The sequence below is a fragment of the Protomyctophum parallelum genome, assembly GCF_964188405.1.
Source record: "Protomyctophum parallelum genome assembly, chromosome: 20".
In the NCBI taxonomy this organism is placed as follows: Eukaryota; Metazoa; Chordata; class Actinopteri; order Myctophiformes; family Myctophidae; genus Protomyctophum; species Protomyctophum parallelum.
Window position 1 is genome coordinate 41,943,218 of NC_139718.1, and position 72,089 is coordinate 42,015,306.

The following is a 72,089-nucleotide window of genomic DNA, read 5'->3' on the forward strand; positions in this document are numbered from 1 at the left end:
CAAAAGCATATTATGTAAATAAAAAAATATGCAATATATAATGACATGAGAGAAAGAAGTCATTAAAAAAAACAAGGTACATTCGGTACCAAGTGAAGCCGAGCCACGCCTCCTTCCTTCCTGTGGACAGGCAGCCAGCCAATAGACGACGGGTTCCATCAGAAGCGCCGCGTTCGTATCGACCAATCGTCGCGCGAGAAAATGTGCGGGTGGGCCCGTTGTAATCGAGGAGCCGCTCGGACCAATCGCATTTCTCGTCCGGGCAGCCAATGGGCGCAGAGGAAAGGCGCCTCGGTTCAACAAGCTTGTTTATTCTGCCTCTCTCTCCGTCGGGCTACGATGCCAAGGATGCTACGGTGACGTCAGCCTTGTGAACGAACGGTGCAACAAGCCGCCCCGGTTGGTTGAAAATAGCCGATCGGATCTACAAGGGGTGACCTTGTAGATCAGTGGTTCCCAAAATGTCATGTCAAGGACCCACACATTGACACTAATTAGCCCGCGGACCCCCCATTTGAAAGCATACGCAATGGACCCCCCATAAGAGAAGTTGATTTACAGTTTGTCTATGGACCCCTCCATTTAATGGCATTTCTATCTCTGGGACCCCCAATTTATATTGTAAAATCAATGTTCATTTTACTCTGAGAGTGTTGAGTGTAGGCTACAAATGGAACCAAATGAGATAGACTGAGTCAGAAACCCTAATTGCGTTAAGGTGCCTTACATGGATTCCTGGATTCCTCGGCCATCTGATATAAATGTGAATGTGTGTGTGTGTGTCAGTGTGAATGTAATGCACAATCTATGTAAAGCGCCTTGGATAAAGGCCCTATAAATGCACCAATTCAATTACCATTTAGGAGCCAACGTGTCATTCAGGACTTCTGAAGTTTGAAGTTCATCCAAGCTCTGTCTAGAGGTTTCCTGCTTTCACCTACTGTTTGAAAAAGTCACCTGATAGATTAGAGATGCAGAGTTAGTTGATATAAAAAACTGTGTGTGTGTGTGTGTGTGTGTGTGTGTGTGTGTGTGTGTGTGTGTGTGTGTGTGTGTGTGTGTGTGTGTGTGTGCGTGCGTGCGTGCGTGCGTGCGTGCGTGCGTGTGTGAGCTGATCACTCTGTTTCACATTCGAGGATGTTATAAAATTCACCATCAAAGCAAAGACTGCAAGCTATCTGTCAATCTGGTATATACCGACGACGTACACTAGCCTCGGAAACCCAGACGTTTTTATTTCCAGGAAGAAAAACTGTATAAAAACCATAATGATTTGGTTGTTGAACAGTTGGGGGGCCCTTATTGGCCTCACACATAAGCCCTTATTGGCCACATTTGCCCTTACTGGCCCCCTGCACCCCGGGGCCACAATCCAGGATTTTGTCGTCTTGTTTATTTATTTATTTTTGTGTGAGGGAAAGGGTACTTTAGAGGCAAAAGTAGTCACAAAGCCCCCCCCCCCCCCCCCACCCTGGCATGTGCCTGACACTGACAGGCTGACACACACACACACACACACACACAAACACGCGCGCGCGCGCGCACACACACACGCGGTTCAAGGGCGGGACCACCACGCGCCCAAGCAAGCAAGCGCTACAATGACGCGTATTAGTGACGTCCCCGTCGTGTCCTAGTGTGTTCCATCCATCCATCCAGTGAGACGTGAGACAGACAGTGGGCAGCAGCAGCAGCAGAGCCGTGGTGTGTGTGTGTGTCGTTCGTTTGTCTGTAAGTAGAAAAATAATAAAGCAACAACATTTCATCCATCCACCGCTAACTATAAAACGCAACGTTTATGCAACTCCTTTACGCTATGGAACGAAACAAACGCAGACGTCAAAACGGCTCCTTTTGGGCCGTTATTTTAAGCACTAACTTCACGCCGTTTTGTTAATATTGAAATAAATAAAAAGCAGCTGAATGGAATGGAATGGCAGCTCTAAAAAAGCTCAGGGAAATCTACTTCCTTTTTGTGTGTGTGGTTGGGGGGAAAAAAAACCCAACAGCTTTTTATCACATAAATAATCGTTGACGTGAGGATGTTTTTTAGTGAAGTGATTGTTGTGATCGCATCATGTAATTGGGATGTTACTTGTTAGCACAGTTAAACCTCCAACTAGCAGCCAGCTAGCAGCAGGCTAGCTAGTTTCAACTAGCCCCCCCCCCCCCCTACCTCACCTCCCCCCCCAACAATCTGGACTTTAGGGAATATGTTGTTCTTTCTCGTTTCTCTCGTGTCCTCAATCTCGTTATTTCTCATTTCTCCTCAATGTGTTCCTATATGGAACCTTCGTCACGGGTTTTCGTCAGTGAAACGTTTCCCCCCACAAACATCATGGAGTTGTTGTTTCCTTCGCTTTGCTTCTCATCAGCTAGCTTAGTTTTCCCTGCTGCTAGTGCTAGCTAGCGTTAGCTTTAGCCTGCCCCCCTCCTCCACCCCCCTCTCTCTGTGTCGTTATTTACTAATATACATCTTTTGTTAATGTCTGGTGTTTGGAAAACACCCACGACACCACTTCTACCAACACTTTGAACGCGGTTTTTATACTTGATCGGAGGCCTTAGCATTATTAGCCTTCTGACACTGTGTGTGTGTGTGTGTGTGTGTGTGTGTGTGTGTGTGTGTGTATATGACATGGAGGAGAACTATGATGGCGACGTGAGACACACACACACACACACACACACACACATATACACACAAACACACACACTCGGAGAGAGAGAGAGGGCAAAGCGGGAACAGAACCACACACTGTTCCTTGTCTTATATCTGCAGGGTTGAAAGTTACTGTTGTGATGGTTTCATAGTTAACCAACCATAGGGGGAGACCACCAGATGGTTTACCATTGGACAGTTTGTCCTCTGTCTGTCTTAACTCTGAGAGTGTACAGATGGGACCCTTACAGGTCTGTTTGGTTCTGGTCCTCTGGATCAGTACACACCCGGGGCCTTAATTAACCATGTTCCTGTCTTGTACACTGACTCACGTCCTCTCCTTGCTGTCTTTCAGATCGTGCAACTCTTTTCGAGCTGGACTCCCTCAAATAGACTCAAACATGAAGGTAAGTGACGTGACTGACGCAGTCTCACTGATCTCTCTCTCTCTCTCTGGGTTCTTGTTATAAAGCTGCATTCCCGGAACTTATTTAAACGAGGAAAAAGAAAGAGGTTATTTTAACCCAATCTGTACGGTAGGACGGCAGAGTATATATTAATTGGTTCTAACACACGCACATCTGCAGTGGATGGAGAAGGTGGTCTTCCTAGACTTCCTGGGATACATTTTAGTAGTGCCGGGGTGGGTAGTGGGTACGACCCGACAGCAGTAGCCCGATAAGGCCAACATCTATTCTCCCCTTGGCCAAGCAGGGATTCCCTCTCGGGAGTGCATTCAATATTTAATCTCTAACGTAGGACACCTGGGTTTGAATCCAGAGGGTAAAACGATTCACCTCTGTCTGGAGAGGACACGATTGGTTACCGGGGTTTACCTTTGTGTCCTCTCCGCTTTATTCATTGTTTATGTCCACCCACGGTATTAGTTTGTTGTCGTTTATTGTTTGTTCATAGACGGTCAGTGCTAACTCCTTTAATTTCCATGTCCCTAGTGTTAGTTAGTTTGTTTTATTGTTGTTTATGTTGTTTGTTTACGGAAATGATGGATCCGTTTACATTGTTTGTGGCCAATGCAGGCAATGTACAATTCCACGGCATAAACGATACACGTCATTGTTAATTATTTGGTCGTCTGTCACTGTAATGGTTTCCATGTGAAGTTGGAAATAGTTTTCAGTTTTTTCAATAATAATCATACGCATTTGATGCTTTGCGTTTAGCGCAATCTATCCTATAACCTATATGTCAATATCGATTTTATGTGATTCTAAGAACTAAGTCACTGACGTGTATATTTGTGTGTGTGTCTCTGTGTTTGTGTTCAGGCAGTGGATGAGCCTGCCTATCTGAGTGTGGGGACAGATGTCAGTGCCAAGTACAGAGGGGCGTTCTGTGAGGCTAAAATCAAGACGGTTAAACGCTTGGTGAAGGTCAAGGTAAGATGCTCTCAAACACTCACCATAGATGCTCCAATACGACAGTACATTGCTAGGAGAGAGGGGCGTGGGGCGCATACGTTGCTCCGACGCACTAACACAGTTAGGTGTCGCTGTTCACCGTCAAGACGAAATATATGCAACCGATGATCCCAGTGACAACAGTTTTAAAATGCTTTTGTCCGTCACTGTGCTATGGAAGTACGGTCGGTGTATGCCTCCCTCTTCCATTTCACCAATGCTGTCACGCAAATGACTCCTACTGGAAACCAAATTAAGTCAAAGAAAGCCTAGCCAATCCGGGGGGCAAAAACATATTTCCTTTTGAAGTTGCCTCTGGGCCCCGTAGAGACCGGACGTCGGCCTGTTGCGTTCACTCTGCTTCAGCCCTCCTCTTTCCGATGGCGTGTCTTTGTTTCCATGCCTACTTAACGAACAACAAACGCTACACGTCGTAGCGGGAGTTGCCGACAGATTGAGCTGCGGAGTGCGGAGCTCTGAGTCTGGAGAAATGAAAGCTTTAGCTAGCTGCTTAGGTAGGAGACATGGACGTTCAAACATTTTGCCAACACTGTGTTGTTGTGATTGGTCAAATACTCTCCTGCCTGAAGAGCAGATGACGGCTTCCTCAACATTTTATCATTTACGGTGTAGAATCACACACACTTGCACACACACACACACACACGCATTCTGCAGCGTTTGTGGGAGAGGTGGTCTGGTTTGAGAAACTGCAATGATGCCATCGAGTCGACCGATACTGAGAGTCAGACTTTGTTAAGTTTGCTTGTTATTTTAATGGAGCACTTTGCTGATTTTCAACCTGAATCTTTATGCAATAGTGAAGTGATAACGTGATTAGTAGGGCTGTTAACTCAAAACATACTTATTAGACTAATGAGTAGTAGGACTTTGTCAACACATTGATTAGTTGATTTAATCAACAAACATATAAGATTAGATTGTTTTTCCACCTTCAATTCACACTGAGACCAGCCTTTGCAGGTTGGGAACTTATATTACTATACAGTATAAAAGTTTGTGTTCTAATCTCGATGCTTACTGAGGCTAAAGACCAGTGCTAACGAGGCCAACATTAAAGTCCATATACAACAGAAAATGCTTGCACGCTGACAAACGTCTTATCCGGAAATAGCCCGTCTGCAAAGTTTTGTTTATATTAGATTTATTATATTTTATTATATTAACAAGACAACACAATGGTACATATACACTGTTGTAAAGGGGGAAACTGTTGCTTGCACCCTTTGTCCTCTTCTGGGTCTCAAAATCAAAGGTGGTCTCAAAGACGACGGAGAAATGGCAGTGAAAGACTCACCCGCAGAGTAAATAGACTCCTTAGACTTAGACTTAAGAAAATGTAATTATTTATTTTAATTTTAGAACGCTCGTATAATAAAGTGCTCGGCTCTGTGCTCAAAGTGAGGTTAAAACTAGCAAACGTTTCTTCGTCAGTGCTATGAGTGGGGAAACTCATTTTCTCTGTCTATAGCAGACCGTGGTTCTCAAACATTTGCATCCTGAGGCCCCCAGAATTCATACGTATTATTTGAAAATATTTGATTGGTGCCAGAACAGAATCCGTGCAGAATACTACAACTGACACTGTAGGTGATCTGAATAGGGCTGCCACGCCCACGATTATGACATTTTACTTGACAATTTATTGTCTCTCAAATAATTGCGATTACCGATTCAATTGATTCTGTTGTTTAGGAATACAAATTTCAGTTTTTTTTTTTTGTTTTGTTTTGTAAGCAAAAGGTGCACACAGGGCAGCCGCAGATATGATAAATAACACATTTTTAAATGCTTTATACTTAGGACTGCAACTACAAAAACACCCAAGTCTGCCCTTTTGAGAGCCACCCGCTCATTAACCCATTCTGAACGGGCACCCATTTTGGTGTCGGCATCATGTTATGCTTTAGCTATTGAAAAATAGCAGATCTACAAGCTCATATCGCGCCACCGAGTGGCGCGATACGAGCTTGTAGGTCTGCTATTTTTGAAAAATCGAAGAGCGACTGACATTTTTAGAATCTGATCTCAGGTCAGAATGGGTTCATCAGACCAGTGTGTTTCCGGCGGAAACCTCGTATGAATCTGATCTCAGGTCAGAATGGGTTAAATACCGTTCGCCTTGTTTGCGCCGCTCGCTGCAACATTGCGCCCCATGTCGCGTCTTTGCATTGACTTTGTATGTATGTATGTATGGGGGTGAATACGTTGGTTCTAGGTTTGCGTGCTCCTCCACCCTAGCCAAACTGGATCCCCTGTACCATGCTGCACTGACATTCATAACTAACTCACCTTTCAGAACGCATTCTTGGGGATTTGCCCCCTTACATTACAAATGCCTGGCTATGGTGTGTACTAGTGCCAGCCTTCAAAGCTGAGGGGGGGGTAAAAAGTGTTCCCCTTGTCGTGAAACGACCTGCAAACCAGACTAAAATTGTCCTCAAAAGTTCCTTTGAGACGTTTCAAAAGAGTCATCTTAAATGTACAGTCCAGCACCTGCACATGTTCGGACGTGTAGGCTAATAGCCTTTGCATAGGCCCTTATATATTTAGTTTTTTCCTGTTTCAAAATTTACATTGTGTATATATAGTTCTGTTCACAATTTCTTGCGCCCGGTCATGGTTAGTGTTCCATTGTTGGAGATTTGTTGTATACTTTGTATAGGTTATGTAGCATTATGTAGCAAGTGTAATGTTGTTTCTGCTTCTTGGCCAGTTCACACTTGTAAAAGAGACTCCGTCTCAATGTGTTTGCGACTCCTCCATGTCTCTCGCTGTCACTCAAGTGACTACTGACCAATCGCAGCATGTCTTTTCCGGGACTTATGTTACGTACGCCGCAAGGAATCTCGGGGAAAACTGTGCCTTCGATTTTGACACGCGCCTCAGAGCCAGAATTGGCATCTACGTTTTATATGTCTAACCGAACACACTTTTCTCTAGCCTCGCGATGGCCAGACGTGAATGTGCCGGTGAAAAGAAATATCAATCCCTCTGTGATATTAGTATGGCCACGCCAGGCTAACCTTTCTCTGTGTCTCTGTCCTCAGGTGAACCTGAAAGGAGAGTCAACATCGCAGGTTGTGCAGGATGACCAGGTTAAAGGACCATTGAGGGTGAGATGAAATATCTATTGCATATTTATATGCATTTTAGGGCGGCTGTGGCTCAGGAGGTAGAGCAGGTCGTCCAATGATCCATGGGTCGGCAGTTTGAATCCCGGCTCCTCCTCCTGTCCACATGTCGAAGTGTCCTTGGGCAAGAAGACACTGAACCCTACGTTGCCTCCAATGAGGCGGTCGGTGTGAGCTCGCCACATTTGGTGTGTGAATGTGGGAAGTGAGGACGCTGGCGTCGGCTGTTCGCCGCTTCGCCTCCCAATGTATGAATGAATGAACCATTGCTGTAAAAATGCAATTCATTATTATAATGCATCATAATCTAATTGCTTTATCCTCTAATCTGTTATAGAGTAATGTTCTTAGTAATGGGATTAAATACTTTGCCACCTACATACACCTTCGGGGGGGATGGTGAATTGGTGCTACAGCTTGTGAGTCTAACTGAAGTTCTTACATGATGGCAGTTTTTCCACACTACTCCCAGTTTTAGGACAGGGAAACGGATTATTTTAAATGCTAGATATTTAACTGTAGTTATGATATAATTTAGCATTTTCATAAACAAATGTTGAGATAAAGTGTTGCTAAATCTGCTCCACCCCCAACATTTAGTTTGTGATGTCAGGAGTGGAGGTAAACTCATCTAAACTCCACATAAACAAAAAGGATACTTACATCATCAATATACTTACAATATATTTTTTAATTATGTAACATTTTACTGTAGAGCGCCTTCCAGACCTTGTTTTGAATGATTCACATACAATGTTCATTTGTATTGTATTATACCCGGTAGTACTGGCAAGTGTAAAATGTAACCATATTTACCATTTGGTTTCATTTTACACTCAAGAGTGAAATTATTGTTACACATCTGCATTGCTTAATTTACAAGAAGTCTATTCACAATTCAACGTTTGCCTGTTATCTCTCCCTACCAACATCAATGCAGAATGGAATTGTGGACACAATCTTGTCCAACGACAACAACATATTCGTTAGTTTTGGATCTTAGAGGCCAAATATCATCAAGGTCACGTGGCTCAAATACCCATTAAATAATGGGCCTAGATAGATGGATGGATAACTTTATTGTCATTCAGCAGATACATAAAATGCATAAGAGAACGAAATGTCGTTTCACTGGCTTTTAGTATGCCAGTTAAAAGAGAAGGTTAGGGGATATTAGGTGATATTGCACAGAGTGGCTGGTAGAACAGCTGGATGGGAACGTGAGGTTCCCAGTTGAATCCCGGGATCCCCCAGTGTGTCGAAGTGTCCTTGAGCAAGACGCTGAACCCCTTATTGCTCCCGATCTGCAGGTGGTGCCTTGCATGGTTACCTCCGCCATCGGTGTATGAATGTGGGTGCAGGCTTTAGTTTAGACATACTATTCGTGTGTGTGTGTGTGTGTGTGTGTGTGTGTGTGTGTGTGTGTGTGTGTGTGTGTCGGACGACATATGGACAATCTGTATTGGCAGTTGTCATATTACGGTAATTGTAAGGATCAGTGGAATTCATCATTGGTCGCATCATGAGAGAATGTTTTGTGTTGGGTGCATTTTGTTTCTGATGTCTGAACATTGTGTGTGTGTGTGTGTGTGTGTGTGTGTGTCCAGGTGGGGTCCACGGTGGAGGTCAAAACAAACGAAGGTCTGTCCAGTGAGGCGGTGATCAGCAAACTGACCGACGCCAGCCTCTACACAGTTGGTAAGGACGTCTACGTGCACAGTACCTCGCCATGTGCTCTCATGCTCATTGTCGTCATTATAAATGGCATCGTCCTAGTCGGATAAATAACCCCGGTGTTCCCAAAATCCCAAATGTGGTGTCTCTCCAGGTCCCAAACATAATTATGAATTAATACAAGTCCCATCTTTCTTGAGAGATTAGCGAAAATAGCCGATCTACAAGCTGACAACGCTCTTGTTGAGATTGTTTCTCATGTCTGTCTTTTTATTTATTTATGTGAATTTGTTTTGAGTAGGAAAGGGGGAAAATATGTCATTTACGCCACGATCCAAAATGTCAACCAATTTTGGGCAGCCATGTCTGAGTGATGGTTGCCCAATGACATGTTCACTTCCTCATTTATCCACAAATACCGTATTCTTTCTACACACAGAATGCTACTGTGTGAGAAGTGTCTGAACTTAACCCATTTTGACCTGAGATCGGATTCTAAAAATGTCTTCTAAATCCTGACGTTCTTCTGAAAAAGCTGTTTCTATGTCGGTCGTTCTTCGATTTTTCAAAAATAGCAGACCTACAAGCTCGTAGCGCGCCACTCGGTGGCGTGCTATGAGCTTGTAGATCTGCTATTTTTCAATAGCTAAAGCATATCATAATGCTAACACCAAAACGGGTTCCCGCCCCAAAATGGGTTTTAATCTGGAAAATTCCATAGATTCAGACCACATGCAGGATGGCAGAAGTGGGATCTGAACTCTTAAGATTGGCATTGACCTACCTAACCAATGAACTACTGAGCATGACAGATCACCATGCTGTGTTCACGCATGAAAAACAGGCCGTCTTTTGACAGTATTGGTTATGAATTGAATTAAGTCGCGTTTACTTGACTGAAGTTTACTTTACACACACTGGATAATATGTGAGAATGGTCACGCAAGATTGTAAATTGTGAAAGCACTACAGGATATCATTTATGCCTGGCACATGCACCTCTTAAGAGTTCACAACAGATGAGTGGCTTTCAATCGGCGGGTGACCTGACAGTACAGCTGTACATTGATGTTTAAAAATAGAGCGAAGGAGTTGTGAGATTGTAGATCATCAGCTATTGTTCGCCTATTCCTGCTGTATGTTAGAGCATTATCACATGCCCTGCCAAAAATAGGGAAGCTAGAGTTCATGTGGTTAACAAACACACTTGAGGTGTGGAAATGAATCGATTCTGAGATGCATCGCGATGTGGACAATACTCTATTCACTTAGCTCTGTTTCCAAACTGCTGTACCCCCTCCAACTCTATATACTTTCCCCATTTTCGACTGTTTTTATATTTTTGACACGTGCTTTGGCAATGTAAACGTATGTTTTCTCATGCTAACGAAGCTCCTTTTGTATTGAATTGATGCAACGACGTCACATGACATAATCAATTATAGCCTGCTAATGTTTGTTGCAGAGTAGATTGCACAGTTACTTTCTAAAGTGTTTCCCAAACCTTTTCCTTTTCAAGGACCCCCAAAATTGACACTAATTAGCCAGCAGAACACCCCCCACGCCATGTAAAAAGACATGCAATTCATTGACCCCCATAAGGGAAGAGTTTTATGGCTCTAGCAGTGATTCTCAACCCGTTTAATTTGAAGGACCCCTAGTTTGACATGCATTAGTCTACAAACCATTTAATGGCATTTCTATCTCTCTGGGACCCCGATTTATATTGTAAAATCAATGTTAATTTAACTCCTGGTGTACAAAATGTTTGTACAAAAATGTTTGTACACTAGTCTCAAGAGTTACAGACCCACAAGGGTCCATTTGGTTCCAAACTATCATTTAGCCTGGGGACCCCCTGGAACTCCCTCAAGGACCCCTGGGGGGGGGGGGGGTCCCCGGACCCATTGTGACACTACTACGTTGAGCTACATGCTAATTCCACTGACGCGCTCTCTGAGGGAGATCAGCAAGTCATAAATTGTCAGACAGTATTTTCATAGCAGAAAATTAGGTTTTTGTATTATTCAGTGAAATGATTTGTGACTTTAACCCATTCTGACCGGGCACCCATTTTGGTGTCGGCATCATGTTATGCTTTAGCCATTGAAAAATAGCAGATCTACAAGCTCATATCGCGCCACCGAGTGGCGCGATACGAGCTTGTAGGTCTGCTATTTTTGAAAAGCATGAAGAACGACTGACATTTTTAGAATCTGATCTCAGGTCAGAATGGGTTAATCAGACCAGTGTGTGTCCAGTGGAAACCTCGTATGAATCTGATCTCAGGTCAGTCAGTTAATGTGATGTACAACAGCGGTGTACAGTACAGGATCCTAACACGGCACAACGTGATGAGTTTTGAGCTGAGCTTGTAGGTCTGCTTTTGGCACTGGTTCCCAAACCTTTTCATGTCAAGGACCCCCAAATTGACACTAATTATCCAGGGACTAATTATGCCAGGGACCCCCATAAGAAGACTTTTATGGCTCTAGCGGCGATTCTCAACCAGTTTAATTTCAAGGACCCCCAGTTTTACATGCATTTAGGCTGCGGACCTCCCATTTAATGGCATTTCTATCTCTGGGACCCCTATATTGTAAAGTCAATGTTAATTTAACTCTGAGAGTGTTCAAATGGACCCGTCGGGGTCCCTTTTTGGACCATTTGGTTAGATTTTGTACAGAGTGAGTTGAAGTAATGCTGAGATTTTTTACTGTGTTCTGCACTGTTTGTGAAGTACCCTCGTCTTACTAGTCTCACAGTCGGCAAACTAGCGTTTTATTCAATGTTTAAGCTACATGATTTCATGCCATGTATTTGACTGTTTGAGTTAACTGCAAAAAAAAAAGAAAAAAAAAGCATTTAGATGCATCATGGAATCGAGTTGTTGGTGAATCGTAAATCAAATTGAATCGTGAGGCCAATGAAGATTCACACTTCTAGTAAACATTAGCTGAAGGGAAGTTCCTTCACATACTGTGTGTGTGTGTGTGTGTGTGTGTGTGTGTGTTAGTGTTTGACGATGGCGACGAGAAGACGCTCCGCAGGACATCCTTGTGCCTGAAAGGAGAGCGACACTTTGCAGAGAGTGAGGTGAGCTGTCCTTGTACTTGACCGGTTGAATATCCCATGGTTGATTTGGCATCTCTTCACTGGTTTATAGATTCAGATTTGTAATCGAACCGCTTCCGCTGCTATAACTGTCCCCGTCACGGTCACACCTTCTCTTCACTGTGAGCAGACTTTGGACCAGCTGCCACTGACCAACCCTGAGCATTTTGGAACGCCAGTCATCAATAAGAAGTCAAACCGCGGCGGCCGCCGCTCCTCCCAGGCCGTGTGAGTATATCCACCTTTTTTTCCCCTTCTCCTCCTTTCCTATATTCAGCTATTCGTGCGGATTGTCGTCTTTTTATGTCCATAAAAAAACCAACCAAACCATCCACCAAGTTCCTAGGAATCCTGGTGGATGAAAAATTGGCTTGGAAAGAACACATACATACAGTAACCAACAAAGTTTCAAGATCATGTGGTATCATCAGAAGAATTAGGGGCCTGGTTCATCAGGCTTGCCTCTTAACCCTCTATTACAGTTTGATTTATCCATATCTCATTTATTGCAATGCCGTTTGGGCAAGTACATATCCATCCAATTTACACAAAGTATTAATTATTCAAAAGAAATTTGTAAGAATAGCGACCTCTTCTCACTATTTGGCTCCATCTGCTCCTTTGTTTAAGGATCTAAATGTACTGTATCTATGACATTAACATAGTACAATCCTGTTCTTTCATATATAAATGCACTTACCTTCCAAATATGCTTCCTACAACTTTCAAAGAATATTTTCAGACCAACTCTCAAGTTCATGATTATAACACTAGACAATCTGACAATATTCATCCTCCCTTCAGCCGTACCACTCTTAGCCAGTTCTCCATAAAAGTCAGAGGTTCTTTACTCTGGAATTCACACATACTTATTGCCAACTCCGCATCTTCACTCTGTAACTTTAAACATAGATTGAGGGCCAGCCTCTTGAAGTTACCCTCTCCAATTGATTCTAACGTAATGTAGCCTTATTGTGCATACTCAGACATACTCGGACTCAGACACACACACACACACACACACACACACACACACACACACACACACACACACACACACACACACACACACACACACACACTTTTCACAAGTGTAAATAATGTATGTATTGTTTTTTTTTTCTTTTTTTCCATAACTATGTTTGATTACTTTGTCTTACTATTTGTATATTAACTTTGGTGAGAACCACATATGAGCCCTCCCTGGGTTTCTTTTCTCACCTGCACACACACTTCTCTTTTATTGATGTTACCTTTTTGTACTGTTTTTATTGTGCGAATAAACTACCGTAAACTAAACTATGTAAGATTGACAATGAATGGAGAGTTTAAAATAGCTTTCCAGAATGGCGTGACGTGACGCGGTGTAGGCTATTTCGTAAACACTGTTGCCCTTCGTTAAGGCAGGCAGGCCTACCACCTGCTGTTGGTGCTTTGACACTGCACGCCAGTTTTTCTGTCCTCCTCCCAGAACTGCCTTGCTGCACATAGTCAAATAAACACGTTACTGTGAAAAGTAAAATAAACCGTCTCCTAACTGTCCTGTGTGTGTGTGTGTTAGTGCGGATGAGGAGCATGAGTCTTCGTCCAGTGAGGAGGAAGAGGAGGATACGAGGCGGGTCAATGATGAACTGCTGGGAAAAGTCTGCTCTGTCCAGACGGGACCAGATGGCAACCAGTGGTACCTGGGCCTGGTACGTTGCACTAAACCCCCCCCCCCCCCCCCCCACACACACACACACACACACACACACACATATTCAAGTTCTCAGTCGCCACGACTGATTTGATGGGGTTGCACACGCTTATCCAACACACCATAGGACTGACATGCGGAAACAACATGCGTTAACCCATTCTGACCTGAGATCAGATTCATACGAGGTTTCCACTGGACACACACTGGTCTGACGAACCCGTTCTGACCTGAGATCAGATTCTAAAAATGTCAGTCGTTCTTTGATTTTTCAAAAATAGCAGACCTACAAGCTCGTATCGCGACACTCGGTGGCGCGATATGAGCTTGTAGATCTGCTATTTTTAAATAGCTAAAGCATAACATGATGCCGACACCAAAATGGGTGCCCGGTCAGAATGGGTTAAGGTTGGCGAACATGCGCTAAGGTTGGCGAACATGCGTTAAGGTTGGCGAACATGCGTTAAGGTTGGCGAACATGCGTTAAGGTTGGCGAACATGCGTTAAGGTTGGCGAACATGCGTTAAGGTTGGCGAACATGCGCTGCTCCGTGCTTGCGGTCATGGTTGGGTTAGGGTTTGAGGTATAGGTTGTCGTTCTAATGACAGTCGGACTAATAGTATGTCGAAACTAAAGCCTGTGCCCATTTGATGGAAGCCAGCAAGCATGTATTCTATGGAAGCATGTTGAGCAGCGAAAATGGCCGATCTACAAGCTCTCAATGCGTCCGTGACGCATTGAGAGCTTGTAGATAGTCATTATTTTAAGATTAGAGCATCGGAAGTGGTCAAGCTAGTTAGTAGCAATTATGTTCAGAATCATCTTCCATAAAATCTTACATACCGTAATATTCTAAATTGTCCGCCTGCATACCGTATTTCACATAAGCTATATAGAGACATGTATTTCCTATATCCACATATATGAACTTGAATATGCTATATATTCTGCATATACTTGCCATATATTGGCATATGTTCATATATTTAAATATAAAACCATAGCACCACCATTATCCTTCATGGTTTTGGGAACCGTTTGGGAACCCAAACGGGTGCAAGCACACACACACAGCAGCTGTACTGTACATGTATGTGAATAACTAAGAACTGTACCAACAACTGTAATTGTATTTCTGTGTTGTTGTTTTCCTGTTAGGTTGTGTCTCCCAGCTGTAATGATGAGCTAACTGTGAAGAGAGAGCAGTGTTTGGTTCGGTCCTTCGCCGACTCCAAGTTGTAAGTACTGCTGTATGAAACGGTCAACTCCAACATACACGTATCGGACACATAAGCAGAGAACCTGCCTGGGAGCTTTGTACAACAATGATACATTACATTCTGACAAAACATAAAAAAAGATATACCGGTAATATGGGGCCTGTTCCTGGCCGACAGAGGTGATACAAAATGATACCATCAAGTGAAAGGTAGCCTGAAGTCTGAATGAGGACTCTTTGCCTGCCAGGGTTAAAACGTCGTCTGCTCTGCCCTTGCCAGAGACCCTGAGGGTCTTATAAAGGGTCTTCACTGAAAAACACCGGCGGTGGCAGGATAATTAACTAATACCTGGCAGGTGTTGACACTACTAAGGTCTCAGAGGCACTTGCCCTGTCGGGCAACTACAGGCCATGTTCAACTTGGCCAAAGGTCATGCCCACTTTCCCCCCGAAAAGTAAATTGTACATTTTTAGTTACATAGTCAGTCGATTTTTCAGATCTGCTATTTTTCAATAGCTAAAGCACGACATGATGCTAACACCAAAATGGGTTCCCGCCCAAAATGGGTTAAATTCAACACTGGGGGCTGTGCGATAAATGCCATACCTCAATGTTCACGCCAGATACCTACATAGCTATGAATATGACTATGGCTTGACAATTTGACACTTGTTGTTTTATATTGTGTATACAGTGAAAACGGCACATTATAGCTAAAACAGTGCTCTTAAGTTTATATTCCACAGACCAGAAGACCGAGCGCTCTGGCCATGTTCAGGCATTTAGACAGATGTTGTGTGCTTACAGGTGCTTTCGTGCCCTCTCAAACAAGCACTTGCCCGGTTGAGCAACCTGAAAGCAAACTTCCCCTTGCCCGAAAGATTTATATACCTGCCAAGGGCAGGTGGACAACCCTTAGTGTCAACGCCTGCCTGCCTGTTGATGTGTTAAAGGAGTCTTAAGCCGCCGTCCTCCACACTGGGAGGAAATCTGCAGCCGAGAGTTTGAGTCCTGAAATTGTACTAACGTTGTGGACGTGTGCCAAGTCCGGCCCGTGTTTCGTCACTAAAGTCTCAACAAAACACCCAAAAGTCCAAAAACAAAAATAAATACAATATCATATTTTGTGATGTGTGTTTGTCAGTTTCACTGTGGCGAGGAAAGACCTTCACGAAGTGAAACCAGAGAACATCATGAAACCTGACATCTGCAGCAGGAAAGGTACTAAACAGCCAATAAACTAGCCATCATTCTCTGTATTTACAATTTAGTTTGTATTAATTTAACGGGTTCTAGGCCTGAAACCTTCGATTACTCTTTGTCAGCCATTATTCTAGGGATAGCTTTTTCAAATAGACGGCACATTTTTGTACTATATTTCTCATTTGAACCGATTCACCGCTCAAGTGTTGTCTCACAATTGTGTGTCGTCTCGCAATGTTTGTCTTTCGGCAGAAATAGTCAAAGTAACAGTTCTACAAGCTGGCAACACTAGTCGTAGATCCTAAATAATTCATATTTTCTTAAATGTTTTTTTATACCTTACCGTGCACCCCGTTGGCTCATGTTTTCCCCCACTACCCTCCAGGTCACGATGGAGCTCATCTGTTCATGAGGTGTCAGGAAGTTCCCGATGTTTGGAAGATGGACCTCAGTCAGATCCTGGAGTCGTCCTCCAGCGAGGACGACGACGTGGAGGAGGAGGAGAAGGAGAGCGAGGACGAGGAGGACGAGGAAGTTGTGAAGAAAAAGAAGAACGTTAAAGAGGAGGTGGGGACGATCTACTGATTATCGTAATGCCACTACCAAATACGGCTGCCAGTAACGCCGCCACTGTACTACTACATAACGTTTGTGTTATTGAGGTCCCTGTCGTCTGGCGGCTTGTTGACCGTTTCTGACCTGAGATCAGATTCATACGAGGTTTCCACTGGACACACACTGGTCTGATTGACCCATTCTGACCTGAGATCAGATTCTAAAAAAATGTCAGTCGTTCTTCGATTTTTCAAAAACATAGCAGACCTACAAGCTCGTATGATCTGCTGAGCTTGTAGATCTGCTATTTTTGAGTGGTGCAACCACTCCTACAACCAGGAATGTCCGTGTGTATCATGTGTGTATCAGTCAAGAGCACGAGTGGTGTGCACATGCGTGAAATTGGAACGACAGAAGTATGTGACATGGCTGCCACCTGCTGGACGCAAATCCAACTGCTGACTGTCTAGGTTCATTGATATCCATAATAAAGCTAATCTGACGGAGCAGAGAGAGGAGGGGGGGAGAGGGGAGTTGCACCACTCGGTTCACACAGGTGTGATTTTCAATAGCTAAAGCATAACATGATGCTAACACCAAAAGCGGTTCCCGTTCAGAATGGGTTAAACATTGCGTTGTCGAGGTGTCTGGCGTTGCGCATTTCATATATTCTCCAATTGAAAACGTCGTTCTCTCGGTAGGCTAATGTTTTCGTAGCGACAGCGCTAATGCTTCTGTTCCCCCCCGACTCCTGCTGGCCTCGTCGTCCGACAGTGCACTGTCGTCGGTTTCCATAGCAACGGGGTCGGCGGTTTGCGAGTGCTGTGACCGAGGAAGAGAGAGACGGGCCGGAATGATTTGTACCAACGGCATCACGGTTGTTTGTTTGGCGTTGATGTTGAAATAATGCCGTGTTTATTATTGTTGGAAGAAATAATGGAGTCCTCAACACTGGTTAACAATACTCCACTGATTTATTGCGCGTTTAATGTTTAGTATTATTGACACCGCAACTGGGCTGCAAATAATTTGGAATCGCCCTCATTTAGAAATGAGAAAGCATTATGATTCAAGCATTGAACCACATAAACGGTAACCGTGCGTAGATTGCGTACATATATCAAGTCACATGTAGATGGGCTATTTCTAAATATATATATATAATATATATATGACTTAAGTTAATGCTTGGCTCCTCTGTCTGTCTGTCTGTCTGTCAGCCCGATGATGAGCCGGACCCAGAGGAGAGAGATCACTTCCTACAACAACTCTATAAGTTCATGGAGGACAGAGGTGAGACTGTGTGTGTGTGTGTGTGTGTGTGTGTGTGTGTGTGTGTGTGTGTGCGCGCCAAATGTCCCCACAAGTATAGTGAAATGTAAGATCTTTCCCCCTGGTCCTCAAGGATAAATGTTGGTTTGATCGTTTAGTTGTGTGCTTGAGTCAAGTCAAACCCTGAACATACTAGATCTACAAGCTCTGCTATTTCCGGTCTCACAGTTGGGCTTAACCCATTCTGACCTGAGATCAGATTCTAAAAATGTCAGTCGTTCTTCGATTTTTCAAAAATAGCGGACCTACAAGCTCGTAGCGCGCCACCGAGTGGCGCGCTATGAGCTTGTAGATCTGCTATTTTTCAATAGCTAAAGCACAACATGAGGCTAACGCCAAAATGGGTTCCCGTTCAGAATGGGTTAAAATGGCAAATATATAAAATGTTGACGTCTTCACTAGTATAGGAATAGCTGTGTGAATACAACCGCAATTGATTAAAACATTGTTAATGTGTTTTGCTATGTTCATGCATCTGTCTTCAGGCACTCCTATCAATAAACCTCCGGTGTTGGGCTACAAAGACCTGAACCTCTTCAAACTCTTCCGACTGGTCTATCAGCTGGGAGGCTGTCGGAACGTTAGTATACCCGTCTGTCTGTCTGTCTGTCTGTCTGTCTGTCTGTCTGTCTGTCTGTCTGTCTGTCTGTCTGTCTGCCTGCCTGTCTGTCTGTCTGTCAGCCACAGAACAGAACTCATCATCATACCTTCCTGCATAACAGAAGTTATGCAGGAACACCTACTGAGTGGCAAAAATAACTACTTTCTGGCCTTGATAGCCCAAATTAGCCCCTACATCCAAACAGAAAAGTCCTATATGCTTGCATTAAACTACGTTAAACTCACTTTGCCACTCACTTCATGCATGCGCATGCCCTCTATAATGGAAGCCTGTATTTATGCTTCTTTTCGACCTCAAGGACTAAGCGAACAGTGTGTCTGTATTTCACAGGTTCTGTATGTATTATATCGTACACTTTGGCTCGGTTTCACATGAGGTTCTCAGAACCTGATTTGGGCCCTGCGCAGGAGGTGGTACTAACATGAGTTCTGGGAATTATTGGTTTAGAAAACGGCAATACATTTCTGGTCTACAAGCTGTTGGATCTATCTATATTTTATTCGTAGTAGTAGTAGTAAGTACCTCCCTGTAAACACTGAATTTAACGGCTGCTGGTGCTGTAAAGTTCCAGTTTATGGAAAGTTCTGCTAGTTGAAAAGAGCCACAACTTATTTATTCAGTTACTTTAAAATGTTTTACTTGAAATTGGATGTATTGGACGAGTCCACAGCATGTCGTATGCCACGTTGTGAACTTGCATGTCGGCTATTTTCAGGCTATTTTCACAAGCACACAGCTAAACGCTGAAAGTGTCTCTCAAAAGTGCTCGATTTGCGCATGAGATAATTCCTTGCACGTCGACGGGGCTTGGCACTGGTCCAGCCTATTGGGACCATTAGTTCCCAAGGCTACTTACTTTTGTGGTCCAGTGCTCGGGCCTCTTTTGGTGTCAGCATTATGCTATGCTTTAGCTATTGCAAATTAGCAGATCTGCGAGCTCATAGGTCTGCTATTTTTTTTAAATCGAAGAACGACCGACATAGAAACACGGCTTTTTCAGAAAACTGTCAGGACGTAGAAGACATTTTTTAGAATCTGATCTCAGGTCAAAATGGATTAATAATAATAATAATGATGATGATGATGTGTTTCAGATCGAGAGTGGTACTGTATGGAAGCAGGTCTACATGGATCTGGGAATTCCTGTTCTCAACTCGGCTGCTTCATACAATGTTAAGACTGCTTATAAAAAGTATGTGACGCACAGCGCACACACACACACACACACACACACACACACTCTGTTGAGGCTACTTGCACTGTTGTTCATGCTAACGTACCTCGTCTGTTTCAGGTACCTTGCTGGCTTCGAGGAGTACTGCCGCTCAGCCTCCATCACGTTCCGAACTATCCATCACAATAAGCCCCGCCTCCCCACCACGCTGACGAATCCGAAGCCCGCGTGGGTGGAGGTCCAGGCCCCCCCTCCGCCAATCAAGGCGGAGCCCGTGGACGACAAGCCCAGGGTGAAGGTGGAGTCGGAGAGTGAGAGTGAAAAGGAGGAGGGGCCTAAGGACAGACACGCCTCTCCCAGGGTGAGTGGGCGGGGCTTCCAACCCAAGCGCTATTTCACTTCCTTGGTTCTACCAAGGACTGTCTAAAGAGGACAAGACGCGAAGACCGTAAGGGCGCCGCCATGTTGCTCACATGGTGCTCCATGGAAGGAAAGAAACATGCGCAATGGGCTTTATGCAGCCGACACTTCCGCGTTCAGCTTCCTTTGTCTCAACTACGCATGTTTCTTTCCTTCCATGGAGCACCATGTGAGCAACATGGCGGCGCCCTTACGGTCTTCACGTCTTGTCCTCTTTAGACAGTCCTTGGGTTCTACCCCCCGGTTTGAACCGTGATCTACAAGCTCACAACAACGTTGGATCACACCTAGATAAATGGATGGATGCATATTGGGTCCCTCTGGGGATATTTCCGTCGCATGTGTTGTAAGCTTGTAGATCTGCTTTTTGTGCTGTGTGTGTGTGTGTATATGGCTTACAGTAAGTGGATCAAGTTCGCGTACAGGCTTTAGTTTCCGACACTATTATTGGTTCCGACAGTCATTGGACCGACAACCTACCTCCATCCTAACCCGTTTAGGCCTGACATTGAAAAAAAAAAAAAAAGGCCGCTCTGAAAGAATATATATTCAGAGATTTGTGCCGCATTTTTTACGATTTTTCAAAAATAGCAGACCTACAAGCTCCTAGCGCGCCACTCGGTGGCGCGCTATGAGCTTGTAGATCTGCTATTTTTCAATAGCCAAAGTATAACATAATGCTTACTTAACCCATTCTGACCGGGCACCCATTTTGGTGTCAGCATCATGTTATGCTTTAGCTATTGAAAAATAGCAGATCTACAAGCTCGTATCGCGCCACCGAGTGGCGCGATACGAGCTTGTAGGTCTGCTATTTTTAGAAAAATCGAAGAACGACTGACATTTCTAGAATCTGATCTCAGGTCAGAATGGGTTAATCAGACCAGTGTGTGTCCGGCGGAAACCTCGTATGAATCTGATCTCAGGTCAGAATGGGTTAAAAAAAACACCCAAAAGGTACTCCTCCTCCTGCTCCCATCTGCTCTCTCTCTCGGGTCAGAGACGATGTACTGTATGTACTGTAAGTACTCTGAACGTACTCTGACGTATCGTAGCTGTGCCACAGCGCACATGTAAGCGCGAGCTAACCCAACGACACACAACTCTGAATGATCATGGAGATATCGGATATCTCTGTCCCCGCTGCTTCCCGGGTTCACCGTTTCGGCTCGAGGGAGACCAGATCGAGGTATAGGAGGAGGAGGGTGAGCGCCCCCCCCCCCCCCCCCCCCCCTCCTGAGATACTTCCGGGTCCTACTTTTGTGTCGCTTTTGTTGTGTCCCCATAGAGTTATACTGGGTCAATGGCTTCCTTTCTGAAAAATAACGTCATTGTAAAAAGATTCACGCGTTTAGATATTCTATTTACCATGAGATGCCGGACGGGAGCTGCAGGTGTTTAAGCATTCTTTTCATATTTACATGTCAATTTCAGCTTTGACACTTATTTCAGACATGCTCTAGTATGTGAAGAGTCTGCCTGTGCTATTAACTCATTTTTGAAAAAAAAAATAAGTTTTTCTCCTCTGGTGAAAAGCTGGAATGTGCGCAATGGCAGTCTCTCAGTCAAATCTGGTCACAAATGATCATTTGCGGTTTCCCTTTCCAGGAACGGGGGAAACGGACAGAGACCCATTCTGAACGGTCACCCATTTTGGTGTCGGCATCATGTTATGCTTTAGCTATTGAAAAATAGCAGATCCACAAGCTCGTATCGCGCCACCGAGTGGCGCGATACGAGCTTGTAGGTCTGCTATTTTTTGAAAAATCGAAGAACGACTGACATTTCCAGAATCTGATCTCAGGTCAGAATGGGTTAATCAGACCAGTGTGTGTCCGGCGGAAACCTCGTATGAATCTGATCTCAGGTCAGAATGGGTTAAAATAGCAGCAGATATTGTAACGGCATACACTGTATACATAAGGGTGCATGGTTTACAGCAGTGGTTCCCAAAACGTTTCAAGTCGAGACCCACAAGAGAGATTAGACGCCCGGTACGGCAGTACCCATACAAATGTGGGTGTTTGGTAACCGTTGGTTTACAGAACTACTCGGTTAAAGCGCAAATAACATGCATTTTAAAACTGCTTTTAATATCTAATAATAATATTGTCTATGTCCCTCAAACTTATTTCTAATGGTTTTGAGCCTCAATCACCACTCTGATATAACCAGTCCTTGTCATTTCTTTCTGGACTTTGAAAGCAGTTTTAGCTGCCGTACCACAATGTCCTGAGGTGGGGGGGGGGGGGGGGGGTGCTGATATGCAGATTATTTAATATTTGAGTCATTATAATACTGATGCTAGATAAACCCAGGCTTGTTTCCATTCCATGCCAGCTTGGAAAATCAACAATGGTGGACATTGTAAACAAAGTGGAAATGCAAATTTGGAACTGAAGACTGAAGAAGAGGAGGAATTATATAAGTAGGGTGACATTGATGACATCACGATGAGGCCAAAATCAGTTGAGCTGTTCCGGAGAGCAATTTCCATTAAAGCACCTAATATGATATGAAAGCCTGATTGTTCAAAATTGGTTATTTGTGGGGATAGAAAACACATATGGGAGCCCCAAAAACACAAAAGAAATTAAAAAAGTTGAATTTTTGAATTTTTATCCATGGAAATATTTATTGTCTGTAGTTGCTGAACATTACGACTGTGGCTCAGGAGGTAGAGCAGGTCGTCCAATGATCCATGGGTCGGCGGTTCGAATCCCGGCCCCTCCTGTCTACATGTCAAAGTGTCCTTGGGCAAGACACTGAACCCCAAATTGCTCCCGATGTGCTGGTTGGTACCTTGCATGGCTTCCGCCGCAATCGGTGTATGAATGGGTGAATGTAATGCACAATCTATGTAAAGCGCCTTGGATAAAGGCGCTATATAAATGCACCATTTATTACTACATTCAAAATGTGGCACCGGGCGCCAACTACTGTGGCTAAAGTGCTTGACTTGAAACTCCTAATAACGCCATCTGAAAATTTGAAAAAGTAGAAACGTATCCGCGGGTCTTGCAGGGTTAAACCTCTCAAAGTCTCTCTCGTTAGCAAAAACATAATAAACGCACGATTTCTTGCTCAAATTTAGAAGTTGGGTCTCATAGTTCTCTCTGTTCTCTCTCTCTCGGTCTGTGCAGGGTGCGCGGCGGTGTCAGCTGAAGATGGAATCTCCCCCCGTGTCGTCCAGAGAGAGGCCGACAGAGGGGCGACAGACGGACGGGGGAGAGGAGACCAGCGGAGAGGAGAGGGAGCCTCCTCCCATCAGGAGGCGCAGCAACCGACGCATGGAGGAGTCGGAGTCCGACGAGGAGGACGACGACGAGCGGGAGTACGACGAGGCGGAGCGGAGGCGAGGCGGAGGAGAGAGGTGAGGAGGGTGGGGATGGAATGGACGTCTGCTCTCTTCCTCACCGTTTGATCTCTAGGGCCAGTGGTTCTCTCAGCTCATTTTGACCCATTTAAAGTCACTTTTCTGACCCGAGATCAGATTCTAACGCACAGATGAACGGTGGTTCTTTAAATGCATTTTGACCTGAGATCAGATTCTAAAAAAATGTCTTAAATCCTGACAGTTAAAAAAAAAAATAGCAGACCTACAAGCTCGTAGCGCGCCACTCGGTGGCGCGCTATGAGCTTGTAGAGCATAACATAATGCTAACACCAAAATGGGTTCCCGCCCCGAGAATGGGTTAAGCCTGCCGTCGAAATAAATAAAAAATGTCGTCATGACAGTTTTCTGAAAAACCTATGTTTCTATATCAGTGGTGCTCAAACTATTTCATGTCGAGGGCCCCAAAACGTATATGTAATTGGCCGCCGACCCCCCCATCTGTAAATATGTTGTTCCAGGGACCCCCCCCCCCCCCCCCAGAAGCAAAGACTTGAGTTAAAAAACGTTTGCTCTGAAATAATTATATATTCAAAGATAATATGCGCCACATTTTCAAGATCTTTCAAAAATAGCAGATCTACAAACTCGCTATGAGCTTGTAGATCTGCTATTTGTCAATGGCTAAAGTCCTACCTACTTCCATGATTGCTTTGTTGGCCCTGCGCCCACTGTCTGTTATTTTCCATGTAGTTCTTTATTATGATCTGACTTATGACACCTGCTGCTCTAAATGACTTCCACTTCATGGAACCTGAACTAAGCTCAGCCTGCCACCTGCTGGGAGAACAGGGAAGTGCGGCTGATGCTCCCTGTATCATTTTTTTAAGTTGATAAGACGACCTTAACCACTTCCTCTCTTGAGCCCTATAGCATCCTTATTCTGGGCCTAATGTTTGGCAAAAACAATAGCCATCTTCAAACTCACAACTTCTTTAAACTGACGAGTGCTCCTTTTACAAAACTACTGTCCAATTTCAATGCTGACATGCTTTTGAAATATTCCCCAAAAGCTGGTACATAAAAGTGTGTGTGTGTGTGTGTGTGTGTGTGTGTGTGCGTAGTGACGGTGAGGATGATGATTCCATAACGGGGACGAAGGTGAGAGTGAAGTATGGTCGGGGTAAGACTCAGAAGATCTATGAAGCCAACATCAAGAGAACCCAGACGGACGAAGGGGACATTCTTTACCTGGTTCATTACTATGGATGGAACGTTAGGTACCTGTTTGTTTGTCTGGAGGCATGAGATGTTAGCCGTCTAGTCAACCCATTCTGACCTGAGATCAGATTCTAAAAATGTCTTCTACATCCTGACAGTTTTCTGAAAAAGCCATGTTTCTATGTCAGTCGTTGTACGTTTTTTCAAAAATGGCAGACCTACAAGCTCGTATGAGCTTGTAGGTCTGCTATTTTTCAATAGCTAAAGCATAACGTAATGCCAAAAGGGGTTCCCGCCCAACATGGGTTAATAACCAGCCGAAAGGAATAACCAGACTGTTTAGTTGAACCCTGTAATAATATATACGTATTGCATGTTACATCAGTTGGCAAATGGCACTTTAACAGTTGAAAGAAAGGAAATAACTGTGTGCTAACCTGTGTGTGTGTGTGTGTGTGTGTGTGTGTGTAGGTATGATGAGTGGGTGAAGGCTGATAGAATCATCTGGCCAGTGGAAAAGGGAACGACAAAGAAGCGGAACAGAAAGAAAGTCAAGGTGAGGACATTCTAGAAGCTAACGAGATGGAGACCCCACTGTTCACTGAACCTGACTGGACGCATACATACATACATACATACTAGGGCTGTGAATCTTTGGGTGTCCACGATTCGATTCCGATTCTTGGGGTCACGATTCGATTCAAAATCTTTTTTCGATTATACGATTCTCGATTCTCCAAAAACGATTTTCTTTTTTTATTCAAAAGATTTTTTTTCCAGATTCGAAACTATTCTCTATTCAAAATGATTCTTGATTCAATACATAGGATTTCATCACAATCTACTCCAGCCAACTGAAGTGATTAACTTGAAAATGACTGAAGACATAATGTTTACTGTAAGGGTGAGGGTTAGGGTGAGCTTACATTTCATATTATAAACGCCATCGATTTTTGGAAATTATGAATCGATTTTGAATCGTTCATAACGGGAATCGCGATTCTAATTCGAATCGAATTCAAATTTGACACCCCTAATACATACATACGCAACCTCTGGTCTGTCCCCGCCCGTCTAGAACAAAGAGGAAGGCGGAGACAGGGAGGAGGAGGAGCCCTTGGCTTCTAAGGCGGGGTCTGTGAAGAGGGGCCGTCCCCAGGTCCGGACCACGCCCACCATGGCGGCGGACCGCAGCGTTTCCAAGACGCCCAGCAGCGAGGGAGGCCACAGCAGCAGCAGCCGGCCTCACTCCTCCCACATGGCCAACGGCGACAGTAAGAGACGTGATGATGTCACACACACACACACACACACACGCCTTCACTCCTCCCACATAGGGTGATGATGTCACTAGGCATGTAGCGGTATACCGTATTACCGCTGCAAAAGCCTTTTTATCCAAGGCGCTTTGCATAGATTGTGCATTACATTCACCCGTTCTCACACACACACACACACACACACACACGCATTCACGGTACACACCGATTGCGGCGGAAGCCAATAAGCCATGCAAGGCACCGACCAGCACATCGAGAGCAATCTTTTTTGGGCTGTCAGTGTCTTTCCCATAGAGTATTAAAAGGATAGAGACTAAACTGGCGCGAAGCTCCGCCCCCTCTGCTATTCATGTCAGTGGAAGTTGCTCAGTGGCGTTTTGAAGCACCCGGAAGGCTGCCGGAAGTACCGTCTATTTCCGCATTTTTTCGCTGATTCAGCATTTGGGCACCAAATGTTGGTGTCCAAATGCGGAAGTGCAGCTGGGCTTTAAAGGACAACTTTAGTTTTTTTCAACCAAGGTTCATGTTGTAGGTTGTCATAGGCTCAATATGTCAGTTTGACACATTCAGTAGATCTCGTGATGTTTTGTGGCCAGATGAAATTTCCAGGGGTTTATTAGGACTATAGTAAATAATTAAAAAAGAAATCGCTATAAAATGTTGTAAAAAAATACATATTTAGCCCCATGCTCGAATGCCCCCGCCCCCTGTCAAAAACAGCTAAAATCCCTAAAACGAAAGAAAATTAACACTAATTTTTTAGTTTCTCTAATAACAACCTAAAACATGAACCTTGGTTGAAAAAAACTAAAGTTGTGTTAATTAAAATTGTTGACACTTTGCATGGGAGCCAAAATTTTTACGATTTTGGAAAATCTTTAAAAAAAGTATTAAATGAAGTATCTATATGGCCAGGTTTGCCCATAGTAGATTATTGACTTTGATCATTGCTACCGGGTACTGTCTTTGCTTATATCAAGGTATTTGTCATATCTGCCCTGTGCAATGTTTTGCTACTCCAAAAACACACTAAAATCTAATTCCTGGTATGAACTAAACCGTGGTGGATGGATGGCTGATGGTCAAACTGTTGTCTCTCCCAGGCACTCCGAGAAGACGAACGCGGAGGACGTCTGGGATGTACGACTCGGACAGAGCCTCAAACGGTAATGAATGAACCCATTCTGACCTGAGATCAGATTCTAAATATGTTTTCTACATCCTGACAGTTTTCCATTCTGACCCGAGATCAGATTCTAAAAAATGTCTTCTACATCCTGACAGTTTTCCATTCTGACCCGAGATCAGATTCTAAAAATGTCTTATATGTCAGTCGCTCTTCGATTTTTCAAAAATAGCAGACCTACAAGCTCGTAGCGCGCCACCGAGTGGCGCGCTATGAGCTTGTAGATCTGCTATTTTTAAATAGCTAAAGCATAACGTAATGCTAACACCAAAAGGGGTTCCCACCTAAAATGAATTAATTGCTCTGGCTCTGATTCTGGCTTCCAACGATTATGAAACCAAGTTTGACAACGTACAACGATTAATTTGATGCAATCGGTGCACTACTTGGAATCGAGCAGTGCACCTGATAATATGATCTAGTAATTTATTGTCCGGTCACACTGGAATTTGTCTCGCGACCCAGCAGCCAAGTATGCAGAACGCATATACACACATTTGACATAACGCAAAGAACAAGACAATTTACATACATAAAGACAAGAGCAATGTCCACCGCTTAGATTACCCCGTGGCTACTACAACTCCTGATTAAGCCTCAAGGTCGACTGCTGGACAAAGGACCTCTTTAGTCTGACCTTATTGTATGCTGGTACACCATATCTCCTTCCTGAAGGTAGCAACCTATATTCTCCATTTGGAACCAAGGAAGCTCTGAGAAGGAAGTGAAGTGGTCACGTGACTGGGCTGCGCCATGACACTTTCATGGGAGCCAAACTACCCGGAAGTTTGGCAGAATGCATTGGAGTCAATGAGAGCTCAGTGACCAGCTCATGAACAAACATTATTTATGAACAATTGAGACCTTTTCTAAAGTAATCACTTCTGGAAAATAACAGAAGACATGTAACACATTATTGTCTTCTGTGTTGTTATTCGATGTGTACACTGTACTTTATGGTATCTCTATTTTTATAGAGATACCATACCTCTATAAAAATTACACAAAGTACATTTCTTAACGCACCAAGTATCGCGATACTTCGGAGCCAGAAACGATACCTGCTGCTGTTTAGATCCTCAGATAAATTTATATACTGTGCACTCTGTGCACATCGAAAAGTAAGTGATTAGAAAACAACCTGTGATATGTCTTCTGTTATTTTCCAGAAGTGATTACTTTACAAAAGGTCTCAATTGTTCATGTATAATGTTTGTTATGAGCTGGTCCAGCCGGCTCCATTCACTGCCATGTATTCATTGCACTTCCTGTGTGAGTTTGGCTCCCATGAAAGTACATGAAAGTGTCATGGCGCAGCCCAGTCACGTGACCACTTCACTTCCTTCTCAGAGCTTCCTTGTTTGGAACCAGGATGTAAATGACTTGCTTGACAATATCCTGGGTTCGGTTCCCATCTCTGGACCTGTACTGCATGGAATCTGACCTGTCGTGTGCATGTGAACTCACCTTGAAATATGTCTGTAATGTCTCAGCTGTCTAAGGCAACAGTTATTGAACTGCAATTTATTTTAATCAAAGAACTATCCAATAGAATAAATGCTAAGATCATTGAGTGTGATAGTGAAAGTGTGTGTGTGTGTGTGTGTGTGTGTGTGTGTGTGTGTGTGTGTGTGTGTGTGCAGAGTCCAACTCGTCAGACAGTGACCCAGAGGACTCCAGTGAGGACAGAACGTCCACATGTCTCCAGCAGGAGGACGAGGAGGACGAGGAGGACGCTAGCAGGAAGACTCCTCCGAACAGCGGAACCATGGAAACCAACGCCGCGCCGCCAACCCTCCCACCCTTTGGCGGCACGCCCCGCGAGCGTCCCGACAAAGCCCTGCTCGCCCAACCGGAGAAGAGGGAGTGTCCCGAGAAGGCCCTCCTCGCCCAACCGGAGAAGAGGGAGCCGGGCAAAGGGGAGGAGCCGGCGTCTGTGGCGGCGTGTCCGTTGACGCCGGACAGAGGCGTCGGCGAAGTCTCGCCGATCCGAGACGAGCGACACAAAGCGCCTCCGACCGCGGGGCAGACGACCCCCCCGGCTCGGCCGGACGCGTCTCCCGCGGCCCGGCGCGATGTCGGCCCCGACAGAGCCCAGAACAGCAGCTCCTCTCCGGCCGCCCGGCGCGATGTCGGCCCCGACAGAGCCCAGAACAGCAGCTCCTCTCCGGCCGCCCGGCGCGATGTCGGCCCCGACAGAGCCCAGAACAGCAGCTCCTCTCCGGCCGCTCGGCGCGATGTCGGCCCCGATAGAGCCCAGAACAGCAGCTCCTCTCCAGCCGCTCGGCGCGATGTCGGCCCCGACAGAGCCCAGAACAGCAGCTCCTCTCCGGCCGCCCGGCGCGATGTCGGCCCCGACAGACCCCAGAACAGCAGCTCCTCTCCCGCGGCCCGGCGCGATGTCGGCCCCGACAGAGCCCAGAACAGCAGCTCCTCTCCGCTGTCGTCACACGACGGCAGCAAACCCGGCCCGCCGCTCCCCTCGCCCAGGGTCAAGGGGCGTAGGTCAAACGCGAGAGAGGCGGGCTGCGAAACGCCGCCGAGAAACGCTGCGTGCGTCGCCGGCGCCTCCGCGGCCGTCACTCCAGCCACTCCGCCCAGCCCCTCCCCGAGCCGCGGCGCTAGCCCCGTCGCCTCGGCCGCTAAGCCCGCCCCCGTCGCCTCTACTAGCCCCGCCTCCGTCGCCGTGACGACCACCACGTGCTCCGTCGCCATCACCAGACCCTCCTCCCCTGCCACTAGTCCCGCCTCGGTCGCTAGCTCCTCCTCCACGGCCACTAGTCCCGCCTCCGTCGCCAGCTCCTCCTCCACGGCCACTAGTCCCGCCTCCGTCGCCACCACGGCCAACCACACTGGCTCGCTGCTCTGCGTGAAGCGCCAGGAGGAGCCCATGGTGGTCCTGCACTGCCTGCCGCCTCAGCTCCGCCTCCCTCCAGAGGCCACGCCCGCCGCCGCGCACGACTCTGACACAGACTCCGCCCCTGAGGAGGACGAGAGGAGCGCCGTAGGAGGAGGAGCCACAGGTAGGGGCCTCTACATTATTGTGACGTCATTGTCCTGTCCTTGAGATAATTGTAGCTTTGCGGAAATTAACCCATTCTGACCGGGCACCCATTTTGGTGTCGGCATCATGTTATGCTTTAGCTATTGAAAAATAGCAGATCTACAAGCTCATATCGCGCCACCGAGTGGCGCGATACGAGCTTGTAGGTCTGCTATTTTTTGAAAAATCGAAGAACGACTGCCATTTTTAGAATCTGATCTCAGGTCAGAATGGGTTCATCAGACCAGTGTGTGTCCAGTGGAAAACTCGTATGAATCTGATCTCGGGTCAGAATGGGTTAATCATCAATAGGCTAAAAAAAAACTGAAAAGAAAACATACATACCATCTCCATATCTGCGTGAATTTGGTGGCCGCCTTTTTAGGACTGGTTGCTTCCGGTGATTTTCTTTAGCCCCACTGAACACTGTTTTACCCGTTCGCCACAAGCCACAGAATGTTCCCAAGATTTTCATACTAAAATCAGGAGGAAGTCAACTATTATCGCCACCAGCAACGCACAACCAGCACCAGCACATCTATGACGTTTGTGAGATTTGCTGTCAGACACTGGCACCCACTTAGTTAGGAGATTATGTGCCATTTTGCTTCTAGTGGCTACAATTAGGAGGGTGTAGCTTCATAAATTAACGATCTTTGTCTCTATGCACGGCAGACATATTGGCAGGAAATTGGGCTGTTGAAATGTTCAATAGGAGGCAGCTAAAACCCCACCCCTGGTTTTAACTTAATTTTACCATTTTAATTTTTACCATTCACTATATTTGAACTTATTACCATATTTTACCAAAACGTTTTTTTTTTTTAGGATATTTCCATTGGAAAAAAGCCTAGTCCTATTCAGACCAAAATGGTACGTTTTTAACTTGGATGTAAAGCACATTGTACTGCATTTACGTCGATTGAGTACTTCATTAGACAGAAATGCAAACGGCCACAGAGTATACAGTCAAGTCTAAATGGATATAGCGCCAAAGAAAAGTGTTTCCATTCAGGCTCTATGAATAAAGATGATGATTATTATTAATATTATTATTAACCCATTTCGACCTGATACCAGATTTTACAAATGTCTTCTAAAAAAAAATCATGATAGTTTTCAGAAAAACGTACGTTATATCAGTTATTCTCCAACTGTGTCAAGGAGCTTTTTTTCAAAAATGGCAGACCTACAAAGCTCGTAGCGCGCCACTCGGTGGCGCGCTATGAGCTTGTAGATCTGCTATTTTTCACTAGCTAAAGCATAACATAATGCTTAATAAAAACACCAAGAGGGGTTCCCGCCCCAAAATGGGTTAATGCCAAAAAGCACAACCAAATTGATTCAACCGCAATCGTTTCCACGCCAACTAAAGCCTTAACCCATTCTGGGGCGGGAACCCCTTTTGGTGTTGGCACTATGTCATGCTTTACCTATTGAAAAATAGCAGATCTACAAGCTCATAGCGCGCCACCGGGTGGCGCGCTACGAGCTTTGTATAGGTCTGCCATTTTTGAAAAATCGAAGAACGACTGACGTAGAAGACATTTTTAGAATCTGTTCTGGGGTCAGAATGGGTTGTAAACTGGCGTGTCGTCCTCCTCGTGATGCCAGGAGCGCTGGGAGCCGAGGCGGCCGGAGTCCCGGGAGGAGGAGGCGCGGTGGTGAAGCGAAAGGCCACGGAGCAGAGGACGCCCGACAAGAAGGTGCGCCTGGAGTCCAGGGCCGCCTCCGCGGGGGGACCCAAGATGGCCGCCGTCTCGCCCAAGGCGGCGGCGGCGGCCGCGTCCTCTCCCAAGGCGCTCCCGTCGCCCGCCCCCCGGAGGTCCGACTCGGAGAGGAGGAGCGACACGTCGAGGAGAGCGAAGGAGCACACGTCTCCTCCTCCTCCTCCTCCAGAGGAGGAGGAGGAGGAGGAGGAGGTGAAGATGGAGATGCCCTGCCTCTCTCCGGAGATCTGCTCCTCCTCCCAGCAGCGCCTCCCGGCGGTCCCCGCCACGCAGCTGCACCACCAGGCCCAGCAGGTACCCAGCGGTGTCGTTTCTGGCAGCACATTTCGATTTTAGTTTCAGTCATTTGTCTCTTGAATGGTTTTCATTTCGTTTTTTTTGTCACATTTCAGTCCACCTGGAATGATTTAGTGGAAATGTCATAAGATTTTAGTCGACTAAATCTACAGTCTATTTAGTCGACAAAAATGTTTTTTTTGGTGAATGACCAATGACTTGCTGAAAATAGCAGATCCACAAGCTCACAACGTTTCGTGCTTGTAGATCTGTATTATCTAGTCTATGTAGTCGACTAAATAGACTGTAGATACTACATTTCTGTTTATTGCATTGGCCCATTTGTCTGTCAAGGGTTCATCCTCCAGGAAGAAACCCTAAATGCAAAGTTAATACACCATTGCACATAAAAACGGCTCCAGGGTGTCTAATGAAGTACTGTCACGTCATACACATGAAAAACTGGAAAAATACAAAGATTGTGGCACTCCATCTTTAACACTTATACTTATACACAGCTTAACAAACTGAGCCGCCCAGGTGATGGCAATTATACTAATCACGTAGTCTTGATGTGCATTACATGAAAACTCCTGTCGGACGGTCGTGAGTTGATTGAGTTGGATATACAGTATACGTTTCTCCCTCTAACATTTCCTCCGTTTATTGAAATAATGTAATTTTACATTATAGGCTAATGTAAATAATGTCATGCACATGTTGTCCAGTGCACGGCCTACTGCAGGCCCGGTTGACTAGGTGTAGGAGACATTTTGAAGCTCTTGCTGCTGAAATGGTTGATTATTTATACTAGTCCTTACCCGTTGTGAGATATTTGCCCCCCCCCTTGTGGCCGTGAAGGGTACTGCGCCCGGGTGCGTTTGTAATTGACTAATAAATTAATTAATAATCATTAATGTGTCAAATCGAAAAAAGGGCTTCGTTACGCCCTCGATATGCATATGGTCAATGCCTGTGTGAAAAGTGGGAGTGATTGGTGCAGGCAGTAAGGAGCTACGGCACTGTTTCTGACAGACACACACTCAGACATTGTTAGAATGATAGTATGATGATGATGATGATGGAGAAATCCCGTCCATACCAGTCAAACCGCCGGGATAATTTGTTTCATTTTTTGGAGCACTGTTCTTATTCGACATGATATTAATCCATTCTGTACGGGAACCCCTTTTGGTGTTAGCATTATGCTATGCTTTAGCTATTGAAAAATAGCAGATCTACAAGCTCGTAGCTTGTAGGTCTGCTATTTTTGAAAAAATCAAAGAACGACTGACATAGAAACATAGCTTTTTCAGAAAACTGTCAGGATGTAGAAGACGTTTTTAGAATCTGATCTCGGGTCAGAATGGGTTAAACAAAGTCTATGTGAGTTCTGAATGGGGCAATATATGACCCGAGTAGGAAGCGTACATTACATCAGACTTTGGTGCTCTTATTTGTAATCCAGTAAATACTAAATAGTTCATGACGGTCCCATGATTCCTTCCCTTCCGTCCCCAGGGCCCCACGGCGGAGGAGCTGATGCCCCAGATAGGCCCCGAGGCGCTGGTGTGCCACGAGGTGGACCTGGACGACCCCGACGACAAGGAGAAGCCCAGCCTCCTGCCGATGATGCGGGAGGCGCCGCCGCCGCCGCCTCCTCCCCCTCCTCCTCCTCCTCCTCACCCGCACCACCACCACCACCACCTCCTCCTCCTCCACACGCAGGCCTCCTCCGCACCGCCCCAGAGCAGAGCCTTCCCCCACGGCCTGGAGGACGAGGAGGACGAGGAGGAGGAGGAGGACGACGAGGACGAAGAGGAGGAGGAGGAGGAGGAGGAGAGAGGCAGGGAGGCCCAGGACGGCCCGGTGGACCACGAGCCGGGCCACGTGTCCTCGTCCAACTCCTCCCTGTCGCTGCACGACACCAAGGACCGAGGTGAGGGGCAGCGCGCCGCGCTCTGTGTGTCTGTGTGTGCTCACCTATCGCTATTAGCCCCTCCCCAAACTGCTATGGTTCAATCACATCCAAGCATAGCATGGGTTGGACAAACCTCTCCACCGATAGTTTTCCTGTATGATGAAACACTGTTTAAAAAGAAAAAAAAGAAATGCCACACACATGTTTTCCCAGTGCATATGGCAGGCCTTGTTGAAGGATTTGGAAGGTCCGGTTCCAAAAATGAACCAGTATTTAATGTGAACAATTCCATGATATTTACATTGGAATGAATGAAGTGGGAGTGTCTAAGCAGGTTTTGGCTATAGGTCCACTATGTGGCGATGGCGAGAATTCACATTTCATAGGAGAGATGATTACGCATAAATGTCCACATGAATGGAAACTGTCTGACCCGACTAAACTCTATGCACTGCAGACGAGTATAAAGGACATGAAATAATAGAGAAACCAAGTATAAAGGGTCTAAGAAGTGGTTACTGAAGTGACATTGATACATTCTGAATATTAACCCATTCTGACCGGGCACCCATTTTGGTGTCAGCATCATGTTATGCTTTAGCTATTTAAAAATAGCAGATCTACAAGCTCATATCGCGCCACCGAGTGGCGCGATACGATTTTTTGAAAAATCGAAGACACTTTTAGAATCTGATCTCAGGTCAGAATGGGTTAATAATGAAACTGTCAGGATGTAATAGACATTTTTAGAATCTGATCTCAGGTCAGAATGGGTTAATATCAAAGTATTCTGAGGTACCCTGGCCGTCGGGGCGCCCACTCTGAGATGCCCTGGCCCCTGACTGCACTACAGTATGTGGTCTTAATGTGATTGGTTGACCTCTGCAGGTCAGAAGAGGTTGATGGATGGGAATACAAGCCCCTCGGCCAAAAAACACAAACGCAACCAAAAACGATCGAGCACAGCCAACAAGACGGACAAGAATGGAGCAGGTAAGAGTGTGTGTGTGTGTGTCGCGTTGTGCGCTTGTGGATCTGCAGTGTGTGCATGTGATGGCATGTATTTTGGGAGAGACTGAGACCTTCTTCCACATACAGTCGCTGGGAACAGAAAGCAGAGAGAAATGCCGTAGTAGAACCAGTTGATGAACTGGTAAGAATATACAGAAGGGGGAAGAGAGGACATTGTTTAGCTGTAAATTACATTGTGTGCGTTTACATGGCTGTCGGGTTGGAAACGGTCAGTATGTCAAGCGGGGCGCAGCAGGTGTCCGGGCGTTTGATTAGGCATCGGCGGTCTGTTATAGAGCGGTCATTATCCAGAGATGACACACGGCTGAATTCTGCGACTGACCAATCAGAATCGAGCGTTCAACCAAGCCATTTAATAAAAAACCAGACAACTTTCATCCTCAATAAATTCATTTGATTCTAACTTGATACGACTCACACGAGTGTTCTCGAATGTTGCCGCAGAATAGGGGATGCTAGGGGTGCCAGTGGTTAATTAAGCCATTTTGGGCGCGAGCCCCTTTTGGTGTTGGCATTATGTTATGCTTTAGCTATTGAAAAATAGCAGATCTACAAGCTCATAGCGCTCCGCCGAGTGGCGCGCTACGAGCTTGTAGGTCTGCTAAAAAGAATTTTCTATCGTGAAAATGTGGCACAAATCTTTGAATATATATATATTCTTAAAGAGCGAACGTCAGTAGTGACATAGTACTGTTTTGCTCGTCTTTCCCGACTCGCGTGCAGGCCACAGCAGCGACAGTGAAGACCAGGCGTCCAAACTGAGCCCCGTCAAGCACGGCCTCCCTAAAGGTCCCCGGCTGACCCCAGGCCTGCCCAAAGGCCCCCGGCTGTCCCCGGCTCTGGAGTCCTACAGAGACAAAACTGGATTCTCATCTTCCCAGCGCACGTATAAATGGACCTTCCAACTCAGTGAGACAATGCACACGCGCACACACACACACACACAAACACAGACACGTTATCAGTCTGGGCGAAGTCCGTAACTAGTGCTGGGAATAATGACTGCTGTGTAGAGTAGAGTGGTCCCTGGAACAACATATTTTCAGAAGGGTGGGTCTGTGGCCAACTACAGATAATTCTGGGGGTCCTTGACATGAAAAAGGATGAGCACCACTGTCATAGAAACAAGGAAATAAAATGAAACCGTACAATGAAACCAATGGTTTCCTTTTTTCCCGTTTCATTTTATTTCTTTGCGCTCTCAAAACTTGCATTATCGTAAAACATCTGCATCACTTAATTTACAAGAAGTCTACACAATGTAGAAGAATTCATATTTTGATCGTGTGCTAAATCTCATCAAATGTTTGTCTGTGACTCAAATGGGCCTTGATATAAAAATGGTTGAAAACCACTGCGTTTGACCCCTGCGGGACTCTTGTCAGTGACTTGGAAGTGGTTATAATGTTCTGCCGTGTTTTGGCAAAGGGGAAAATTCTGCCAGGTATTTACTTTCCCTGGTATTTTTATTTGGACAAGCTCATAAATAGATGGATACTTTATTTGTCCTTTTTCGGAAATTTGTTTTGTGCCAAGCCAAGTCATCAGGATACAAAAACATACACGATACAAACGGAGCACAAAGTACATTGACAATTAAAGAAACCATGCTAACAAAGTCATACTTCTAGGCTGCAGAGTAGGCACTGTGCAGTGTACCGTCGCCCTGATGGTAAAAGATGGTATTGGCTGTGTAACGGGTGTGATCTATCTTCCCCCTTCCTGAGTACACGGGTCTCTTTGCATCTTTTACACTCCCTCTTTCATGTGTGGCTAATGCTACAAATGTATTCGTTTCAAACCGTCACGTTTTAACGAGTTCAACTGGCCATTGCTTTGAATGATGATGCATTTGTTGAATGAATTTATATGGCAGGTTGAGGACTTTGCCTTCAACAGAGCTGTGTGGCATGAGATGGGTTCTTTTATCGGTAGCGGGTACGGTCGCCCCTATTCCATCTCGTCACCCCGTCAACCTCTCGTGCGGCGGTCCTTGAATTCTTTATTTTGTTTTACTGAGAACAAGGTTAGAAATACGTTTAGGGTTAGGCCTAGTTTTACTGGGGTTAAGTTTAGGAATAGCGTTAGGTTCAGGCATAGTTTTACTGAGGTTAAGGACAGTTGGGAATAAGGTTAGGTTTAACCGTTTATACATTATTTACTTGGGCTACTTCAGGAATACCAGGCTGCGCAGTTCCGCCGGCTGTACGCCCCAGGCGAGTTGGTAAAGGGACGAGTTGTTTGGTATTCATTTTATCATAGGCAGGGTTCTTTTATCATGAGCTGGGTTATTTTTATCTGGCAGCCAGTACTGCTGGCAGGCAGTAAACGAGGTGCAGGTTAGTCGTTAGACCACCTGCCGGCATAACTCAATGCCTTAAAGATTCACGTCCAGGTGTTTTATATTGGCTGTGATTTCTCGTTGCTCAGTCGAGTATGGTTCGCACGTAGCCTGTTCTCCACATATGATCTAATAAATAAAGACGTCCCAATGCTGCCCGCTCCGTAGCCAGCAAGTCTAAAAAGTCCTTAGTCCAATTGATAAGAATCCTAATGAAATAATGTGTTGTTTAAGCATTGACTGTACGTGTTCTCCCTTGGTGCATGAATAAAAGACAGACTAATGGACCGACTGGGGTATTCCCTCATCCAAAATGGCCGACGACGTAGCAATGACCACATTCCAATAAATAAACCTTTTTTTTTCTAGGGTGCCACAGTGCCACAGCAGGGGATCCAAGTGCTTAACCCATTCTGAACGGGAACCCATTTTGGTGTTAGCATCATGTTATGCTTTAGCTATTGAAAAATAGCAGATCTACAAGCTCATAGCGCGCCACCGAGTGGCGCGCTACGAGCTTGTAGGTCTGCTATTTTTGAAAAATCGAAGAACGACTGACATTTTTAGAATCTGATCTCGGGTCAGAATGGGTTAATCAGACCAGTGTGTGTCCAGTGGAAACCTCGTATGAATCTGATCTCAGGTCAGAATGGCTTAACGGCAGACTGCTCATTCGGTTTCAAGTCGCTGCGGTGCAGTCTCCCGTTTATTCTAAGAAATAAGAATGTGTCGCCACGTGTTTTGACGCGCGGTGTCTCTCCGTCACACACCTTCTGGTTGTCTGTGACTCCACAGTGTCTTTGAGTTGTCGCACACCTTGTGGTTGTGACTCCAGTGTCTTGAGTTGTGTGGACAAAGCTTTTCTGTGCACACTGCTCTTTTATTGTGGGTCTCTTCTTCATTCTGGGTTTCAGGGAGCCTTTTTGGAGACGGACCAGGTGAGTTAACCCGAAAAAAGAAAAAAAAACTAAACAAAAACACAAACCACTAGAGGGCAGGCACCGAAAACCAACACGGATTAATACAGCGACAACAACAACGACATAAAAAAAAAAAAACCCATTCTGGCCACATTATTTCTGTAGGGGTTGATGGAGGCAGTGGATTGGCTGGTGCCAGGTCTACACAGTACACACACACACGCACACACACTAACACACACAAATAAACACATTTAGAACACACAAACAACATGCACTACACACACTTGAATCATACATAAAATACACATGACACCTGTACACAACATAATCTACATACAATACACACACACGTGCATGAAACCTACAACACTCTCTCTCTCACACACACACACACACACACACACACACACACACACGACAGGCATACAATACACACACACCTACTGTTCTTAGATCAGATGCGATAAACTTCAATAAAAATAAAAATGAATCTTTGAATTTGTCCTAATTGCTTATTGTTCTATGTCTTGCCTGCATGTCCAGGTGAGTTGGACGGCCTGTCCAGTTCGGAGCGCATCGCCTACCTGCAGGACAAGCTTCAGGACATCAGGCGATACTACATGTCTCTGAAGTCTGAGGTGGCGTCCATCGACCGCCGGCGCAAGAGGATGAAGAAGAAGGACCGAGAAGGTAAACCAATCGAGCGGGGCTCTTCAACAGGTGGTCCTGTTCACCGCCTGAGCCCTAGTAACCCTATTCTGAGCAGAACCCTAGTATCCCTATTCTGAGCAGAACCCTAGTATCCCTATTCTGAGCAGAACCCTAGTATCCCTATTCTGAGCAGAACCCTAGTATCCCTATTCTGAGCAGAACCCTAGTATCCCTATTCTGAGCAGAACCCTAGTATCCCTATTCTGAGCAGAACCCTAGTAACCCTATTCTGAGGAGAACCCTAGTAACCCTATTCTGAGCAGAACCCTAGTAACCCTATTCTGAGCAGAACCCTAGTATCCCTATTCTGAGCAGAACCCTAGTATCCCTATTCTGAGCAGAACCCTAGTATCCCTATTCTGAGCAGAACCCTAGTATCCCTATTCTGAGCAGAACCCTAGTATCCCTATTCTGAGCAGAACCCTAGTATCCCTATTCTGAGCAGAACCCTAGTATCCCTATTCTGAGCAGAACCCTAGTAACCCTATTCTGAGGAGAACCCTAGTAACCCTATTCTGAGCAGAACCCTAGTAACCCTATTCTGAGCAGAACCCTAGTATCCCTATTCTGAGCAGAACCCTAGTATCCCTATTCTGAGCAGAACCCTAGTATCCCTATTCTGAGCAGAACCCTAGTATCCCTATTCTGAGCAGAACCCCTAGTATCCCTATTCTGAGCAGAACCCTAGTAACCCTATTCTGAGCAGAACCCTAGTATCCCTATTCTGAGCAGAACCCTAGTATCCCTATTCTGAGCAGAACCCTAGTATCCCTATTCTGAGCAGAACCCTAGTATCCCTATTCTGAGCAGAACCCTAAGGTGAATCCCAATTGGGAGTGTAGACACTGAGAAGTGCGTATTTCGTGGTATATGACGTCACAGCGCCGCGCCCGCAGTGCATCCCATTCCACAGAGCGCAAAAAGTGTCCTGTTGACACTGCACTGGGCCACGCACTATTTTTCCCCGCCCGCGCTCGCTTCCAAAGGCCAGTGGGGATGTACCCTCTCGGTGCAGTGTACATCGCCACGGCGCAGCCGTACTGCGCAGGCTCTCGGCATTTCTACCCCTTCCCCACCAGCCCGCAGCAGAGCAGAGGACAGCAACAAGAGGAAAAGAAAGATGTCGGAAGTAAGTTAAATAACTTAATTACTTACTTTAAAGTTATTTTAGCGGAGTATTCAGTTGTTTAAACTTCATACATGCGGTCAATCAATCACAAAACAGCCCATTCAAAAATATCCCACAACGATGTCGGAGAATCCAGAGAGCCACAGGTCTCGCCCCGGGGGCTGCAAGCAAAGGGGATGCAACCCGCCACCAGCTCTCCCCGGTCGGCACAGGCCGAAGCGATTCCCCCCGTCCCTCCCACGGAACGAAACGATCCACATGCATGACATGAATCCACTGTGGACACCCACAGCCCACATGCAACTCGCCCCCAACCGTTCAACCCCCCCAAATGTCAACTAAGTGCACCACAAATAACAGCCACTATATTATTGTTATTATTATTATTATTACCACGTCGAGTCTATGGTCGAATCTGATTCAACCTGAGTCCCGATTCCTTGCAAAGAAAAAAATATCCACCGACGTTGTGCTTAAACTAAACATGCGTTGTGTGTATGTGTGTCTGTCTGTCTGGCTGTGTGTGTAAGACACAAATTGTAATTCAGACGTGCCGTGAATGAAAGTTATTTTGGGGTACACTCAGTCAAATGTTTGAGAACTACTGCTATAGAGGACTAGAAAAGTCCACACCAAAAATAGAAGATATACAAGCTCACAACACGTTGCAGTGCGACATGTTGTGACTTGTGAGCTTGTAGATTGGCTATTTTCAGTCATTTATTAATTCATGTTATTTTAAGGTGAAAGTGATCAAACTAGCAATAGAATACAAGTTTAGAAGCAAGCAAACATGAACAGTCTCAGAAATGCCATGATTTATTCAGCTGGTCTGCCTAAAACATCATTACATTGAGATTATATTTAGCTTTATTCCATGTATAGTATAATGCACTTAATACTTTAACCTTCTTATGGTTTCATCTGTGTTAAATTATGTATTGTGTTAATGTGGTGTATTGACTTCAAGTTCTAATGTTTGACATGGCAACCTGTTGTAAAGTCATCATTGGACCACAACAGAACATAATTATTACCCAAGCACAAAAGCCTTTTTTTTTTTTAACAATAAGGGAATTCTGAGTTGTAACACTACTGCCATACAAATAACCTGTTAAGCCAGTGGTTCTGAAACCTTCATTCTCCACTGCCTTAGGAGTGCATGTATCCAAAGACGGGTGAGGAGGTGGCCTGCAGCGGCGGGCCTACAGCAGCACCATCACGTGAGACTGCCATGTCTGGAAGTCTCTGGAGCGGAGCCGGACTGCTGGCCTACAGCACCACCAGGCCTAGCCGAGGCCATACCAGACCATAGTGGTACAGCTGCACTGGGGTCTGGAGCAGGGTCAGGAACACCAGGGCCCAATGTGCAATGAATGTACTTTTTATGTATTTATTTGTGTTAATTTTCTACTGGAATTACTTGATTTTGACGTTATTTATTACATGATTGAGTCTGAGATACGGTATCCTTGTTCAATGTTCATTCATTTTTATACCGAAGACAAAATAACAATAAATAAATGTTGTATTTACAAAGTTGAATTGAACTATTTACATACTCATACATACAGTCATACAACTAGGGATGCACCGAAAGGGAAATTATTGGCCGAAACTGCAGTGAATACCGAATATAGGAAACAGTTGGCCCCCCGAAAACCGAATATCCGAATATGATTAATATATTATATATCTTTTTTCCTACCATTGCTGTCATGGCCGTACCTTAAAGCTATCTGATTTATGGCAAAATAAATGGGTATGGCAAAACAACTTAAATTAATCACACACAAACACATTAATCATGTTACCAAGATTGCCTTTTTTCACCTTAGAAATATTGCACGAATCAGAGCCTATTTGTCTTTGGACGATGCAAAAACGCTAATCCACGCCTTTGTTTTTTCTCGGCTTGATCTATACTGCAATGCACTTTTTTCAGGACTGGCTAAGAAAACAACTGACAGATTACAACTTGTCCAAAATGCAGCAGCCAGAGTTTTAACTAGAACTAAGATGAGAGAACATATTACTCCAGTTTTGGCTTCACTGCACTGGCTTCCGGTTGTTTTTAGGATTGATTTAAAAATTATTTTACTTGTGTATAAAGCTCTCAATGGTCTCGCACCTTCCTACCTACATGACTGCCTGCCTAAATATGTCCCAAACCGCCGCCCCCCCCCTAAGGTCTTCCACTGCTGGCCTGCTCGCTTTGCCTAAAGAAATGGCAACAAAAAAATACGGGGAAGCAGCTTTTTGCTTCTACGGGCCGACGGCATGCTCCCACTGTACCTTCGTCAGGCAGCCTCTGTAGACATTTTTAAAGCACAGCTCAAGACCCACTTCTACAACATTGCTTTTAATTTATCTTTTATTTTTTGTTATTCATGTCCTCACTGTATTGCATTGCATTACTGCTTGTCTTTTAATGCTCCATTGCTCTGTAAAGCACTTTGAGCTGCATTTCATGTCATGAAAGGTGCTATACAAATAAAGTTTTATTATTATTATTATTAAATAATAATCACTACTATGGGTCCATAAAACATTTATTCAGCTCTTTTGAATGCATTAATTGCATACACTATTCAGTGATATATTTTCTGCCTAAATTAAATAACTGAGTGACAGCATTTGTAAGATTTGTGTTAGATTACACAGTAAAATAATATTGTGATAAATGTAGCCTATCCATTTGGAGCTGAGAGTTGGCCTGGTTTAACCTTTTCATTCATGTAAATGCAAATGTAATTAACTGATTAAGAGTATCATTCTGATTAATTAATTTCCCTCAGTTGAATTAACAGTTTATACTCACTTTACAGTAGGTATAGGCTATAGGCCTATATGTGGTTGTTTAAATGTAAAAGTATACCTATATTAAATGACATTATAGCAATAAACTTAGCCTATATGATCAGTGATTGATCGGTGCCTGCTAATACAAATCAAACAGCAGATGCGACGATAGTCTGTATTCTGTCCAAATGTAAAAACATTTATCATTATGAAGTGTATGGCAGTTTGGTATATCCTTCCTTTCAGAAACTCTTTGCAACGAGTCAGGACTCAAGCCAAATCAGATTCGACGTAGTAATAACAATAGATATTTTATAGAATAGCTTTTATTTACACTGCACCCGACACCCGGGGAAACAAAACAACTGGAAACGAACCGCATCACACACGGGCACCACGTTGCCCCGCAGGAGAAACGGGGGGAAATCGCCCCGGCCCACGCCGACAAAGGAGAGGTAAAAACGGGTACAGCTCCCTGGTGACAGCCCCCAAAGCGAGACCTACGGTTCTCTGAATTCTCCGACGCCGTTGTGGGATATTTTTAAATAGGCCCTTTTATGATTAATTGACCACATACATGAAGTTTAAACAACTAAATACTCCCCAAAAATTACTTGAAAGTAAATTCCGTGGGTTAAAAAGGTAGTTTTAACTACTTTTAACAACACTGCAGTCAGTCCGTGTAAACAGCAATGGCCGCCAGTCGAGAAAGCTGGGCACGGCTTGGCTCCGCCCAGCTCCACTCGGCTCCGCCCAGCTCAGCCCAGTGAACGCTGTCTCAATCCACAGACATGCCCTCTGCGTGTGCACTATGCCACCTCCACAGGGTAGTGCCAGTGCAGTGCCCTACCCTATTCTACCTAGTACCGCACCTTGTAGGGTGAACACTCCCAATTGGGATTCACCTCTAGTATCCCTATTCTGAGCAGAACCCTAGTATCCCTATTCTGAGCAGAACCCTAGTATCCCTATTCCGAGGAGAACCCTAGTAACCCTATTCTGAGCAGAACCCTAGTAACCCTATTCTGAGGAGAACCCTAGTATCCCCTTTTTATTCTTTTTTTTCCCCCTCATTGTATGTATTTTGGCCAGGCAGAAATGGATTTCGTATTATTATTGTAGATACGCCACTGATACCACAAACGGTGATGACAAACAATGTGTGGCGAGATCAATTGGCGTAACAACTAAATTGCGGAGTGTGTGTGTGTGTGTGTGTGTGTGCGCTAACTGCTAAGTTGCTAACAGTTTCCCCCCCTGCTCTCTTCCCGTGTCCATAGTTTCCATCACGCCGGCCTCCACGTCTTCAGGTTCTTCAGACATGTGTTTGAGTCCGTCCGGCTCGTCTCCGTCTCAGACCACCGTGGCGTTGGAGTGTAGGTGATGACACGCCCACGTCCACGCCAGACTCCCCCCCCCCCCCCCTCCCACACATCTCTCCACACGCCCCGCCCACCACCCCCCTCCTCCTCCTCCCCCCCCCCCCCCCAGACAGACTCCGTGAATGTAAACGACGTAAAACTGCCATTTACTCCTGAGGCACTTTAAAATAAAATAAAAACGCCTGATTTGTCTAGCGTAGTGGCGCACGGGTGTCACGCTCACCACAAAAAAACGTCAGATCGTCTACGTAAGTCTACGTCGGCGCCACAGCGCTGAGTTTGTAGATCTGATATTTTAGGTGTCGGGGCACCCGCACGCGACTTAAGCACGAATCAGCCCAAGTTCTTTGCCGTTTCCTCCACCCCCTATCCTGAGCCTTCTACGATATCAATACCAATTATACTAATCTGTAAATCAATATGAAAGTGTGAGCTGCCCAACTGGAGGGGGGGGGGGGTGTGGGGGTGGAGGGGGTGTAAGAAAAGGTCAAAGGTTCAATGTGGTCTCTTATAATTCCCCCCCCCCCCCCCCCCCCCTCCCCTTATGTCACAACTGCCAAAGCCTGTTGCGTTTTATTTCTCCATCGGTCTATCTAACCATCCATCTTATCTATTTACCTACCGAGCTATCATGTCTGAGTCCAGGAGTCACTGAGCGGGGGGGGGACAGGGGGGTGGGGGTTCTATGTGGGCGGTGATGGGAAATGTAGTTTATTGGAGAGCCTGTGAGTTCGTCTTCCAGCACAGAAACACAAACTTTATGCAATCAATTTGTTTTTTTGTTTCTCTTTGTTTGGGGTGGTTGGAGGGGAAGGGGGGGGGGGGGGGGTGAGGAAATAAGAATATTAATTAAAATAAGAAAAGTTTCCTTTTCAAGAAGAAGTGGAAATAGGACAGCCAACAGCATCCAACTGGTCTTCTGCTACAGGCACATGTCGGGTTTTATTTAACTGATCTTTCCCTAAACTCATCACACATTTCCACACCCGTTTAATTTTAATTTCCATCTCATCATTTTGTAAAAAAATAATAATAATAATCATCTTCCAGTTGATTCAATTCTATTTATTATGATGGACACATTGAGAGATTGAATGCTTTCAAGTGTTCAGTAGCTTGTATACACTCTTCTTTTTTTTTTTTTTTTTTTTTTTATGAAATAATTATGATCCTAAATATGTTCTGTGTAAAGCAACACTGTCCACAGTAGAGACCTACAATAAGCAACTGCTCCCTCTATCTATGGCGACGGGCAGGTGTCACGGCTATAGGATTTAGATCAAACGATAGCTCTACCAAGAATGTTACTGTATGATTTAATGCTGTCTGTCTCTGTGGTACAGACGGACACCGGGGTTTGTCTCTGGAGGACACACGGACACAGTGTTTGTCTCTTGAGGACAGACATGTTTGTCTCTTGTGGGACAGACAGACAGACAGACATGCTGTTTGTATTAAGAGGTCTGCATGGGTCCAGAAAGTTCGGCCCGTTCTGAAACGGACCTCTCTGGCTTTCTTAACCTGAACCTTATTTGCATTTGATTTTTCTTTCTCTCTCTCTTTTTTTATTTTTTCATTCTTGAGACCCGGTCTAAAACGGAGCCGAGGATAATCACGATGTTGAATAGTTTTGGTCCACGTTGGGCCAGAGAATCACCAGACCCGGACCTAACCGGGACTAGACCCGATCATTCTGGACCTGATGCACAGGGTCCTTTTTTTTCTTCTATTTCAACAAGCTTTATTACACAACAAAGAGAAATTATATCCATGTGACTTTATTACAAACAGAATCTTTACAAATCTTATGACAAAAGAAATAAATACTTTAACCCATTCTGACCTGAGATCAGATTCATATGAGGTTTCCACTGGACACACACTGGTCTGATTAACCCATTCTGACCTGAGATCAGATTCTAAAAATGTCAGTCGTTCTTCGATTATTCAAAAATAGCAGACCTACAAGCTCGTATCGCGCCACTCGGTGGCGCGATATGAGCTTGTAGATCTGCTATTTTTCAATAGCTAAAGCATAACAAAATGGGTGCCCGTTCAGAATGGGTTAAAACAAACATCTTAAAATGTGTTTGCCGTTGGAAGCGAGCGCCACACAGCCTAGCTGGTGCGCTTGTTGAACCAGGGGATAGTTGTGTATAGGAGGGATTCTTGCAGCCCCCAAACAGGTCTAGTGGAATAATTCATTGTTGGAGGAGGGCTTGCTGCAGCGTTTGACCTGCAATCATTCCATGATGGAATTGGTTTCTGTGGAGTTGTGTTTTGTATTTATTTTTTTGCCCCGTCCCCATTATGGTCTGGGAATGGATTGCTGCTCAACGGGACTGTCTTGTACGGAGGAGTAACGGCAGCCCTCTCCTTTCCCGTGGGAAGTCTCCGCATTGAACGTTGTGTGGAATCCAGCAGTCTTTCCTAAAGCCTGTTGAGCCTATTGTCCTTGCTGGCCGGGGGGCTGAACCGGGGGGCTTTTCTTGAGAAGGTTGAACGTTCTCTTATTTGCTCTGGGGACTCAGAAACCCGCCGTCCTCTCTCTTGGTCCAACCGCCTCACCTGTCCCGTCTCCAGCTTAATTAACCCATTCTGACCTGAGATCAGATTCATACGAGGTTTCCGCCGGACACACACTGGTCTGATTAACCCATTCTGACCTGAGATCAGATTCTAAAAATGTCAGTCGTTCTTCGATTTTTCAAAAATGGCAGACCTACAAGCTCGTATCGCGCCACTCGGTGGCGCGATATGAGCTTGTAGATCTGCTATTTTTCAATAGATAAAGCATAACATGATGCTGACACCAAAATGGGTGCCTGGTCAGAATGGGTTAATGACGACTTTGCTGACTCACACGGACACCTCTGGGGGGGCATTGAGGTGTTCCATCTTCCATCAGGCTACATTATCTATGTTTTCAGCCAGGCTTCTTAAAACAATAATGACCACAAAAGTGCTCCACGCAGATGATGTTCCTGGTGGCTTCTTTTAATTTGTGCACTATACTTTTCCCTTGGCAGTTTGCATTTTCACCTGGCTAAAGAATACCTCTGGTTGTTCAGGCTCACACTTGGCACTGCCACTTGAGATTTGTGGCTGCGTTTTGAACCGCCTGTTAACCCATTCTGACCTGAGATCAGATTCATACGAGGTTTCCACCGGACACACACTGGTCTGATTAACCCATTCTGACCCGAGATCAGATTCTAAAATTGCGGGTCCACGCGGGTTACTCCATTTCAGCCTCACTTAACTCCATACCACAGCATTTTTAACCCGGACCCGCTCTGGTCTCAGGTTTTGGGGTTTGGGGGTGGATCCATGCAGACCACTATTCCATAGGACAGACGGACAGCATTGTCTATCTGTCGGACAGACTGACAGAAATGGGTTTGTCTCCCTCGTTCTTTCAATTTAATACAACTTCTTTGGACTCTGTTCTGTTCTAAATTAACCCAGCTGTATCAAATCACTTTCTTAACTTTTGTTTCTGTATATAGCTTCCAGGAAAGACGAAAGAAATACAAAAAAAACAAAAAAAAAACACCACCATGTATTTGAGAAATACATTTTACACGACTGTAAAGAATGATTTATATTAGTATTTTTTAAAAGGAGAAAAAAAAAAAGACCTTTGTACCATTATGTTACGATGAAATGAATGATTTTGAGTTTGTTTCTCTATGTGCTGTTGGGTTGGAGAGTAGAGGGCCGTGTAAATACAGAGCTGGGTAAAACATTTCTATACTTTCTAACTGGTCTGCTGGGTTCAATGTGGAGATACATGTAAAGGCAGGCTGGGTTAAGGCAGGGATTCCTAGCTATAAAAGGAGTGACACAAAGTATTGAGGTATTCTCTGTTGAGTAAAGCCATTGTTGTATGTTTATGTAAGATAAAGCAGAGCTCTCTTTGTTTCTAATAAAGTTTTTAAATATATTCTTGGTGTGTGTGTGTGTGTGTGTGTGTGTGTGTGGGGGGGGGGGGTTATTTATTTGTCACCTGGTCAGTGGACCAGTGTCAAGTCTTTTGATTAGTTTTCCTTTAGTTTTAGTCACCTGGCAGGAATGTCTTAGTCGACTAAATCTAGTTGATTTAGTTGACTAAAATGTATTTTGTCTGGCAATGATGCCGTCGTAATGGCTGATTTGACACTTGCTGAAAATAGCAGATTAAGCTTGTAGATCGTCTATTTTCAGCATGCAACCATGTGTAAAATGACTTATCCTATAGTCCCCAACATTTTAGTCTAGTTTGTATTTGTTGACGAAATTGTCAGTATATTTGGCCATAGTTTTTATTTAGTTTTCGTCAGTGGAAAAAGGTTTAGTCGATGAAGATTCTTAGTCGACGAAATCAACACTGCAGTGGACATGGATTAAAGATCTCATGCAGTCGCCACAAGTTAACTGCAGTCATTTGTATTCCATAGAGGTCAGCATGTTGCACAAGCTCTTGCTTGTATATAGATGGTATAATGTTCGATTTGATTAGAGCATTTGAACTGATCAAACCAGCAATAATATGTTCAGAAGTATCTTCTATAAAATCCTAATAGTCTCTGATATTTCACATAGAAGCAAAGGTTAAATCCTCAATCTGTAATTTCTTCACCTGTTGGTTGGCAGTATGTAGAACAGCAGGAACAATATTAGGCTACTAAAACATCATTGTGTTAATTGTTTAGGAATCAGCGCTAGTATTCGGCTTTTCACAAATCGCGCGCGGTGTGTGTGTGTGTGTGTGTGTGTGTGTGTGTGTGTGTGCGCGCGCAATTGATTGATTGAAATATTTATTAACAGTTTGTAGAATTTACAGTACATTTTAAGCACAAACTCAATACAAAGACTGTCAACTGTGAGTGGACGACCCAATTAAGCATTACACTTGTTTACAACAGGGTCCACATTGTTCAATTCATCAAAACATTTAAAGACATACAGACATTTAGAGACATACAAATAGACATTTCTATGTAGCTAAAATACAGAACAGGAATTCATCATATGGGAAACAAAAAAGGGAAAAGATACAATATACAGTGAGGGAAAATGGGGGGGGGGGGGGGGGGGGGGATTCAGATTTTACAGAGGCCAGTTTCGAATTGCAGCCATCCGTAGGTGCCCTTTGAGAGCGGTTTTGAAGGAGTCAAGGGATTCACATGTCTTAATGACTGTTGGTAGGGCGTTCCACATTTTGGTGGCATAGGAGCGAAAATAATTTAGTCCCTTGTTTGTGCCGAATCTGGGTTGAGTAATGAGTAATGTAAGTATATTTTGATGCCACTTTTTGACTTACACAATGTGAGTAGGCTACAGGACTTTTGTAGCTCTATATTTAATTGATTTCATTTGCTGCTTTAACAACTTTGAATACTTTTACATTGCTGGCTATGGATGTCATGTCTCTTGCAGTGTAGTCTCTCGAGACAGACTGTTGACCAACATCAAATTCATAGGAAAGGAGGGCGCTGTTGTTCCTTTATTTTCTCACGATGGGTTCTCGGATTGCTTCAGTGTGATCTTTCAATTGAATTGAATGCATTTATGTGGTCTAGACTGCCATCTACTGGATACAATTAGTAACTGCTGTTCTGTATGACCTAAACGTTAACTCGACAGATGATGTACGTATAATTACGATTTAGTTTGCCAGTGTTTGTTCTTTGTTTCTAGGAACCACACAACTCCTTTCAATGCCTGCTCATCAGTTTGTTTAAAGCGCAAATAACATGCATTTTAAAATTGCTTTTAATATTTAATATCATATTGTCTATGTCCCTCAAACATATTTCTAATGGTTTGAGCCTCAATCACCACTCTGATATAACCAGTCCTTGTCAATTCTTTCTGGACTTTGAAAGCAGTTTTAGCTGCAGTACCACAATGTCCTGAGGTGGTGGGGGAGCTGATATGCAGATTATTTAATATTTGAGTCATTATAATACTGATGCTAGATAAACCCAGGCTTGTTTCCATTCCATGCCAGCTTGGAAAATCAACAATAGTGGACATTGTAAACAAAGTGGAAATGCAAATTTGGAACTGAAGACTGAAGAAGAGGAGGAATTCTATAAGTAGGGTGACATTGATGACATCACGATGAGGCCAAAATCAGTTGAGCTGTTCCTGAGAGCAATTTCCATTAAAACACCCATATGATATGAAAGCCTGATTGTTCAAAATTGGTTATTTGTGGGGATAGAAAACACATATGGGAGCCCCAAAAACACAAAATAAATTGAAAAAGTAGAATTGTATGTTATAGGTCCTTTAACTGGATGGATGGAATGGAAAAAAAGTCAGACTTTCATACAGCAACAATAACGGACAGTAAGAACTATAGGCTACATCACAGTCTTGGCTTCAAATATGCTCTAGTTTTAAAAAAAGTACATCATAGGGAGAACACAGAACAGACTCAGACAGACAATTTTTTTATTGCTTCAAAAACAATGCTTGCCAACTACTTTGTTTTTTTTAATTTACGGTATGCAGAATGGGTACATTTCAGACGAAAGCACAAGTCAATACAAAAACTTAACTGTGGATGATGACCCCATATAAAAGCATTACAGTTGTTTACAACAGGGTCCACCATTTTCAATTCATCCGAACATTTTTAGAGACGCACAAATATACACTAGTTCTGTATATAACAAAAAAACTGGAAATCATCATATAAAGAAAGTGGCCTACAAAGGGGGAAAATACAAGGGATAAGGGGGTGGTGGGGGGCTAAACTTGTGTATGTCACGTGAATACATGCACACTTTGTATAGTCAGTGATTTTCTTTGGTTAAAATAAGTGTTAACAAGCACAACTATATCACCATTGAATGGTGATATAGTAGGCCTACTCTATAGTCTATAGTATTGCTAGAGTGTTTTTTCCCTCAGTAACAGGAGTCTCCAAGTCTCCAGCTTTTTATTAAACAGAAATTGCATTTTCAGAAACTGAAACTGGGATAGACATTTTAACGCAGTCAGGATACAGAACAAACGAGTGTAAATGTAAGTGATGACAAAGAAACAAAATTGGCCTAAGCTGATGGCTACTCTCGCCTGATTGGCTGAAATGTTGTCTTCACCTACTTGAAAATGTATTTTCTGCTTAATTAACACTGGTTATTAACACTGCCTTTACATACAGCTTCAAGATTCAAATGTAAGACTTTGTCACAGCAGTTTTTAAAACACAAAATGTGATCATGGATGCAGGATATGGCTCTATGGACTGTAAAGTTTTACGAGAATATGCCTCTTCTCATCTGTCTCCGTCTAACCCACAGCTAACTTCAAATTGAAATGTTTTACTTTCAAATGTTTTGTTGGGGATCCTTATTGCATTGCTTATTAATTACAGTAGAATATAGATAGATAGATAGATATATAGATATTATAGCAGTGACTGACTGAGACATCGAGCGTGCGTCCACAACTGGTTGTGGCCCCCATCAAGTGACCTTTTGACCAATGCGGCCCTCGCCCCAAGTTGAGTTCGACACCCCTGGAACTTTAGGGGGTAGGTTTCTGGTTTAAGGACTTCAGTTTTTTGTACTATACAATTGTATGTATAAGTACAGAACAGTGTTCATTTTTAGTTGGCTAAGACTAGATAGTTTAAGTAGCCTAGGCAGGCCTAAAGTTCAATGGATTGTTCAAAGACTGAGCTTAACCCATTCTGACCTGAGATCAGATTCTACATCCTGACAGTTTTCTGAAAAAGCTATGTTTCTATGTCAGTCGTTCTTCCATTTTTCAAAAATAGCAGACCTACAAGCTCATAGCACGCCACCGAGTGGCGCGCTATGAGCTTGTAGATCTGCTATTTTTCAATAGCTAAAGCATAACATGATGCTAACAAGTAACACCAAGACTAAGTTTCTAAAATACTTTTAGTCTTATTAGAATTACTAAAATTACTAGGTTAGGTTTCTGGTTTAGGTTTATTCTAAGAACAAGGTGTGGAACATACGTACATACGCACACTCCCCTTCAGACCAGTGGTTCTCTCACCCAGAGGTCCGGACTGGGACCATCAGTGGTCCACTTGGTTTCATTTTTACCTTCTCAAGAGTTACATTATTGTTAATCATCTGCATTACATAATTTAGGAGTCCATACAATTAGATAATGTAGAAGAATTTTTGATTAATATTTGCTTCCTAATGGTACCAACTCAAACAATACAGCATGGAATTGTGGACAAAATCGTATTGTATATCCAACAGTAAAATATTCCAAGTCTTGAGTCTGAGAGGCTAAGGGTGCCACCCTTATACCATAAACGTATATGCTTACTTATATTTACAATTTTGATAAAAATATTTTAAAATAGTTCAACTATAGCTGACACTTTGAGTTTGAAGATCGGCCATTTGAACAATTTTAGGTTTGTCAATTTTTTTTTAAATAACGCATAAAGTTTAAGGATAAGGGGGGGCACATTGTGGTCCATGTCTCAAATGCTGAATAAATAAATAAAATAATAGACCTGTTGATATGAAAAAATGTTGGAAAAAACACTGGGTTCAGACAGACACCAATGTGTCACAACATGTTCACCCTCCTCCCCGCCTCCAAAAATGCACTCAATGGAGTGCATTTACACCTGTATTACACAACTGTATTTACACCTGTATGTCCACTTGTCGTGGGACCCACAGACAGCCAGGGTGCATTGAGATGTAAAGTGTGACCGGGTCTGTTCTGTGAACGACAACATTCCTGTACAGTATACACAACTACTAAGTCGGTGGTTCTCAACCTGTGGGTTGGGACCCCCAGGGTGGTCCACACATGAATTGGGGGAGGGTCGGTCTCCCAGATGACAGTACTCTATGGGTGCTAAAGGGGAAGGAGGGCATGGTTTGGTCAAACGTATGTAGAGTGAATTATTTTGAAGAAAGGAAGATAAGCCAAGCACTCAGTTGAGTTATAATGTGATGAGTTCACAGTTCTGGTAGATACAGTCCTTAGAAGATAATACCAGCACTCACGTTATATTCTTGTTTACTTTTCCATTTCCCACCCAGCAGCAAGCAACATTATGTTGCTTTGCTGCTGGATGGAAAAAATAAACAAGAATCCTATTGGATATAATGTGAGTGCTATGTGAGTGCTTTGTTGTGATGTTATTTCCTAAACGAATGCCCTACTTCATCACACTAGTCTAAATTAATGCCCTACTTCATCACACTAGTCTAAATTAATGCACTATACTTCATCACACTAGTCTAAATTAATGCACTATACTTCATCACACTAGTCTAAATTAATGCACTATACATACTTCATCACACTAGTCTAAATTAATGCACTATACTTCATCACACTAGTCTAAATTAATGCACTATACTTCATCACACTAGTCTAAATTAATGCACTATACTTCATCACACTAGTCTAAATTAATGCACTATACTTCATCACACTAGTCTAAATTAATGCACTATACTTCATCACACTAGTCTAAATTAATGCCCTACTTCATCACACTAGTCTAAATTAATGCCCTATACTTCATCACACTAGTCTAAATTAATGCCCTACTTCATCACACTAGTCTAAATTAATGCACTATACTTCATCACACTAGTCTAAATTAATGCACTATACTTCATCACACTAGTCTAAATTAACGCACTATACTTCATCACACTAGTCTAAATTAATGCCCTACTTCATCACACTAGTCTAAATTAATGCCCTACTTCATCACACTAGTCTAAATTAATGCACTATACTTCATCACACTAGTCTAAATTAATGCACTATACTTCATCACACTAGTCTAAATTAATGCCCTATACTTCATCACACTAGTCTAAATTAATGCACTATACTTCATCACACTAGTCTAAATTAATGCACTATACTTCATCACACTAGTCTAAATTAATGCACTATACTTCATCACACTATTCTAAATTAATGCACTATACTTCATCACACTAGTCTAAATTAATGCACTATACTTCATCACACTAGTCTAAATTAATGCACTATACTTCATCACACTAGTCTAAATTAATGCACTATACTTCATCACACTAGTCTAAATTAATGCACTATACTTCATCACACTAGTCTAAATTAATGCACTATACTTCATCACACTAGTCTAAATTAATGCACTATACTTCATCACACTAGTCTAAATTAATGCACTATACTTCATCACACTAGTCTAAATTAATGCACTATACTTCATCACACTAGTCTAAATTAATGCACTATACTTCATCACACTAGTCTAAATTAATGCACTATACTTCATCACACTAGTCTAAATTAATGCACTATACTTCATCACACTAGTCTAAATTAATGCACTATACTTCATCACACTAGTCTAAATTAATGCACTATACTTCATCACACTAGTCTAAATTAATGCACTATACTTCATCACACTAGTCTAAATTAATGCACTATACTTCATCACACTAGTCTAAATTAATGCACTATACTTCATCACACTAGTCTAAATTAATGCACTATACTTCATCACACTAGTCTAAATTAACGCACTATACTTCATCACACTAGTCTAAATTAATGCACTATACTTCATCACACTAGTCTAAATTAATGCACTATACTTCATCACACTAGTCTAAATTAATGCACTATACTTCATCACACTAGTCTAAATTAATGCACTATACTTCATCACACTAGTCTAAATTAATGCACTATACTTCATCACACTAGTCTAAATTAATGCACTATACTTCATCACACTAGTCTAAATTAATGCACTATACTTCATCACACTAGTCTAAATTAATGCCCTATACTTCATCACACTAGTCTAAATTAATGCACTATACTTCATCACACTAGTCTAAATTAACGCACTATACTTCATCACACTAGTCTAAATTAATGCACTATACTTCATCACACTAGTCTAAATTAACGCACTATACTTCATCACACTAGTCTAAATTAATGCACTATACTTCATCACACTAGTCTAAATTAATGCACTATACTCCATCACACTATTCTAAATTATTGCACTATACTTCATCACACTAGTCTAAATTAATGCACTATACTTCATCACACTAGTCTAAATTAATGCACTATACTTCATCACACTAGTCTAAATTAATGCACTATACTTCATCACACTAGTCTAAATTAATGCACTATACTTCATCACACTAGTCTAAATTAATGCACTATACTTCATCACACTAGTCTAAATTAATGCACTATACTTCATCACACTAGTCTAAATTAATGCACTATACTTCATCACACTAGTCTAAATGAATGCACTATACTTCATCACACTAGTCTAAATTAACGCACTATACTTCATCACACTAGTCTAAATTAATGCACTATACTTCATCACACTAGTCTAAATTAATGCACTATACTTCATCACACTAGTCTAAATTAATGCACTATACTTCATCACACTAGTCTAAATTAATGCACTATACTTCATCACACTAGTCTAAATTAATGCACTATACTTCATCACACTAGTCTAAATTAATGCACTATACTTCATCACACTAGTCTAAATTAATGCACTATACTTCATCACACTAGTCTAAATGAATGCACTATACTTCATCACACTAGTCTAAATTAACGCACTATACTTCATCACACTAGTCTAAATTAATGCACTATACTTCATCACACTAGTCTAAATTAATGCACTATACTTCATCACACTAGTCTAAATTAATGCACTATACTTCATCACACTAGTCTAAATTAATGCACTATACTTCATCACACTAGTCTAAATTAATGCACTATACTTCATCACACTAGTCTAAATTAATGCACTATACTTCATCACACTAGTCTAAATTAATGCACTATACTTCATCACACTAGTCTAAATTAATGCACTATACTTCATCACACTAGTCTAAATGAATGCACTATACTTCATCACACTAGTCTAAATTAATGCACTATACTTCATCACACTAGTCTAAATTAATGCACTATACTTCATCACACTAGTCTAAATTAATGCACTATACTTCATCACACTAGTCTAAATTAATGCACTATACTTCATCACACTAGTCTAAATTAATGCACTATACTTCATCACACTAGTCTAAATTAATGCACTATACTTCATCACACTAGTCTAAATTAATGCACTATACTTCATCACACTAGTCTAAATTAATGCACTATACTTCATCACACTAGTCTAAATTAATGCACTATACTTCATCACACTAGTCTAAATTAATGCACTATACTTCATCACACTAGTCTAAATTAATGCACTATACTTCATCACACTAGTCTAAATTAATGCACTATACTTCATCACACTAGTCTAAATTAATGCCGTACTTCATCACACTAGTCAACAAAGATGGCAAAAAAAATATTCTTTGTTCTGTACTTATAGGCTACATACAATTGTATAGTACAAAACACTGCAAGTCCTTAAACCAGAAACCTATAAGGCTAACCCTAAACCCTATGAAGGTATAAGTGGGAACAGACCCCGCATTGATAGACTGTATATGATCAGTGAGTATAGGGCCTACTTGATCACACTACACTGTAGTGACTACAGCATCACACGAAAGCACCAAAAAGCAGCAGATGTTTGGACATAATGAGATATAGTGAGCATAAAAAGTATATAGAATATACAGAGGGGACCAAAATAACGTGGCCAGTGGCCTATACATTAATACATGCATGTACAAAAACACAATGCTGAACTGTATACTTATTCTGAACAAGATGTTGTATAAAAACACCAGCATATGAGAGAATTGTCTCTGCTCTGTTGTTAGTATGTAGAGTTCTTCAAGACGTGTGTGCATGCTAATCCCCTCCATGTGCAGTATGTGACCATAGCTGCTAAATGCTAATTCATCTCTCACACACACCACATTCCTGTTCAACTACCTTGCTAAGTATATCAGAACATCAGCCTGATGCCCTCAACACCTTTTGTTTGTTATTTTAATGGGATTGATTCTTGGTAATTTCACATCCTCTGGTTGATTGATGCTTCTATATAATCTGCCACCCAAAACAATTTAAACTATACAGACAATCCAATGTTCCACTTGATAAAAACAATGCCTATATACATAATCAATTATTTGCCACAAGCAGTAAAATACAGATGAATGACTTAAGTAAAAAGGATCATTTAGTTCAATAACATTTTTCCAAACAGAGGTTGAATTATACACAGTGAAAATAAATGCTGCAATGGTGACACGCTATTTATTGTTCACTCATTATCAAGGTTATTATACCGGTCGTCTTTTGCATTTTTAGTTTTATTCCGTTTTGACTTTATATTTTCCATTCTAGTTTAGTTTTATTATTACTGAATGCGTTTCCAGCTGGTTTAATTTACATGTATTTTGAAAGGCTTAATTAGTTTATTTTATTTTGTTTGTTTTAATTAGTTTTTAAGATAGATTTCATACCAAAAAGACGAATGGCATTTTCTGTGACTAGGCCTACTAGTTAGTTGCCTCGTATGTAATATGTATTATATTACCTTTTGTAAAGCATCAGTTAATCAAATAGTGTTAAAACGTGAAAGCTCTATAAGCTAATAATCAGTCATCATCAAGTATAATAACCATTATATAGTTGTTCTCTCTTTAGTAAGCTAAACCGAAAATACACTTTCAGGCAGGTTTAATAGGCCTACACTATTTCATTCAAAGTGGACAACTGAATATATTGTATCAGACTGTGTGTGCAGACACTCATTCGTTTATTTTTACCCTTTTAGTTTAGCCACTAGGCCTAGGTATGGGATAGGTGTGATGTGTAGGTAAGCTGTTTGGTTGCCATTGCTGTTTTATGCCATGTTTTGAAACGCCATAGGGTTTCAAAACATGGCATAAAAGTACCACTAAAGTGGCACTTTGAGGTCATACGTGTGTTCAATCAATTAAACATATTCTCATTCTCATTTGTCTTTTTTTATCACTTCAAGTTTCCAGTTTTCTCTGTCCTGATTTGACGACGCGGTGTCCTGAGCTGTAAATACATGCATTTTCTGTTTAGCGCTGGATTGATGTGGACACCCCCCATGTTGCTGAACGCACACCCGTAGCAATGATTAGCCTACTATCAACATATTTGAGTGTTGAGTGAGTTGTTTTAACAAGAATAATATCACATACAGAAGAACCTTTAACTTTGGGCCTCACTCATTGGATATGATGTGATGATGATGATGATGGCCTCATCAAGAGACTCACAAAATAACCATTAGGGAGTGTTCACATGCCATTAGTAGCCTCATTTACATGCCCATGGAGTGTGTCCGGCGACAGGCTAGAGGAGGACAGCAATGACCATGGTGATGGTAATGAAGGGTCAAGGGGGTATGGTCAGACCCAGGTGGTATAGGCTACAACAGCACATATAAAAGGCCTTCAGTTCATTTAGTTGGGACTCAGAGTCGGCTCCACTATGCTACGCCAACAGAGAAGACAACGCCAGCCAAGTCGCTTCAATGACTTCGTGGACCTTCCGCCGCCGCAGAAGAGGACACGGAGGACTGTGGAAGAACACCTCCACACCTCTGAGGCCGAGCACCACAGCAGCAGCCCTGATGGACGGCACACCCCCAAGGTAGAGGCCTGCTTCAGTTTGGGACTTATTAACAATTTAACCTGTTTTACTTTTGGGGCATGTCAGATTCGGTTTACGACTTTACGATATAGATACATGATGCACATTGCATGCATGATATAACATATATGCATATATTATAATACTGATATAATAATGTCATGTGAAAAAGCTACCCCATGCAGAATCACAACTTGCAATACCATTTTTAAGTTTACACTCCTAATTCCTAGTCAGAGATTTCTCATCTAGATGTTGTTTTTGACGCAAATCACATTTCAGCATCACTCACGATTGATGGTTTTGTACTTTTTGGTTTCGCCCAGGTGCAGCGCAGCGAGCGCGTGCATAAGATAACCATGGACTTCTTCAAGTCGTCTGCCGGGCCTGACCGGTGTGGTGGTGGTGGTGTGGTGACCGTGGAGTCTCCTCTCTGCCCGCGTCTCCCCGTGGAACGTGTCTCCACTGAGCGGCCCGGTTCCACGCTGGACCATGATGACAAACCGTCACTGTCTCCAGAGGAACGGCTCTCCCCGCCCGGCTCAGAGCGCGCCGTCCAGTATGTGTGTCCAGAGGAGCTGGTCTCTCTGTCCAGCCCGGAGCGGATCGAGTACCTGCTGAACAAACTGGACCAGATCAGGATATACTACGCGTCTCTCAAGACGGAGGTGGCGTCCATCGACCGCCGGCGCAAGAAGATGAAGAAGAGGCGGCGCAGAGAAGGTAAAAACCCTGTGTGTGTGGTGTTTAGATCAGTGGTTCCCAAAGTTTTTCATGTCAAGGACTGACAACATTGACACTAATTAGCCCGCAGACCCCCATAAGAGAAGATTTCTACGGCTCTAGCAGTGATTTTCAAGCATTTCTTTTCAAGGGCCCCCGGTTTGAATTGGGCTACAGTCCCCCATTTAATGGAATCTGTGGGACTCCAATGTAGCCTATAAAATCAATGTTAATTTAACTCTCAGAGTTACAGACACATAAGAGTCCATTTGGTTCCCAACTATCATTTAGCTGGGGAACTGGAACTCCCTCCTCGGAGTCGGACGCCACTTTGGGAACCACTGGTTTTGATGTCCATATAGAAAGTAATAAGAAATACAGTAAATAGTGACGGTTTAAGTAATAATGAACGTTGCTTTTCCTCCTGTCCATGTTCCATAGGTTCCACCACTCTGGCCTCCACTTCTGTATCTCCAGGTTCTTCAGACATGTCTTCTTCTCCTTCTCAGAACACAGACACTCAAATTTGTTGAATGTTTCCCATGTTTTTTTTTTTTTTTTAAATACATGAAATATCTGAAATGATTTATGCTATACGTGATGCATCTCGGTATAGAATTAATGTACAGAAGTTATATATATATTTTTTTATATAGGCCTATATTTTTTTTTGTTGAAATAATCGAATATCCACATACGTTCTGCACATATAAAAACAAGTTGTGTTGTAACCTTTTGCTTCAAATGTCTGACTAGCTCATGCCATTTACATTTTTGCAAAGATGAAATGTTACACAGGCTCTGTTCAGGTTGTTTTGACCATGTAGGCTAGGCCTACAACCTGGTCGCCAGAGGATGAAATGTATTTCCTGTGCCAATAAAGTCCCTTTAAATTGAATTGATGTGACGATGTGTCACATGGACATGGCATTCATTTGACACTATTGTAGCGAATATAGATGAGTGCATGCATGTGTCTATTAAACTATCATTAAAATTACCTACATTTTAAATATATTTTGGACAGCATTTTCTACGTGCCTATTCAGAATACATAAATAGGCCTATGGGCTAGGTATGCTATATCCTAATCTAAAACGTTAATTCATAGCCTAGTTAGTTGGTTACAATATGGTAAATGGTGCCTTTATTTACATTCACCCATTCTCACATACACATTCATACACCGATGACCAGCCTGCACATCGGGAGCAATTATGGGTTCAGTGTCTTGCTCATAGATACATGATGCACATTGCATGCATGATATAACATATATGCATATATTATAATACTGATATAATAATGTCATGTGAAAAAGCTACCCCATGCAGAATCACAACTTGCAATACATGATGCACATTGCATGCATGATATAACATATATGCATATATTATAATACTGATATAATAATGTCATGTGAAAAAGCTACCCCATGCAGAATCACAACTTGCAATACCATTTTTAAGTTTACACTCCTAATTCCTAGTCAGAGATTTCTCATCTAGATGTTGTTTTTGACGCAAATCACATTTCAGCATCACTCACGATTGATGGTTTTGTACTTTTTGGTTTCGCCCAGGTGCAGCGCAGCGAGCGCGTGCATAAGATAACCATGGACTTCTTCAAGTCGTCTGCCGGGCCTGACCGGTGTGGTGGTGGTGGTGTGGTGACCGTGGAGTCTCCTCTCTGCCCGCGTCTCCCCGTGGAACGTGTCTCCACTGAGCGGCCCGGTTCCACGCTGGACCATGATGACAAACCGTCACTGTCTCCAGAGGAACGGCTCTCCCCGCCCGGCTCAGAGCGCGCCGTCCAGTATGTGTGTCCAGAGGAGCTGGTCTCTCTGTCCAGCCCGGAGCGGATCGAGTACCTGCTGAACAAACTGGACCAGATCAGGATATACTACGCGTCTCTCAAGACGGAGGTGGCGTCCATCGACCGCCGGCGCAAGAAGATGAAGAAGAGGCGGCGCAGAGAAGGTAAAAACCCTGTGTGTGTGGTGTTTAGATCAGTGGTTCCCAAAGTTTTTCATGTCAAGGACTGACAACATTGACACTAATTAGCCCGCAGACCCCCATAAGAGAAGATTTCTACGGCTCTAGCAGTGATTTTCAAGCATTTCTTTTCAAGGGCCCCCGGTTTGAATTGGGCTACAGTCCCCCATTTAATGGAATCTGTGGGACTCCAATGTAGCCTATAAAATCAATGTTAATTTAACTCTCAGAGTTACAGACACATAAGAGTCCATTTGGTTCCCAACTATCATTTAGCTGGGGAACTGGAACTCCCTCCTCGGAGTCGGACGCCACTTTGGGAACCACTGGTTTTGATGTCCATATAGAAAGTAATAAGAAATACAGTAAATAGTGACGGTTTAAGTAATAATGAACGTTGCTTTTCCTCCTGTCCATGTTCCATAGGTTCCACCACTCTGGCCTCCACTTCTGTATCTCCAGGTTCTTCAGACATGTCTTCTTCTCCTTCTCAGAACACAGACACTCAAATTTGTTGAATGTTTCCCATGTTTTTTTTTTTTTTTTAAATACATGAAATATCTGAAATGATTTATGCTATACGTGATGCATCTCGGTATAGAATTAATGTACAGAAGTTATATATATATTTTTTTATATAGGCCTATATTTTTTTTTGTTGAAATAATCGAATATCCACATACGTTCTGCACATATAAAAACAAGTTGTGTTGTAACCTTTTGCTTCAAATGTCTGACTAGCTCATGCCATTTACATTTTTGCAAAGATGAAATGTTACACAGGCTCTGTTCAGGTTGTTTTGACCATGTAGGCTAGGCCTACAACCTGGTCGCCAGAGGATGAAATGTATTTCCTGTGCCAATAAAGTCCCTTTAAATTGAATTGATGTGACGATGTGTCACATGGACATGGCATTCATTTGACACTATTGTAGCGAATATAGATGAGTGCATGCATGTGTCTATTAAACTATCATTAAAATTACCTACATTTTAAATATATTTTGGACAGCATTTTCTACGTGCCTATTCAGAATACATAAATAGGCCTATGGGCTAGGTATGCTATATCCTAATCTAAAACGTTAATTCATAGCCTAGTTAGTTGGTTACAATATGGTAAATGGTGCCTTTATTTACATTCACCCATTCTCACATACACATTCATACACCGATGACCAGCCTGCACATCGGGAGCAATTATGGGTTCAGTGTCTTGCTCAAGGACACTTTTGACACCACCAATCCACCGCTGCCCCTTATAATGCTGTCCTGTTGTACAGTAAGCATCCAGCTGTTTTATTATATATATATATATATATACACACACACACACACATTATTTATTCTCGACAGGTTGACCTAATTTACAGTATGATCACTTGCAATGGACAGCTATCCACATCACCCCAGAGGAAACCCAGTGGAACGTTCATCAATCGTACACTGTTGAACATGCTCGGAACTCTGACGGAACAGGACAAAGCCCACTGGAAAGATTTTGTCAAACCCTTAGTACATGCATACAACTGCACCAAGAATGATGTCACAGGATTCACACCATATGAACTAATGTTCGGACGCCAACCGAGACTTCCCATTGATTTAGCCTTTGGCTTACCTGTTGAGGACAACCAACAAATATCCCATTCTCAATATGTCAAAGATTTGAAATCTCACCTGGAGGAAAGCTATAAAATAGCAACCGGAAATGCTGAAAAAGTCATGCAAAGAAACTGAACCAGATTTGACAAACATGTCACCGCTTCTGGATTTTCAGTTGGAGATCGCGTTTTGGTCAGGAATGTACGCTTGAGAGGAAATGTCAATCTGATGTGTACATTGTTAAAAGAGCTGGTACTCTTCCCGTTTACACAGTCAGACCTGAGAACAAGGACAAACCTTCTCGAACACTACACCGAGATCTACTTCTTCCTCGGTTACTTACCTGCACCTGAAAGATCTCACACCAAACAGCCAACAAAACCATTCCCAACTGCAGACCATCATACCGATACTACAGAAAATCTAACAGATGAGTTATATAATTATATATATTATAATATAATACATCAATATTAATTATTAAACGATAAGTTCAAACATAAATCATAAATCAAATACTTTCAATATAAACAAACAGTTAACCAGTTGATCCAAGTTAACATGACACCAAGCCTATATAACTCACCGAAGACTAGTAACCAAGGATTGTCACAGTGAACAGGAACCTGCTGCTGCTGCCATGCCAAATATTTCGGCCATGAGGAGGGAGTGTAGGAACTGATGTCACCTTTATACGGCCTTGATTGACAGTTGACATGGGTTGCCATGTTGGCTGGGTTACACTTGCTTGCTTACTCAGGGGAGATAGACTTTTCTTTTTACCTTCACTCAGTACCATACAGATTGGTCAAAAAATTTACATTTTATTAACAAAAACAAAGTTACATAATACAGATTTTGAAGCTTTAGGATCTGGAGACAGACCTGGGATCAAGGCTCTGTTATTAAGTGTCCAGCTGTGTCTCATCTTCTGGGACATTAGACGCCACCTGACCTTCGTGTGTATGTTCTGGAGCGGTTTTATGGCTCTTTTTGACTACAACGTGAACATTTAGGCCAAGGTATTTCCCAGAATATGGATTCACTTTCAATACGCTATGGCTCGCTTTCAAATGATTTCCCCTCTCATCAGGGCCGTGCTCAGGAGGTAGAACTGAACTCGGAACGTATACTTTCAGAATTTGTCAAACTTAACCACAGAACTTATTGGTTATGGAGGGTTCTGGGTTACCCCGTGTAGACTAAAAAGAGCCATTTGGATGCCCTGACCCCATGTCAAGCCGAATGAAGGCGACAAACACACGGTCCAGTCCGGTGTCAGAGTGCCTCTCCCTGGAGGTCCCAGGGCAGGCGGAGGTCGTTGTAGGCTCTACTGACCCAGCAGGCCGGCTTTAGCTGCCAGGGCTTCGTTCTGCTGGATGTGATACTCCTGAAACCTCATGGAGATTCTCTGAGTCATCTTCAAATACTTCTGTAGACAACTCTCCGAGCAGGTCGTCTGACGGAGGAGAGGCAGACAGAAAGTACAGATAGTCACAATTAATACATAATTGTCTAATCTGTATATACAATTATTTTAGCCATCATAAAGTTGTCAGTCTTATTTGTTTACTTGTAAGTTAAAGGAGAATTCCATACTAAAAGGCTTTCTTACCTTTCTTTGTAGTTTACGTCCCCACCAAAGAGGTCCAGGTGTTATTTTGTGCAAAAGCTCCTTATTGGCTATTTCCCCTACCATAAGCCATAAATGAATTGCATTGAATGGAATGGGAATTGAATCGAGCTATGGGGTGTTGTGCTAATTCGCTTATTTCCATCGCTCAAAATTAGAATTTCTTTGTATATATCCTCTCTTTATAATGTAAATAATATCCCAAGCGGCACACTTTACTACTTCTTTCGATGGAAATAAGCGAACTAGCATAACCCCATTCAATTCCCATTCAATTCAATGCAATTCATTGAGGGCTCATGGTAGGGGAAATAGCCAATAAGGAGTTTTTGCACAAAAAAACACCTGGACGTCTTTGGTGGGGACGCAACAACTACAAAGAAAGGTAAGAAAGATAAGAAAGCATTCTAGCATGGAATTCTCCTTTAAATATTATCAATTAGAAACCCTTTCCAAGTTGATTAGGAAAAATGTTGTACATTTTGATAAAATATGGGTCCTTGAGAGGGTTGAGGTTCCAAGTTAAATCATTGATAGTTAGGAAACGTATGTGAGTAACTAAGAAAGTGGCATCAAATAAGTATAGGTCAATTTCTTGCCATTTGTACTTATGGGTTTATGGGTGTCCTTGAAATTAAAAAGGTTGAGAACCAGTGAACTATTTGACTCAAATCAATCAAACCACAATTATTGAGACAGTGAGACCATGGTGAACAATGCGTTACCTCCTCTGGCTTCACCTCTCTGGTGGTGAAGTCTTTCACACAATCCATGAAACAGTTCTCTGTCAGCTTGTTGTATGTTCCCAGGAACTCCTTGAACTGCTCACACAACACAACACAACACCCATACCATAAATAATCGATCGAATTCTAATCAAAATGGAAATGGGGAGCTAGTGCAATGAACCTAGAATGGGTGTATCCTATGTGATCAACTTTTATCGGGCCAGTTAAAACTAAGTTGTGAAGCTGCATTCTGAACCAAGACAGTGGGTAAGGTTTTTGAGGCAGGAATAGAAGGAATTACAGCAGCCATGGCACACCGTGAATAAACATGAAGGAATTACAGCAGCCATGGCACACCGTGAATAAACATGAAGGAATTACAGCAGCCATGGCAATAAACATGCGTAGAGGTGGAAAGGATGTTTCCATTTTGACAATATTTCTAAGGACAGGTGGTGAAAAGCAGACTGAATGAACTTTAGAGCTGCCTTTAGACTACATGACCTTCAAAGTAGAAGTAGTAAAAGATGCCATGAATATAAGTGAAGAGTTTATACAATTCATGGGTGCCGTGTTAAAACCAAATGTATGGGGGAGCCCAAAGGCAAACGTACTCCGTCTGTAATGGAGCTGACTAGAATGAGAATCCTGGGCCATCCAAGCGTTTCCAGGCACCTAGGCTGGTAAGTAACCCAGCCTGACAGCGTGTTGCGGGTTTGAGCCCCGGTCCCGACAAACCTTCGCTGAGTGTCCCACGCTGGGGGCCCCCCCATCTCATCTTCCTGTCAAACTACTGTAAATCTATCAATAAAAGGCAAAAAGACCCCCAAAAAATAGAGAAAACTAGAAAAAGTGCCCTTCTGGGCACAGGTCTCCACCAGGATGAGCAAATGTGAAAAATTCCAGGCAAAGGTTTTTCCTTGGCCTCTAGGGAGTTGGCATACAAAGTTATCCACAGATCCGTGCAGTTAGAGGTAAAAACACTTTTCGGCCAGTTATAGCGCCACCTTGAGGCTGAGTTGAAATAGTTCATGTGGCATTTCGTCCTCGGCCTAGTGGGAATGTGGGTGCACAATTTCACTGAAGTCACGCGATGTGTTCATGATTTGCAGCATTTTGTTTGAAACTGAGCACTCCTGTGAACTTTGGAAGCCAATCTTAACCAATCAGGATGGAGTCTGAGAAATCTGAAAGACCGGTTTCGTTGAATGGCTCTAGAGATACTGTGTACCAATTTGCGCGATGTTTGGACAAAATCTGTAGGTGTACTGTGCAAAAACTTGTTTTGCACAAAGCGGCCTCCTGGTGGCGCTATAACAGGCCGTTCTGGAATGTTTGTGGCAGAGGTTCATCGTTGGCATCCAGGGAGTGTGTGTGCAAAATGTGGCATCGACCGTGTTAACGGTGGCCGAGATTAGCTGGTCACGGACGGACACACACACGGACACACACACACACACACGGACGGACGGACGGACGGACGGACGGACGGAGTGCAAAACATACTCTCTCCCCATGCCTTCGGCCTGGTGGAGACAATAAAGAATGAGAATCCATTACCTGTTTGATCTGGTCCGACTCAGTCGCCTGCGCAGCGGCCATGGTTCTGCTTCTGGGAAGGCACGGGGGAAATTAATGACAGACAGCTGGGTTTATTACTGTATAAAAAACTACTCAAAACTCAGGTTGTCCGAGTTTAGAACCCGCCGCAGTGGTGTCCGCACTGTCCGGTGAGAACTTAACCGGGATGTCTAAATCTCCTAAACAATGATCTCTGGGTTGTAAAGGCCAAGTACCGCTGAGAGAATATCGGCTGAATGCTTGTCACAATGATGATGCCCGCCCATCACAATGATGGTATGATATATCCATATATGGAGTATCTACATTGACCCGATGTCAACGCCAGAGGTCTCCGTCGTCTCCATATATGGAACTCTTGTGAGAGGATGTGAGAGTCTTCGTTACAGCCACCCCTAGCCCCTCTCGGAACCCCCTGGGTCAGCCCAATCTATCGTGCCGAACCGGGCTGACCCATGGGGTCCCTGTGCGTTGATGTGTTTTCGTATGGAAATGATAGAACGCTGCAACGCAGACATAAATACCGTCGGATACGTCGTTTCTGCGCCGTTTGAGGGCTTCTGTTCGTTTGAGTGATTCTGCGAATTCTCCTGTGCCGCGGATTGACCGATTTGGTCGCTTTGATTCTTCTCTTCCTTCCTTGTTTATTTACCGTTTTATTTAGCCAACCCCGCTGCGGGGTTGGCTTGTGCGTGGCTACGTTCCTGCCTCTGATCTGCTCTGTCATAGCTATAGCCACTAGCTAGCCAGATAGGCGGTACAATGAGGTGTCAATAAACAAGGAAGGAAGAGAAGAATCAAAGCGATCAAATTGGTCAAACAAAGAAAAAATACTTAACGGCTTCCGCGGCACAGGAGAATTCGCAGCGGTATCCGTAACTTATAGCTCTTAGAATCAGAATCACTCAAATATTTATGTTTGCGTACCCGGTAGCAGGGTAGCGGTGGAATAGGACCCCATGGTACTGGGTCTCAAAAATGTCAGAAACTTCAGTACCATTGGGTTCTGACTTGTGGGGCTAGCTATGGACCAGAGCTAGCCCTCCAAGCAGAACCCAATGGTACTGAAGTTTGACATTTTTGACGACACAGACCATGGGGTCCTGTTCCAGCAGTAGCCTGCCACCTGGTACACGGACATACAAAAAACATAAACAACGTGGATAACGCCTGTCTGCGCTCTTTGACGACTTTTTTTCGTGTGAGGGCTTCTGAATCTGTGAAGTATAAGTACCTATACATGCCGCTGCGAATATCTCCTGTGGTGCGGAAGCCGTTAAGTATTTTTAATCTTTGTTTGACCGATTTGGTCGCTTTGATTCTTCTCTTCCTTCCTTGTTTATTGACACCTCATTGTACCGCCTATCTGGCTAGCTAGTGGCGCTATAGCTATGACAGAGCAGATCAGAGGCAGGGACGTAGCCGCACAAGCCAACCGCACACCGGGAGGCGGTACAATAAACGGTAAACAAACAAGAAGAAATAAAGCAACCAAATCAGTCAAACAAAGATTAAAAATACTTAACGGCTTCCGCGCCACAGGAGATATTCGCAGCGGTTTGTATAGATACTTATAGTTCACGAATTCAGAATAACTCAAACAAAAAAAGGCAGTCAAACGCCGCATTTACAATGTTACGGAGCATATTTATGTCCGCGTTCCAAAATTCCCATACGAAAATATAAATCTGGACAGGGACCCTACACAAAGCGACATCCATTTCAGAAAAGCTTTATGGAGGGTTCCGAGAGGGGCTAGACCAGAGCTTAACTGTATCAAATGGGAGTGTGCGGGCTGTCTGAATGCACATCAAAATGGGCTGGGGTTTTTGAAATGACAAATTTTGTTGAGAATAACACACTGACTACTGACAGCAAGTATGGCTAATGCTAGCTCGTTAGCAATACATTTCAAATGAAACACTGACTGGCGCAAAAAACCGCACAAATCACCCGAACAGACAGACGAGATTTCCCCCAAATATGACATTAAACAACTGTGTAAAATGAATAGTGCATTTATGAATGAATATGCGTATCAATTAATCAGACCTTTAGAACGAACTGGAGCAACAACAGCCCGACCGGTGTGTCTCTGAAGGTCATGTGACACTGACAGATTGTGTTACTGAGAATAGTGTCCGATGTTATGTTGAATAAATGGACAATATCATCGTCAATAATATATACTCTAAGATAATATCCCCCTTGATTGATTATGTATTTATGTATGTATTTATGTATTTATGTATTTATTTATCAAATGGATGTTGTACAAATAAGAAATATACTTAATAAAGACAAAGTACATATTTTATTATACACGTCGAATCGATACCTCTCTCTCTCTCTCTCTCTCTCTCTCTCTCTCTCTCTCTCTCTCTCTCTCTCTCTCTCTCTCTCTATTAAAAAAAAAGAACGGATTATTTTAACCGGGCCGGAAGTAGGAAGTGGTACTGTATTTTCAGTTAGGGAGAGTGTGTTGCAGTTTATTATGGTTTGTTTTGTTGTTGTCACTCAGTAACAGTTGCTCTGCCTCTGTGTGTTTTAATCACGTCTCGCTTCAAGTCTTATAGTCCTAGCTTCTCCCACTATCTGGGTTATTATAAAAACACACACATGTTGTGGTGGCACACAGTGTTCTAACTGGGGTTGTAAGTAATTGATCTGAATTCGTTCACGAATACAAGAAGCTCGCGCATGAAGCGGGAAGTTTGAACGCCTACAGTACACAGCTCGATCGTCAGCCCAGTGCAGGTAAACATTACTATATACACTGTTATTAATATGTTATATATTATCAGTCGTTTAAAGTAACTACTGTACTAGTGTACATAAGTACAGGAAAGCTGTAAAGCTGTTATAGCCCCTCTTGGAACCCCCGTAAATGTCAGAAACTTTACGGGGTTCCGAGAGCGGCTATAAAGCTGTCTGAGCTATAGTCTGAGCTATTATTATATTATTTTGTTTTTTCAACTCGAGCCGACAGGGCAATGTGTTTCTGCAGGTAAACAACATCATGCACCACCACACTACTATAGAGCACTATAGTCTGTCTGTCTCTGTCGTCTGAGAACTGTAACAGTTAAAGATTCCCGTTTTTATTTTCATTTTGTTTGTTGGCTGACAGCTGTGGAACATATATTCTTATATATATTAACTTAAGTCATAATGGTGGTACTTAATTGCGGAGCCTGGTATTTCCTGAGGTGCATGGTACTTGTTGAAAAAAGGCTGAGAACCACTGCACTAGAGACAGTAGACACTACTCCAGTGGAAGATAGCTGCTGAGGGAAATTGTTGGTAAAAATGTATTTATTGTTATGTAAACAATTAAAAATCACAGTATGGCAGCCACGTCTATGGTCTTTTTAATGTTTGTTTAGACTCTAAAACAAACATTAATTCATTTTCTGGGGTGGTACTTGGTGAAAAAAGGTTGAGAACCACCACTGGTTTAGACAGATCACTTATGACGTAAATCGAATGGCAGCCAAGTCTGGGCTGTTAATGTTTGTTTTGGACAGCAGACAAACACTCACTTCACACGAGTGTGACTTTTAAATGTTCATGTATTGTTGTTTGTCGTGCACCTGGGCACTCGGATGTGCGTTTACTATCCCTTCTATACAGTTTACATTTTGGGGGCATTTTGGGGGCTCAGAAGGTAGAGCAGGTCGTCCATTGACGTCCAATGATCCATGGGTCGACTGTTCGCCGCTTCACCTCCCAATGTATGAATGAATGAACCATTGTGAAGCGCTTTGAGCACTTTAAAAAGGGCTATAAAAAATGCCCTTCATTCATTATTTCAACAAGGAAGGGTGTGTAAACATACTGGGCACCTAGGAGAAGTGGGCACTAGGGAAATATGCTCAGCAAAACAAACTAGTGGGCACCATGCCTCGGAAGAGTTGGCTCTTAGAAAATCTATCCTCTAAGTGCCAATTATTTATTATAATTATATGACACAGAGAATAAATAAACCTATATCTAACGGCTTAGCAGTGGTGGCCAGTCTCTGGTTCAATCCATCCAGAGTACCCATTCCATTTTTCCAAAAATATTTATATAAATTATTTTAAAGCCTAGAATCAAGCCATCCAGGATCCTGGGCGAATCATGACCATTTGATTCCGTGAAAAATGCATATACATTTGAATACTTAATTATACGATATAATATATTTAATACATAGCCTTTGTTTTGCAATATTCAACGTTTCGGTGTGAAAGGGTATGAACTGACGTTTGTCAGGCTATCTTTGTCGAGATAGCCCGACGAAGGTCTTATAGAGCTGTGGTTTCCCATGAAAGCCTTTTAACTGCATTCGAAGACGGTGTGCGGGACTTTATTGTGTTCTTCTTGACATTTCGACTTTGCCTTCATGTCAAGTGAAGGGCTATGCACTCGGACGAAGACTCCAGCTGCAGTTCTGACGCCGCTGCGGTTCTGATCCGCTCCACGCGGACCCTGTTCCCCGACCGAGGCCACGAGTCCCAGAGGACCCTGTTCCCCGACCGAGGCCACGAGTCCCAGAGGACCCTGTTCCCCGACCGAGGCCACGAGTCCCAGAGGACCCTGTTCCCCGACCGAGGCCACGAGTCCCAGAGGACCCTGTTCCCCGACAGAGGCCAC

At 43.3% G+C, this 72,089-nt stretch overlaps 3 protein-coding genes and 1 long non-coding RNA gene across 6 annotated transcripts in view; 2 read left to right on the top strand and 2 right to left on the bottom strand.

Moving 5' to 3' along the window:
- Positions 1 to 1,674: 1,674 nt before the first annotated feature.
- arid4a (AT-rich interactive domain 4A) lies at positions 1,675 to 44,707 on the top strand. Of its 2 annotated transcripts, XM_083792309.1 has the most exons (28): positions 1,675 to 1,731; positions 3,018 to 3,069; positions 3,949 to 4,059; positions 7,152 to 7,217; positions 8,843 to 8,933; positions 11,926 to 12,005; positions 12,154 to 12,251; positions 13,585 to 13,717; positions 14,878 to 14,957; positions 16,084 to 16,160; positions 16,528 to 16,709; positions 17,918 to 17,990; positions 18,515 to 18,609; positions 19,746 to 19,843; positions 19,946 to 20,186; positions 23,389 to 23,618; positions 24,704 to 24,859; positions 25,272 to 25,356; positions 25,879 to 26,074; positions 27,184 to 27,246; positions 28,910 to 30,289; positions 31,924 to 32,333; positions 33,837 to 34,254; positions 35,125 to 35,229; positions 35,992 to 36,177; positions 38,524 to 38,547; positions 39,076 to 39,222; positions 44,455 to 44,707. In XM_083792309.1, exons 2-28 carry the CDS (start codon positions 3,064 to 3,066, stop codon positions 44,556 to 44,558), a joined length of 4,935 nt encoding a protein of 1,644 aa, XP_083648435.1. In that variant the 5' UTR covers positions 1,675 to 1,731; positions 3,018 to 3,063; the 3' UTR covers positions 44,559 to 44,707. The 2 variants fall into 2 exon arrangements, with proteins under 2 accessions (XP_083648435.1, XP_083648436.1); XM_083792310.1 differs by lacking the exon at positions 38,524 to 38,547.
- Positions 44,708 to 46,627: 1,920 nt separating this feature from the next.
- LOC310878174 lies at positions 46,628 to 47,438 on the bottom strand. The gene is made up of 3 exons (XR_014570872.1): positions 47,407 to 47,438; positions 47,033 to 47,159; positions 46,628 to 46,981 (listed from the first exon to the last, which is right to left on the bottom strand). It is a non-coding gene; the product is annotated as an uncharacterized lncRNA (long non-coding RNA).
- A 16,836-nt stretch (positions 47,439 to 64,274) lies between these two features.
- Positions 64,275 to 69,558, bottom strand: timm9 (translocase of inner mitochondrial membrane 9 homolog). 2 transcript variants are annotated; one of them, XM_083792326.1, is made up of 4 exons: positions 69,504 to 69,557; positions 67,431 to 67,479; positions 65,868 to 65,963; positions 64,275 to 64,968 (listed from the first exon to the last, which is right to left on the bottom strand). In XM_083792326.1, exons 2-4 carry the CDS (start codon positions 67,470 to 67,472, stop codon positions 64,840 to 64,842), a joined length of 267 nt encoding a protein of 88 aa, XP_083648452.1. In that variant the 5' UTR covers positions 67,473 to 67,479; positions 69,504 to 69,557; the 3' UTR covers positions 64,275 to 64,839. The 2 variants fall into 2 exon arrangements, with proteins under 2 accessions (XP_083648452.1, XP_083648451.1); XM_083792325.1 differs by having other exon boundaries at positions 64,278 to 64,968; positions 67,431 to 67,482; positions 69,504 to 69,558.
- A 2,297-nt stretch (positions 69,559 to 71,855) lies between these two features.
- The window catches only part of LOC310877791 (uncharacterized protein), a gene marked incomplete at both ends in the record, with an annotated part of 10,780 nt that continues 10,546 nt past the window's right edge, over positions 71,856 to 72,089 (top strand). Inside the window, one exon of the mRNA XM_083791739.1 lies at positions 71,856 to 72,089. This exon is cut by the window's right edge and continues 394 nt beyond it. Coding sequence (XP_083647865.1) covers positions 71,856 to 72,089 — 234 coding nt within the window.

What these genes read in the sequence shown, in the direction of transcription:
- timm9 (XM_083792326.1), bottom strand. Translation starts at nt 67,472, where the DNA reads ATGGCCGCTGCGCAGGCGACTGAGTCGGACCAGATCAAACAG. An exon ending in AGTCGGACCAGATCAAACAG is followed by an intron (nt 65,964 to 67,430) that starts GTAATGGATTCT and finishes TTGTGTGAGCAG; the next exon opens with TTCAAGGAGTTCCTGGGAAC. An exon ending in GAGAGGTGAAGCCAGAGGAG is followed by an intron (nt 64,969 to 65,867) that starts GTAACGCATTGT and finishes CTCCTCCGTCAG; the next exon opens with ACGACCTGCTCGGAGAGTTG.
- arid4a (XM_083792309.1), top strand. An exon ending in AGGTTAAAGGACCATTGAGG is followed by an intron (nt 7,218 to 8,842) that starts GTGAGATGAAAT and finishes GTGTGTGTCCAG; the next exon opens with GTGGGGTCCACGGTGGAGGT. An exon ending in ACCAGTGGTACCTGGGCCTG is followed by an intron (nt 13,718 to 14,877) that starts GTACGTTGCACT and finishes TTTTCCTGTTAG; the next exon opens with GTTGTGTCTCCCAGCTGTAA.